General features: G+C 38.2%; 7 protein-coding genes across 9 annotated transcripts in view; 5 read left to right on the forward strand and 2 right to left on the reverse strand.

Moving 5' to 3' along the window:
- Positions 1-13,262: 13,262 nt before the first annotated feature.
- Positions 13,263-15,125, forward strand: LOC114351500 (uncharacterized). Its single transcript, XM_028302745.1, has 2 exons — positions 13,263-13,452; positions 13,816-15,125. The coding sequence occupies exons 1-2, from the start codon at positions 13,317-13,319 to the stop codon at positions 15,123-15,125; spliced, it is 1,446 nt and encodes a 481-aa protein (XP_028158546.1). The 5' UTR covers positions 13,263-13,316.
- Positions 15,126-15,697: 572 nt separating this feature from the next.
- LOC114351501 (NACHT, LRR and PYD domains-containing protein 14-like) lies at positions 15,698-17,851 on the forward strand. The gene is made up of 2 exons (XM_028302746.1): positions 15,698-15,867; positions 16,551-17,851. The coding sequence occupies exons 1-2, from the start codon at positions 15,717-15,719 to the stop codon at positions 17,849-17,851; spliced, it is 1,452 nt and encodes a 483-aa protein (XP_028158547.1). The 5' UTR covers positions 15,698-15,716.
- A 19,293-nt stretch (positions 17,852-37,144) lies between these two features.
- LOC114351515 (zinc finger protein 676) lies at positions 37,145-52,423 on the forward strand. Of its 3 annotated transcripts, none has more exons than XM_028302762.1 (14): positions 37,145-37,433; positions 38,059-38,205; positions 41,471-41,675; positions 42,207-42,423; positions 43,159-43,276; positions 44,630-44,830; positions 45,477-45,595; positions 46,233-46,343; positions 46,646-46,775; positions 46,980-47,053; positions 48,239-48,350; positions 49,512-49,619; positions 51,837-51,946; positions 52,243-52,423. In XM_028302762.1, exons 1-14 carry the CDS (start codon positions 37,293-37,295, stop codon positions 52,316-52,318), a joined length of 1,869 nt encoding a protein of 622 aa, XP_028158563.1. In that variant the 5' UTR covers positions 37,145-37,292; the 3' UTR covers positions 52,319-52,423. The 3 variants fall into 3 exon arrangements, with proteins under 3 accessions (XP_028158563.1, XP_028158562.1, XP_028158561.1); XM_028302761.1 differs by lacking the exon at positions 46,980-47,053 and adding an exon at positions 47,184-47,257; XM_028302760.1 differs by lacking the exon at positions 46,980-47,053 and having other exon boundaries at positions 37,293-37,433; positions 46,646-46,849.
- Positions 52,424-58,012: 5,589 nt separating this feature from the next.
- On the reverse strand, positions 58,013-59,479 carry Snx16 (sorting nexin 16). Its single transcript, XM_028302764.1, has 2 exons — positions 59,160-59,479; positions 58,013-58,917 (listed from the first exon to the last, which is right to left on the reverse strand). Exon 2 carries the CDS (start codon positions 58,896-58,898, stop codon positions 58,050-58,052), a length of 849 nt encoding a protein of 282 aa, XP_028158565.1. The 5' UTR covers positions 58,899-58,917; positions 59,160-59,479; the 3' UTR covers positions 58,013-58,049.
- A 2,660-nt stretch (positions 59,480-62,139) lies between these two features.
- Positions 62,140-63,165, reverse strand: LOC114351502 (WD repeat domain-containing protein 83). The gene has a single exon (XM_028302747.1). The coding sequence runs from the start codon at positions 63,069-63,071 to the stop codon at positions 62,169-62,171; it is 903 nt and encodes a 300-aa protein (XP_028158548.1). The 5' UTR covers positions 63,072-63,165; the 3' UTR covers positions 62,140-62,168.
- Positions 63,166-63,530: 365 nt separating this feature from the next.
- On the forward strand, positions 63,531-66,354 carry LOC114351516 (uncharacterized). The gene is made up of 3 exons (XM_028302763.1): positions 63,531-63,986; positions 64,226-64,470; positions 65,185-66,354. Exons 1-3 carry the CDS (start codon positions 63,631-63,633, stop codon positions 66,213-66,215), a joined length of 1,632 nt encoding a protein of 543 aa, XP_028158564.1. The 5' UTR covers positions 63,531-63,630; the 3' UTR covers positions 66,216-66,354.
- Positions 66,355-68,737: 2,383 nt separating this feature from the next.
- The window catches only part of LOC114351512 (uncharacterized), a 5,248-nt gene continuing 2,463 nt past the window's right edge, over positions 68,738-71,522 (forward strand). The window contains exons 1-4 of the mRNA XM_028302756.1: positions 68,738-68,951; positions 69,361-69,437; positions 70,172-70,319; positions 71,306-71,451. Of these exons, the coding sequence (XP_028158557.1) occupies positions 68,930-68,951; positions 69,361-69,437; positions 70,172-70,319; positions 71,306-71,451 (393 nt within the window). The 5' untranslated portion in view covers positions 68,738-68,929. The remainder of the gene's footprint in view (positions 68,952-69,360; positions 69,438-70,171; positions 70,320-71,305; positions 71,452-71,522) is intronic.

The raw sequence follows: 71,522 nt of genomic DNA on the forward strand, positions 1-71,522 counted from the left end.
GGTGGGAGTCTTAAGATGCGGGTAACGGGGTACTTTTGTGTTTTAAAATCAATAACGGGCGGCGGGTAGGTGGAGAGAGACGCACGCGGAATGTAGGTATTTAGTTTGAGTGTGATTTGATGTTTGGTACTTATGTTGTGTGAGGAATAGTCATTTAGATTTAGTGATTTAACTTTTGAAATAAATGAGCAGGGATACATGAAAAAGGTTCCTAGAATATTCGGAGATATTTAGAGTTATGATAGGAAGAATACGGAACGCAATCACGGGTGCGTATTCGTAAATCAAAAGAGATCAGTACCTCTAGTAGGAAAAACTTTCGAGTTCGTTTCGTTGCGTATTCAAAGTGTCATCGAAAAATTTTGTATGAAAAATTAAACAGCGCCCCCTATATTATAGCCGCCCTAGGGGCGAAAATTTTTCGATGACACTTTGAATACGCAAACGAAACGAACTCGAAAGTTTTTCGTACTAGAGGTACAGTAGTAGTTTCCAAAAAATACTTTAGTACTCGTAAGCATATTGATAATTATAAAATTAAAAAGTATTATTTAATAACTGGAAATACTATATGTGTGAAATTAAGACAACGTAAACTTAAAAAATAGTATAAGTTATTAGAAATATGTTAATAGCTCGTACAAAATAACAAAAAAATTAAACAGTCCACGTAGAGAAAAAATTGCAACTAATAAAAAAACAGAAAAATAGAATAGAAGCCTAGTCTTTCTCTTATATGCATACTTAATCCTATTAGCACTAAATAATAAGTTTTTTTCTTTTCTATACTCAGATAACGCATAAAAATTTATAAAATTCGCAATTAACCAGTAAACAAGGACAAAAGATTTGTAGGCAAAACAGATTAGCAAGTGGCGGACTTAGGGACGCAATCAGGACATAGCGGTGGCCCTTCGTGACACTCACACCTCTTTACCAAGGGAACTCGAAGTGACAGATTGAAAATACAAGTCGAATTGACATTTATATTGAAAGATCGAAGTAGATAAGGCAAAATACACAGCAGTCATTGCTTTTGGTTTGCTTTTTTAAAAGCCAACTTCGAAAGTAAATTGAATTACCTATAATAATAAATTTAAAGTGTAAGTTAACCCTGCCACTGCTACAGGATATATAAAACGTGGATCATTGCTGAAAAAATGCAAGAACCTGAGTCACTTTCGTAAGTTTTTTTTACTATTTTTTATCATTGTCTTTATAACACTTATTAAAACAACAGATAATATCAAAATCACAACTGTCAAAGACATTAATAAAAAAAATTATAATAAAAATAAACTTTTTTAAAAACAAGCTTTTATTCTGAATTTCGAAAGTTTGTATCGCGCATGGAATTTATTCCTCTTTTTCTCTGTTTGCGCTACAAGCTTTCGACATTCAGAATAAAAGCTTGTTTTTAAAAAAGTTTATTTTTATTATAATTTTATTTTACACTTTTTAGTTATATCTTAATCTCAGGACCCTGGACGTTATCTAACACTAAAGTGCTCGAAAAGACAAATCCAACGAACCCAAACTCGATGAGTTTCCGCCGTTTTGTTTAGGAGTTCCTATGGCCACCTCCCGACTCCATCATCAGACCAGCTCAATGGTACCATAATATTGCATTGTCATCGGACTTACACATGTATGCAAAATTTCAGCTCAATAGGAAACCGGGAAGTGGGTCAATTTTAAGTTGCAAGATTTGACGACAGACACCAGACATGTGAAAGTAATAAAAAGCTTGTAAAAAGCTTGCATTTAAATGAACTCAACTTTTAGAATTAAACGAGTACTTACATGTCATTTATTAACCGACAGCTAATTTCTTCCTTTATTTTTTTACAAAGGTTTTAGTTTCAGAGAGAAGAGGGACGAACACGAATAACACGAATGAACACAAATTTTAATTGGTTCAATAATGTCTGAGTTAAGACAGCTAGTAGGGGTGACCCAGTAATGTTTAGTGGCGGTCCCGCGGTGACAGGCCGCTGACTGACCGACTAACGGGTCGTTACGTCGTATTGTCCACTTAGCGTCCCTTATGTTTCCTATCTGCTGGATTTAGAAAAAAATCGATTTTTTTAAGCTGGCCAAAACTTCGTATTTTTCACTTAGTTTTTTTTATTCATTTTTCAGGTAAAAAGCGCTTTTTAACCCACGATAAAAACATAGAAGCATTCTCCCGTTGTATTTAAGTTGGTGACTTCATAATAAACTTTCTTCAAGAAAACTATTAAATTGCCTTTTTCGAATAGAATGTTAAATTTTCAGCGATAACACTTTTGGATCTTCGATAAAAAAACCTGTTGTAAAATTATCTGTAATAAGACAGACACATATAATAATAATATTTTATTGAGTCAAAATCAACTTACAAAAAGCAACAATTTCAATAGCTATTCAATAACTGAATTCCTTAGAATTACGAACATGATTTCACGTACGAAAATGTCGGCAATATCAAAGGAGCTAATATTATGTGTCAAGATATTCAAGATATTCTCCAGAAGCTTCTCAAGCCCCATCTTAATATTCTTATCAACATTAAAGGCACGTAACGCCGGCGAGAATTATATGTAATTATGTAAATACAAACGAAGAGGCAAGAATCCCCCACCGGGTGGGGGGCGCGAAAACTAGCGAGCGATATTATAACTCCATGTACTTACGGCGCGGGGGTGTGGAGGCAGACTTTGGAAATTAATTGAAAACATTATTAAATATAGTACCTACAACATTGTAAGATAACATAGATGATTCTCTGTAGTGTTCTTCTAACTACTTTTTGTTAGGAATGGGAACCGACGTAAACTTAAAAAATATTTTTCCATGCAAACTCAACAGCGATTGCCAAATGGGAAGTTTTCTTTGTGGAGTTTTCCATGAAAACACGTTGTATTGGAGTTGTAGAATCAACTATCCTTTTAAAATATCTGGAATAGATGAAGTTACGACTTTGGTAATACATAATAGTAACGTTATTTGGCGACGTCTCTCGACGTTCAAACAAAATTAAGTTTTTGAGCAAGTATGATTATGAGGAAGAATCTCATACCAACATTTATTTATTTATTTATTTAAAACTTATATGCACATAGAACGGTGTACATAAGGCGGACTTAATGCCTTTGGGCATTTTCTGCCAGTCAACCTTAGGGCCAAACTGAGAATAAAGTAGGCGGTATAGAATTAATACGAATTTAGAAAAAAAAATAATTACATAAATAACATATGAATACATACATAGACACATACATATATAATAATAGGATGGATGACAAAGGGAGAGAAAAAAAAAAAAGAGAAGGAAAAAAAAGGGGAAAAAAAGGAGGTTGAACAGAAATCATGAAGATGAAACACTATCGAGAAAATGTTTGCGCACATGAAATTTAAAGGTGGACTTGCTGGGAGCCTGCCTGACGTTTTCAGGGAGACCGTTCCAAAGACGAATGGAATGTAGAAGAAAAGAGTTGGAAAGAAAACCAGTACGGTGAGAAGGAGTGGAAAGAAGAAGCGTATTAGAGGAACGGAGTTGACGAGAGTGAGTTGAACTGAGGAGCGTATATTGGGATTTTAGGTAAGAAGGAGAATTTGGATTGTTTAAGATTGAAAAAAGTGTTAAAAGGATTCTGACTTTTCGTCGAAAAGGTATAGGTAACCATTGAAGCTTAGACCGGAATGAGGAAATGTGGTCATATTTGCGCAAGCAGTATATAAACCGGATACAGTTGTTGAGGAGCCGGTCTAGCTTATTGACATGAATTTGGTTTAGGTCAGGATAACATACATCAGCATAATCTATGACCGGAAGAATAAGGGTATGGACAAGGGAGATTTTGGTCTTAATTGGAAGGAAGTATTTCAGTCTGCAAAGGGAACGCAATGTGGCGATGACCCTCCGACTTATCTCAGATACGTGAGTTGTCCAGCTGAGGCTAGAATCTAGATAAAGACCGAGATTTTTGACGGACGAGCAGTATGGGATATCAACCCCATCAAAATTGACAGAGGTGACAACATCCATATTTAAGCGGCGAAGTTGACGCTGGCTACCCACAATTATTGCCTGGCATTTGTTGGGATTTACAGCAACCCCGTAACGACTCGACCATTTTCTGATATGTTCCAGATCGTCATTTATGTACTGTACTGCTTGATCAATTTCATCATGGTGACAATGTCGGTACAATTGAAGGTCGTCGGCGTAAAGATGGTGAGATGAGCCAATATTGTGGGTAATAGAGTTAATAAAAATTGAGAAAAGTAAAGGTGAAAGTATGCCACCCTGCGGGACACCGGTCAGAAGGTCACGCCAGTGGGAAACAGTTTTATCAATGCGTACCGCCTGTTGGCGCCCGCAGAGGTAAGAGGCGAACCAATCCATAACAACCGGTGACAAATTGTAACGGGATAGCATCGATAGGAGGACTTCATGATCAACCGTGTTGAAGGCGTTGGAAAAATCGATAAGTACCAGTAAGGTAAGTTGGCCATGCTCCATTCCCATCCTGATGTCTTCCGTTACTTTGAGTAATGCGGTGCTGGTGCTGTGACCCGGACGGAAACCGGATTGGAAAGGACTCAGAAGGTTATTGGTGAAAATGAGACTAGACAGCTGAGAATGAACAACTGCCTCTAGGGTTTTGGAAAGGAAAGGTAGTATTGATATAGGCCTAAAGTTATTTAATGTGGCAGGATTTGGAATTTTGGGAAGAGGGGTGACAAAAGCTTTGCACCAGATACGAGGAAATGTGCCAGAGGATAGGGAAAAATTTATAATGTGAGTTATGAAAGGAAGTAGGAATTCAAGGTATAATGATCATGGTACGGCTGATGTCATCGACGCCAACCGCTTTGGATTTTATGGAGTGGATAATTTTCCTAACCCCATCATCAGACACCGCAGAGAAAACAAAGACTTCTGGAACCAAAAGAGCTGTGGAAATTACCTCGGAGATGGTTTGTGATCTAATGAGTGGATCCAGTACGGAAGCAGAGGAAAAATGAGTATTGAGGTCATCGCCAGAGAAAGAAGAGTGGGTGAGCTTTGTAGGAGTTTTGCCGATACCCAGTGTTTTGAGAAACTTCCATACATCAGCTGAAGAGGCATCGATAATGTTGTCATGGATGTGACGACGTTTGGCAGATCTCACCACTTGATTGCAGCGGTTTCTAGCCGCTTTGTATTTGCTCCAGTTGATATCAGAGCGTGATATCAGAACATTGTTGTGACCTCAGTTGTTCGTTAAAACACACCCTATTAGAGTTGAGGGTCAGAGGATTACGTATGAATGACGAAACATAGTGACATTATTTGTATGTAATAGAATAGGCCTTATTTTGCAACGAAATATGATCTTTCGGAAAAATAAAAGAAAGATTGTGCTTTCAAGATGTGCTTCTGCCAACTTTTTTAACGATGTTGACTGTCGACTATACATTATCCAACAGTAACTCATATGAATTTTTTAATTAGGTATCATGAATAGTTTTCAGAAGCAGCCTCCACCCCGCCGTAGCGCGCACTCTAAGAAGTGTTTCTCCGCCATCTTGCGACTCATCCCGCCCGCGGCTTCGCCTGACGTGTAAGCTCGCACGTGCGCGGCGAAACAACAGCGTTCAACGGCAGTGACAAAATGGCGGATATTTAATTTATTTTTAAGATCAAAATTAAGAGTGAATAGTTAAAATAAGATCCATTTCGCTGTCGCAATAATTTTCTTTAGACGTACTAATTTTTATGCCTATTTAGTACCAAAAAAATTGAGTTATACAAAATACTACCTTTTGTAAACCCTTTAAAAAAATCCGAATAAGTGACTGAGCTTTTTGCTCTTTTTCACTTTAGCCCTGGCCTATTTTATTATTCCGAAGCAGTGATAGGGTTAAGTAAGACGTTTTAAAAAGCCTTATTACAAAAAAAAACTGTTATGACCTTAGTTAAGATTGGCACATTTCAATTGTAGGATTACTTTTAACTGAAGACATTGACAGTTTCAGTATGGGAAATATGTCAAAATAACAGGCTTATTCTTCAGTTGAAAGAATATATCAGACGCTTGAAAACTCAGCCGAAGCAATTTCTCAACAAAACATAAATTAGTTTGTTCCAACTTAATATTTAATTAACATTAAATCAAATTCCAGCTTTATTCCACCTAGCGGAGCTTCGACACCCAATATTGAATCCGAGCGGAGAGGAGCGAGCGGAGCGGAGCGCTCCGTTACTTACCTACTTCGTTCGCTCGCAATCTAACTTTGTTCCGCGCTGCGCTTTCTTGAAACTCAGGGCTGTGTCAGATATTAATAAATTACTCATAATACTTATTATTTAATTTATATCACTACATACTATAAAACATAATCCTCCTTCTGGCGCAGTCGGGTAAAAACAAAGTTGCTTTCCTCTGTCTGTCCCTATTTGTATGCTTCGATCTTTAAAACCACGCAACGGATTTTGATGCGGCTTTTTTAAATAGATAGTGATTCAAAAAGAAGATTTGTAAGTATTGTACTTAAATAAAATAATATTAACTTTAAATAAAATAATAAATCTGAAATGTCATAAAATTTTCTCGTTGATTCATTACACATACGTCAACTTTCTTGCCTTTGCACTGGCCCATTTATTATCCCGAAGCAGTGGTAGGGTTAATACTGAGACGTGTAAAACATGCTTTGTAAAAGCTTACTTGTAAAAATAAAATAAGTTTTATTTTAACTCTACCATAGCATTAATGGTAAACACTGCTTTCTGTAAAAAACGTGTAGCAGTTGTCACGCGTGTAATATTATTAATCAGCAAGTTGTTAAGTTAGAAATCAGAGCCCTTTTAACAAGAATTTAGAAAAATGTCTCAAATACCAACATTTAGAGACTTTTTTTACTCTCACAGTTCAAACTTGGGATGAAGGTGACGGTAACTATAGCTAAATGCACCATGCATTGCAAATTTACAATGGTGTCTATGACGAACTACCGTGTACCGATTCGAGGGTTGGTACCTACTTTGATGCCCGTAGTCTACTGGACTTTTGTATATTTTGAGGGATAGGTAAGCTGGAGGGAAAATGAGTACTAAAATTGTACTCTTTCCAGATATTATTTTCAACGGTTTTTAACAACCCAAAGCAACTCTTCTCAAACTTGATCATCGCAGCCCTGGTTCTAAATTATAAACGAAGCGGGCGCCCCCCGAGGAAGTACTAGTACGTGCGGCAACTTGCGATATTACGCCGCGCGGTAAGCAGCTGATTTATTTGTTACGCTAATTTCAAATGTATTGCCAATGCTTTAAAGTGAAGAATGGGTATGGCCAGTTGGCGCCAAGATTGGTAGTTTGGTGTGGAAAGTAAAGATATTAATAATAATAATTGCTCATCGAAATCTTTGTATAGGTATACTAGTTTCATAAATTAAGGTAACGTTACCTCTGGCTGAATTTTAATCCCTATTAAGTCCTAGAAAAGCAAAATTTAATTTAGTATCTACCTAGTTTTGTCTCAAAAGTCTCAAAATATTATGAGCAAATTAAAAAAATAAAATGATGCTATCAAATTTCTGACTTCACCATACCATTTATTTACCCATGTTAACATGCACTAGTGTCGGCTCATACCCTGTAGACTCCGACTTCGTACGCGTGAAAATCGTTGACTTAATTTTTTCCGCTTTTCAACATTTTTCATTGATGCTCCGCTCTTATTGGTCGTAACATGATTTTATATTATACCTAGCACACACACACATACCTAGCACATATACAAAGTAAAACTGGGACATGTAAGAGGTTTTTAAAAGCCGCCAATAAATTAATTTGAATTTGAACTTCGACACATCTTTGTGCAAGTGACAAGATACAGAAAACCAATATGTCGCCTACTTAGAAGACCCGCCGTGATATCTAACGAATCCCATCGTCAACTTTATCACCCTCAAAGCTGTAAAACTAAACTAATTAATTCAGAACTACATCCATGATTACGCAAGCGAAATTTTGAGTACGTCTTGGAAATGTCTCAGGTGGCCCCCGGGGTGGCCCCCGCGAGTGGGTGGCCCCCCGCGAACGCCTGTTTTCGCGGCTCCCCTCGAATAAATAATAGTACATAGACTTATATGAATTAAGATACGTGTGGGTAAGAAACGTATTGATTTTCTTGAGAAACGCTAAGATGGGCGGGGTGGGTGCTACTTACGGGGTTGGCTCTTGGCAACGACAGTTTTGTAGTGCTGCATTTTTGTGGGTTTTCTTGAAATCTTGTTGCAATTTTAGTCAAAACGTTTGCTCCAAAACTTTTTATTTAGGTTGAGTTACACCACTTAACTTTTACCGTAACTATAACGATAACCGGTGTATTTTGTACTGAGTTTGACATATTTTTGACGTTTGTTAAAGTCTTAGTCAAAGTAAGATGGTGCAATCCAGCCTAAGTCTTTTAAATAAACTTTTAATAACTTTGCTAAAAAATATTGAAAAGAAACATGGTTTTACAAACAATACCGAAAGCTTTAAGCAAGCTTTCGTATACGTCCCATGTAACGGTTAGACTTTTGACAGTAGCAATAACTGAAACACTGAATTGAAGTCAAGTTTAGCTGAAAACAAGTCCTCAAAAAACTGCAACTGACTGCAAGTGCTGCAGATGAACTTCATTGTATATTTTTTATCATTTCAGTGAAATGGCTGCGAATTGGTCTCCAAGCTCCAACATCTCAAATTATTTTTAAACACGCTTTTATTAGGTCGTTGTGTATGTAATGTAACTAAGGGTGAGTTGCACCACCTAACTTTGACCATAACTTTAACGTTATCCGGAGTTTTATGTGTGGAGTTTGACAGATTTTTGACGTTTGTTAAAGTAAGATGGTGACCCAGCCTAAGAATCTGAATTACACGCACTTCTAATTCTTATATCATCATGAAACTTGGCTTATATGTAGATTAGATGTCAATACAATATTATGGTACTATCGAGCTGGTCTGATGAAGGGACTGGAAGGCGGCCATAGGAACTCCTAAACGAAACGGCGGAATCGCATCGAGTTTGGGTTCATTAGATTTGTCTTTTCGAGCACTTTAGTGTTAATGATGTCCAAGGTCCTGATGATGGAGTCGGGAGGTGTCCATAGGAACTACTAAACGAAACGGCGGAAAGTTTTACCTTGGCTTTTTATGTAGTTTTTTTAACTATTTTTTTTTTGTAATAATAATCACAATTAATTATAGAATAAACAAAAAAAAACAAACTGCGTAAAATGACGTAAAACGGGTTTTTTGTTTAATCCGTAATAATTTAATAATCTTTTTAGTTAAATGACATGCATTTTTTAAATCTACTTAAAAAAGCCCTTTATTTTGATACCCTACTCTATAGGTTTTGAGAAAAAAATAATATTTGAAGACATTATGGCGCCTAAAATCCGCCATTTTTTTTTATTTAAATATGTTTAGCCAGTGTCAATCTCACGATTAATACGAATCTAACAACACCTCTCACGCTAAAATCGGTCAAGCCGTTTAGGCTGTAGACCGTGCCAAAGAAATATACATACATACACAAACATACATACACTCGAAAAACATAACCCTCTTTCTGGCGCAGTCGGGTAAAAAGACGATCACAGAATTCAAAATCACATCAAACAGCTTTACGTACTCAATACCATTTGCTTCCAATAAACACATAAGTTTCATTAGTCTTACATACATACATACGAATTTAATATAACTCCAAACACGGCCTCATACATAATGTAACATCTTATAGACAAAGAAAACGTTCGCCGAGGCGCGGCACTACATCATAATAATTTTAATGGATGGGGGCGCGGGTGGTGGGCGGCCTGTATAAAATTACATAAACTATTCTATTATTATTACATTATTATACTCAAGACGTCTCAATTTAATTTAAATGGAATTAATCTAAGTCTTGAGAACGCTGGTAGGTATAATACGCGTAATGAATTGCTTTCTGGGAATAACTTGTCATTGGTATTTTGGGGAAAAATTAGTTAAGTTTAGTCTTTGAAGGAATGTTTAGTTTTAAGATGGATGTAAAAATTAACTCGTGTAATTAAAATTAATCTAGTCATTTGGAGTAAACAGACTGCAAATGGTAAAAGAGCCTTATTACAAAAAATAAATTAAGAACTTTGCGATGCGGGCAGCGTGCATTGTGGAAAACCTTGGGGGAGGCCTTTGTCCAGCAGTGGACGTCTTTTGGCTGAAACGAACGAACGAACGAAATTACTTTTATCAAGTGGCTGATGGTTTGAATCCTAAAGAGGGCAAATTTTGTGCGACGTTAATTTATTGCCTTTATTAAAACCATGTAACTGTAATTAAAATAAAAACAAGCTTTTACTTTACCTATGTGACACAGACACTTTACATTCGTAAAAAAACATACGGGTCGAATTGAGAACCTCCTCCTTTTTTTGAAGTCGGTTGAAAATAGGATCTATCTATGAAAATAAAATGAAAATATTTTATGATATACATACGTACTTAGCTTAGGCGTTTAACTGCCTACCGTCGTCCTAAACTTAGAAACTATCCTCAAAACTCACAATAACAATAACTGTTTCTTACTATTACATTAAAAGGCCAAATCCCATACAATGTGAAATCATCCCTCATTGTGCCACTTAGCGAACACGACGCTGTTCGCGTCGGGAGGACGATGGAATTTTATACATCCACTTACGCGATAAGGGTAATTGTAAGGGCAGAGGTACCCAAACTGTTTGGTGCCCCTCTTAAAAAGAGCCTACAGGAAGTCTAAGCGTTAGATTTATTTGGAATTTTATACATCCACTCCATCCACTTACGCGTTAGGGGTAATTGTGAGGGCAAAGGTACCCAAACTGTTTGGTGCTCCCATACATGGTGCTTACAGGAAGTAAAAGCATCAGATAATAAGAAATTATGGAATGAGAGTGGGCGGGACACATAGCTCGTAGAGCTTATGTTCCTTGGGCAGAAAAGTTCTCGATTCACGGGCCGGAAGACGTAGTGTGGGCAATCCTCCCACAAGGTGGACCGAGGATCTGGTGAAGTACCAGTATCGCGGGTAGTACCTGGATACGGGAAGCGCAGGACCGGTCGCTGTCTGTTAGCAAGGATGGTGTAAGGTAGGATGGTGTTAGCTAGCCAAGTGGACTTATAAAAAACCCTACCACCAACCAAACTGAACAGAAAAATGTTTCCTACTGGGAATCGACCCCGAGACCTCTGGGTCTGAAGCAGGTGATTTTTATCTCAATTTTAATAATACTGGTTATATTTTTTTCACCGAAGAAAGAGAGAAAGAATAGAAGCCTTCTTTCTGTGACGCGAAGCTTCTTTCTATGACGAAAAGCTCTTTCTGTGTGTCTATTCCGTAGACTGTAGGCCTTTGGGGTTTTCGCCGAGAAGTTTGAGAACCACTGATAAATGGTAAGAGGAGCGCTGTAAGGGGCAGATCTTCGCTCCATGGTTAATTAACATTTTCCGTGTGGGTGTGAGTGCCTGTGTTCGTCTTACGCTCAATAATATACATATTCGCTAAAATGTATGTTTGTTTCTGTATTGTACGCTGCTGGGAGAGGTTCCTCTAGTTTCTGAGGTGGGGTGTGAAGTAAACTGAATATTTAATCATGTGGAGCAAAAATTATATGCGGCTGTTGTTTATAAATTGGCATGTTCGGGTAAAGTTAGATTGTTTTAGCTCCTATTCCAAGACAATTGTTTTGATTTTTCATAATCTCTCCTTCTTTAAGGCTTAATTGTACAGCGACAGCACATCAGGCTACCCATTTTTGTTGCAAATTCGCTTCTATTACAACTGCATAAGATCCCACAGTGTTTACCTTGACGTGCCGTTGTTGTACTACCTTACTTAACCATAGCTATAACCATAATCGGTGTTTTTTGTGGAGTTTCACAGACTTTTGACGTTTGTTAAAGTAAGATGGTGTAACCCACCCTAAGGTAGCAAAATTAGATGGACCAAGGATTTCTTTGGGGGAGGCCTTTGTTCAACAGTGGACATCATTTGGCTTTTCAAACGAACACACGAACGTGAATTTCGCTCTTAAAAAGTATTGAATGGAATTCAATTCTGAATCCACTGCTACAGCATTACGAAAACCACAATATCCAAAGACAAATTAATCGTGAAATAGCAATTCTAAAATGCACAATACAAATGGAAGAGCTATTTATCATAACATCGGCTAAACTATCGCATAATGAATGGTGCGGAGGGCAGGGGTGCCATGAAAAGGGTCTGAAAAAGGTTCCCTCTTCTTTTATACCTCAGGCTACTAAAATGTATAAACAGTCGGATGTTCTTTAAACTGTTTCATAAAATATTCGATTCTGCTGGACCTTTATCTTGACAGGTAGTTGAAGTTTTCTCATGTTTATAGAGTTTAAAGAGATGTTTCTAAAAAATTGCTGCTTGATTTTAAGCGCAAAAACCTGAAATGCAAACTTTCCTTCTTTACTATATCACTGTAGGTAGAGAGTTTTGCAAAGTGTTATTAAAGGTATCCCTTTTGCGTACTTAAATAATTTAAAATATTGGCTGTTCCAACCATCACAATTTCATCATCATCATCATCATCATCATTTCAGCCATAGGACGTCCACTCCTGAACATAGGACTCCCGCAATGATTTCCTCAATGGACGGTTGGGAACGCCCTGCATCCAGAGCCTTCCCGCTACCATTATGTGGTCGTCGGTCCACCTTGTGGGTGGACGTCCTACGCTGCGCTTCCGGTACGTGGCCTCCACTACAGAACCTTGCTGCCCCATCGGCCGTCAGTTCTGCGCACTACCTCAGTGCCTAAAGACGAAAGTCTTCAAACGTGTGTTACCTACCAGCGATGGCCTTACCTACTAGCCTTATAAATAAGCTCAAAATTGCACACCGTGCTATGGAGAGGGCTATGCTCGGTGTTTCTCTACGAGTTTTAATCAGAAATGAAGAGATCCGTAAACGAACTAAAGTCGCTGACATAGCCCAACGGATTAGTAAGCTGAAGTGGCAATGGGCAGGGGCAGGGCATAATATCACACCTACCGGTCATATACCTGCCTTATCTAGCATAAAAAAAACCATCACTATCATTATACGTAGTTGTCCTTTTTACAAGTTTTTCTTTTTTTGTAAAAACCACTTTTAAGACAGAAGGAAAGCCTCCTGTCATTTTTGACACCATCAATCTTATTGACTAATTTTGATAAACTTATATTTACTCAAAACAATTTTATATCAATATTTAGAGCCGTAACAGTTAACAAAGCAGACAGAAGAACCCATGGATTCAAATGATAAGACAGAGGATGATGGGAAGCCTAAGCAACCGAGCCCGGCGGTCTTGGAGGTGTTCCTGCCCTGGGCCTGTGCCCAGCTGCAGGTCAAAGACTCGGTGGTTGTCACCAAGATTGTACAGAGTAAGTAACACATTAATAGCATTCAAAAGTTTTAATCTAAAAAGTTAAAGCACTGACTAATTTGAATCTTAACATATAAACTCTGAAAAATAAATGCCAGGACCTATCTGGGCTAGTTTTATCCAAAATCCTTTCGCCTTTGGTGTTTGTTCAGTTATTCACGTCATTTGCATCAATTCTTACTCTCTTGGTCATTAACCAGAGCTTGTTTGTAACAAAAATAAAGATCTCCAGTCTAATGATGAATTTGTACATCCCTTTCTTAAATGGAGCTCCTTGCATGATCATTTCAAACATGTTGTCACTGTCAAAACGCAACTTACCATCAAAATAACAGAATAATGATCCAGAGTCTCTTTCCAGCTGATTACGTGAGCGTGGTCGGCCTCAGCGACCGATCGAAGAAGAAGGCCAAAAGTAAAGTATCCAAAGTGGAGCTAACCCTGGACATGGACAAAGATGACAGAAGCTGCACCACAATGCGCATGTCTGTGGCCTCAGAAATAGAACCGGGCATCCAGATTTTCGCTTTCTACGACTCAGTCGACAACTTGGTTCAGCTGCGATACGACAAAAACCGCCATCTCCCTAGAATAATATTTAAAATTCTTGGAATGATCATCCAATTTCATCCCTATCTCCACACGATTACAATTAATTCTGGCATTGATCAAACTGGAATTTACGAAATCAGCAAATTCTTACCTTTATCCCACATCACTGACCTTTGCTTAGACGGCACGTTTATAGAAGAAAGCAACTACCATATTCTTCTAGAGAATGTCAACTGCCTTCGTCACCTGTCGCTGGCTAGATGTAGTGTTAACGACGAAGTTCTTGAACAAATTGCTTCATGCTTAAGCTACCCTTTACCAGCTTCTAGAACCTTATCAATACTAAATCTATCTTCCAACAAAATCACAGATTTGGGAGCCAAACATCTGTCAGAAGCTTTAAGATCCAATCGACAGATGAGCTATTTGAATCTATCTGGTAATATGCTCACAGACTCCGGAGCTGGTTACTTGTTTAATACATTATTGAAGTTTCCATTATCATTTGCGGAGTTATTAGCATCAAGGTCGCGGCACATGACCTACTTGATGCAGAAGAATGCATTGGTAATGCAAAAAGTTAAAGAACTCCGCGCTGGTGATTTCGAGAAGCGAGCCGCTAGGAGAAAAACAGCTGTGAAGCCAATTTCTACACCTAAAAAGGACAAGAAAGGTGTTGAAAAGGAGCCTTCTTTAAGGTCGTTTTCAGAGTCGAAAAGTTATGGGAACTTCGAAGCTGTGTTCATTGAAAAAGCTACGCAAATGGCTGAAGCTGTGCTAGGAGAGTTCCATGATCCTTTCGATGGGCAAAGTACTGTTATATCTGAGGGTGTAGTGTACAGTCAGGGTAACAATACTTTGTGCTACCTGAACTTGTCGTTCAACAACTTGAGTTACGTGTCGCTTACAAAGCTGTTGAAGGTGTTGACTTATCAGAAGGAGTCTGGGAGGAAGCCAAGAGGTCTGGTCAATATTTCTATTGAAGGTAACTTGATGCCGGTGATGTGTAGGGAATTACAGTTGATAGATGACATGCTTGACACAGGTCTAATGCTACAAACCAGGAGGTACTCCTTGCCAAAGAAAAGAACCCAATCCAAAGTCGGCACGAAGTTTTGATTAATTTGTTTTTGTGATGCGTTTAATTTAGAGCTAATTTTATTTTTAGACTAGTTCATTGTTTTAATTTTAGATTTTGTTTTGTTCATTTTAATTGATTACAATTAAAATATTTTTATTATTATTCGTATGTGCTTTCTTTCATTTAATAAGCAGAGCCATAACGTACACGGTATCAAAAACAGAATACTAGGATTTTTCTATCCTCTATCCAGGCATTGAAAATGGGGATCAAAATTAAAATATCTATAGCTAGAAACTTTATAGTTCCAAAATACTGGACTGTCCTGTCGATGACATTGACAGTGGGGCGCCACCGTCAATACCGGATCGCTGGTTCAGATTTTTGCCATGTTGGAAACCATATACTTGAACGATGGTAGCGCCCCCCTGTCATTGAGTTTGGCGGGACAGTTCAGCGTGGGTCATCTATACCACGACTTTCCTATATAGCACGTCTTTTTTTTCTGAGCTGCCATTTTTTTGACACCGAATTTGACACTTCTCCCTGACATTTGTCTTTCAGTTTCCTACTGACAGAAATAATACACGAATTTTTGATAATTTACAAAACTCATCTTTTCTATCGCAATGGATAACCCTCCAAAAGACAAGGCAAGCAACACCGAGGACATGGAGAGCGACAACCACCCTAGTCCCATGGACTTCGACGTCTACCTTCCGTATGCTTGCAGCCAGCTGCAGGTGGAAGCCGTTATCGTTGTGACCAAAGTGGTTCAGCGTAAGTAGCACAATATTAATAAGAACTTTAATAACGTTAAGCACAATAGACAGCACATCTATGTTAATACTAGCGGCCGCCCGCGACTTCATACGCTTGGACCCTGTTTTACCCCCTTTGGGGTTGAATTTTGCAAATCCCGTCTTAGTGAGCACCTACGTTCTAAAAAGGAACCCCCATGCACAATTTAAGACTCCTAGCACTTGTAGTTTCTGAGATTTCGTGATGATGACTGAGTCAGTCAGTGACCTTTCGCTTTTATATAAATCTATATATTTATTATTATTTTGAAGTCGCCCAAGATGCCATCTCAATGAGGGCTATCGTTTTAGCGCTCACCAGTTAGCGCCACTGTAGAGTAAGGTCCTGTCACTTGCTAGTAGCGAGCGTACTGAGCGTGAAAGTGGTAGGAGGACTGTAGAGTAAGGTCCTGTCAATCGCCAGGGGTGCCAACTATTAAGTATAAAAACGATAGCCCTCATTAGACCAATAGCTTAACGTGAAGCACCATCTGCTTAGATTAATAATGCCCGTTTTCACCATCAATCCCTAATTTCTAAGTGACCCTTATGGTAACACTTAACAGGAATTTTGTTTTCATATGGGTCACTTAAAAATTAGGGATCAATGGTGAAAACGGGCATAAGATTCCTTAACGGAACTCATTTGGTTTTATTTTTCAGAGGAATATGTTAGCATCAGTGCCATGTCAGAGAAATCTAAATCGAAACAAAAAGGCAAGCAACCAAAGATGCCGTCTCACCAGGATCTCGATTCCGACCAGGAACGAGATGAGAAGAGCGTCTCCCCTTCAGTGGAAGACGAGGAAAATGTGATCAACATACTAGCGGTATACGATGCCAACGACAACCTGGTGCAATTGAAGTTCGACAAGAACAAGAACATACCTAGAACAGTGCTCAGAATCATCGGTCTCATCATACAATACCAAATTTACTTGACCACCCTTTGCATCAACAAGGGTATGGACCAATACACCATTTATGAGATTTGCAGGTTCCTCCCGCTCTCGCATTTGACTGATATATGCCTTGACAGCTGTTTCCTCAAAGAAGCTAACTACCACATGCTTTTGGAAAAGCAGAACTGCATCAGGCAACTGTCTTTGGCCAGATGCAGTATCTCTGATGAAGTGGTTCAGACTTTAGCTGAATTGTTGGTGTATCCTCTACCAGCTTCAAAGTCACTGTCAATTCTGAATCTGTCATCTAATAGATTAACTGATTTGGGTGCAAAATACCTATCAGAGGCTTTGCGGTCAAATAGGCAGCTGAGCTATTTAAATCTGGCCGATAATATGATATCAGATGCTGGGGCAGACGAAGTACTGAACACGCTTGTGAATTTTCCACTCTCTTTCAACGAATTGCTATCATCGAGGTCTAGGCACATGGCGTATTTAAAGGAGAAGAGTGAACTAGTGATCCGTATTGCCAGAGAGTTAAGAACGGGGGACTTTGATAGAAGACTGATGAAGCGTAAGTCTGTTAAACCTCCACCGTTAGCGAAAAAGCCCAAAGGCGTAGAAAAGGAGCCTTCTTTGAAGTCTGTGGTAGAATCTAAGAGCACGACAAACATGGATGCGGCTTTCTTAGATAAGGCGACGATAATGGCTGAAAACACGTTGGGAGAATTCAAAGACCCGTTCAACAAAGCCAACACGTTCGTCCAAGATGGCATTGTTTATAGCTACGGTAACAACGCTTTGAGCTACTTGAACTTGTCGTACAACAACTTGAGTTATACATCTGTGAAGAAGTTGGCGAAAGTTTTGGCGTACCAGAAAAAGGTGGATAAGAAACCCAGAGGGTTGGTTAACGTGTCTATCGAGGGTAACTTTCTGCCGGTGTATTGTAGAGAGTTGGCGCATATTGACCAAATATTGGACGTTGGCCTCTCGTCCCACCAGCGAAGGGTGTCGTCCCACAAAAAGCGTCCACAATCCAAACCAAGCGCCAAGTAATTAGTGATCAGTTCCATTAAGTTGGCGCATATTGTCCAAATATTGGACTTTGGCCTTTCGTCCCACCAACGAAGGGTGTGATTTTTAATCGGTTTTCGTTTAGAAAAGTTTATTTAGACTTAGTTTTGGTTTTAGATTTAACTTTGATTATTGATAGGATATTTTAATTGTTTGTTATGTTTAATTTAAGGTATTCAATATATTAAATTATGAAATGTATATTGTATATGTTTTGATTCTTTGTAGCTTCACATAACAACGATATTCCGATAAAAGGTATATAAATTGCCGAAACATCTAAACAAAGGATACCGCTTAGTCTAAAATAAGTAACTTTGTGGATTTGAGCATATAAAACTTAACGTTAAGAAAAATAGTAAGTAGCCTATTCCTTCATATAAAATACAAAACATAAGAAAACTCCTCAATAAACGTTGAGTTTTCTTTGAAAAAGAGTCAGTCTTAGTCAGCTATGATGTGCTCGTAACTTTTGACATACGCAAAATAATAAGATTAAAAATTGCATTACAGATCAAATCTGTAAAAAATATTCGGCTGACACATCAAAGTTCAAACTAAACAAACACGCATTTGCGAGCCCAAAATCACCCTATTCAATCAAATCCCAATTTTATTACACCTCCACAGAATCCTTTTCCCAACAAAGAATTAACATCTTGAGCGCTCCAATCTCAGAGGCACTATTTCCCAAAACTCCCGCTACAAAATTGAGCGCGGGCGGCGGGGGGCGCCGCGCGTCGATATTCGCGCGGAACGGAAGCCATCTTAAAATATAAGAGCCCCCGCCCCCCCTCGCCTCCTTAGACGCTCGGTTTTTCCAACTCTGGCGGTATGGCGGGCAGGGGTGGTGAACAGTTGGGGAAATTTTCCGGTTATAATATTTTTGGGGTGATTTTTCTTGCGGTGTTAATATACAGATCGTGAATTGGGTTTAGAATGTTAGTTTGGAAATTATATCATTAATAATTGAGTCAATTTTTTAGATTAATTCGCAATGCCCGTTATAAATAAAGCTCATCTGGTCGCCAAATTTCTTTAAAAAACCCTCTTTCACTCTTTATGTCAAAACTCATGATAGAGTCATCTTGACGTGGTCTTGACGCCAATCGGTCAGATTTATTTTGTGCTATATTCAACTCTTAAATGGATTATTACATAGGTAGGCTTACAATATTTACATGGGTACATAAATCAAAGGTTATTTCCTTCTTTCAAACGTACACGAAAGCGAAATGAAAACACGAAATGACCTTTGCATTCTCTATAGCAGTTTCCTAAACACATTGATTAAGTCTAAACCTCATTAGTCCTTAAAATAGCAGAAGAAAAGTGGATCATTCACACTACATGAATGTAAAAATTTTGTCAAATTATTATTATGAAAACAGCCTATAAGCCACTCGCTCAAATGTTAAATGTGTCCTATCCCGTACAAAACATGTTTTCGAATTGTACCTATTCATGCCCGTCGCCGCGCCGCGCAGTGACTTACTGGATGGCTTGTATTTTATTTGCACCTACCTGCTTTATAAAAATAAAAAATCACTTTTAATAGAACTGCTGCGCTAAATCGTTTTTGTATTGTTTTATTAAGACAAATTAATGTTTCTCTGTAAGGCCCGGTTTTTTGAATCGTAGTTAAAATAACCAATGGTCAAATTTGACAGATGTCAAATGACAAGTGGTTAAACATCAGAAAAAAATGTTTTTCGAACAATGGTTAGCTTGACTTTTAGTACATTTTTTAACTATTAGTTAACATTTTGTTAATATTTAACCATTAGTAGCAAAATTTAACAAATTGTTATTTTAACTATGAATCAAAAAACTGGGCCTAAGTGATTGCATTGTAATCTTTTTGAGAAATAAATATCTTTAACCACAAAAAAATGTAATGCCCAAAAATTTCAAATGCTCCTGTGAGTAGAACGATTTATTTCATACTTATTGTCTTAGATATATACAGGATACACCTGCCATCAAATATCTCGTTTCATATGTAGCGTCCAATCTATGCTGTCTGGGCTGGCTAGCCCAATTACTCCTCAATCTCGCAGACTCAGACAGTTCTAATGCGTTGTAGACTTGCCAAACGCCTTGCTTTATGATGTTATTTTTTAATTTGTTTTTGGTAATCCAGACTTAAATTAAAAATCGTTTCACAATGGAGACTCAATATTGGTGGAAAATTTGGTAAAAGTATGACATTAATTTTTCAGGAAAATCAAAATAATATAGTTTCGGATCATTCATTCTTTGTGTGTATGAAAAGAGATTAACGTATTGAGTATTTTTGGTTTTGAGGGCTACGCTGTGTCAATCCGATTGAGCCATGTCAGGCGCCTTTGTGACTCGCCTTAATCATTATTACCTGACTGCAAAGTACCTACTTTAATTGTAACGATAGGAGTTCAAACAAGAGAGGAAAACCCTCCGAATATCCTTTGAAGAAAAATATAAACAATTATCATAACCCTAGACCCAAAATAAACACTCTACCGTGCCTTACATTAATTAAGCACTTAGCAATTTGCAACCTGACAACCCCCCTGTTTTCATTATCCACCATCTCCCTCTAACAAAACATCTTAGATATAATAAATTTCTTGCAAACTTACCGCGGAGGTAAATCAATACCGCATTACCCGCACCCACACCGATGCAGAAAAACTATGCGAATGAAAGTATAACGGTGTGTGCACGCACACTCGCGCATTCCCCCACCCCCCGCCCCCGCCCGCGCCTTAGACGCTGGCTTTTTACATGAGTGTAAGCAGCCGGGCAGGGGTGCTCAACATTGGCGGAAAATCGGTTTGCATATTTTTGTAAATTTGTTGAATATTGAAACCTTCAGTTCATTGAAATACCTACTCCTACTTCCTATAATTTAATTAAACGTACATCTTTATTTTCACCTCTCAACAAGTGGGCCTCAGAATGAACATGGACAAGACAAAAATCATGTCTAATGTCCGTGTTGCACCCACTCCTCTGAAGGTTGGAGACTCTACACTCGAAGTTGTCGACAATTATGTATACCTGGGACAAACAGTCCAGTTAGGTAGGTCCAACTTCGAGAAAGAGGTCAATCATCGAATCCAACTCGGATGGGCAGCGTTCGGGAAGCTTCGCCATATACTCATGTCCGAAATACCGCAGTGTCTCAAGACGAAAGTCTTCGAGCAGTGTGTGTTGCCAGTGTTGACATATGGATCCGAAACGTGGTCGCTTACTATGGGCCTCATAAGAAGGCTCAAGGTCACCCAAAGGGCGATGGAGCGGGCTATGCTCGGAGTTTCCCTGCGTGATCGAATCAGAAATGAGGAGATCCGTAGGAGAACCAAAGTAACCGACATAGCTCGCAGAATTGCTAAAATCAAGTGGCAGTGGGCGGGGCACATAGCTCGTAGAGACGATGGCCGTTGGGGCAGGAAAGTTCTCGAGTGGCGACCACGGGCTGGAAAACGTAGCGTGGGCAGGCCTCCTACTAGATGGACCGACGATCTGGTAAAGGTCGCGGGAAGAGCCTGGATGCGGGCAGCGCAGGACCGTTCATTGTGGAAAACCTTGGGGGAGGCCTTTGTCCAGCAGTGGACGTCATTTGGCTGAAACAACATCTTTATTTTGTTTTGTATGTCATAACCATGATGGAACTATTTTGCCAACGTGATTATTTCGCTCAAGAGTCTCAAAACATCCAATTCGCTCAAGTTTAGTCCAATGAATTAATTTTAAAAATTTAGTGCATCGCTGCTTTGTCTTAAATCTAAATCGAATCTTGTCATCATTCATTTCAGCCACAGGACGTCCATTACTGAACATTATGCCTCCCCCAGTAGTGTGTGTGGAGGACCGACGACCTCATAAAGGTAACAGGAAGTCGCCGTGGGCGAGGGGCCTTATTTCGCAGTCCCCGGTCCCATTTTTTTGATAACTTGATTTTATGATGTAATTTCGATTTTATTTTTGTGTTTGACTCATCATCATAAACCTAATTCGAAGAGTAAATTATTTTCTCTATTCTTATACTTACTTAAGCACCAGAAATTGGACTGGGAGAAAATACAACATGGCATAAAATTCACGTTTTGTTTCAAAAAAGTTCCCACCGATCAACTAATTTCGTCGACTGTGTTAAAAACGACATTGTAATCTTTTCTTAAAACTGGTTACAAACGAATAAAATACGTCGTGCAAAAATCCTGTTTCTAACAAAAATAGTAGATCACCACAAAGATTCGGATAAGTAGGAATCATCTTTCCCTTACTGTCCGAAACCGGTTTCGGACAATTGCGACTTAAGTTTGTAATTGAGTCCGCCGACCCTCACGACAGGTTTCGAAAAACCCTAAAACGAATGTGGGAATCTTGAAGTTCGAATTCGTCTTGACAAACTTGTTCGATTTCGAAGAAATGTGGGGTTTCAACAGGTTTCCAAAATATCTTGTTTTGTGGGAATCCTATCTTCTTAAAAGTATTTTTAGGGTGGATTTTATTATAGAGAGACAAGTTTGTACAATTTGAAGATTTGGAAAAGGAATACAAGTTTTTTTTTTACTTGCGTAACGCGTAACCAGCCAGTGTCGTGTTATGGTATTCCTTTTGTCGTGTTTCGTATTCAAAATGGAAGGTCGTGTGAAAAAACTAAGGTTATGGGAAAACCTTAACGTTGTTACACAACCCTTGATTTGAATTAGAGTTCTTTTTAAATAACGAATAAGTAGAGAAGAAGAAGCGTAACGTGTGTAACAAAAATGGGAAATTCAACATTTTCCTGCTGAAGTCATTTGTGCTTTTTGGAACAAAACATACTGAGTGAAAAGGCTTCATACTGATTTATAATAATATAATACTACAAATACAAAAAAAAACACTCTTACTGTACCTACTGTTTTACACCTTTACTATCTATGAATCTGAAATAAGGTTTTCATTATAATAAAATACCCATATTTTTCTAGATACTGAATTTATGATGGATGAATGATGCACCAAAAATTATAACTTTACAAATAAACCATACAAAGTAATAAACTTATAATAAAACACAAAAATAACACACTAACAATAATTCTTTCCCCTAAAATGGACAACACCACAACAGGTTAACAAAAACAAATTCCCATGACCAACTTAGACTCGTTTCATTTCTTACGCGTGTCTTCCCATTGTTACAGGTATGATCTTTAAATCTATCACCATAAGGTTCAGATTAACTAGCTGTTAAAATAGCCCGAGGGATCACAATAACCTGTATTTTCTTGGCCACAGGTGAATTTGGGACACTTGGTCAGTTTACGTTCCACTTCTTATGGATGAAGAAGTTATAAGTTTAAGAAGTTGGTTGTTTTTTGCGTGGTTGTGTTTTGTGAAGTGTGTGCAGTGGTGAATTTACAAGAAAACTTGGCTGGAGCTTGAGGACTAATTTATATGTAAGTACTTTTCTTATTTATTTAATTTTTAATGCCATAGAAAGCCATAGAAATTGGTACTTAAGACGCGCTTAATGCCATAAATTATTCTCGCAGTTAACTTTCTGGTTATCTTTTATTCTTTCAAATTATTAATACTATTACTACAACTAATATACATACCTACTTATCTAACTCTTAACTTAAAAGATAAGTGTACATTAAATTCATAACAAAAACATTTATCCCAACTAGTCCCAACTAATCCCAACTAATATTATAAATGCGAAAGTAACTCTGTCTGTCTGTCTGTCTGTCTGTCTGTCTGTCTGTCTGTCTGTCTGTCTGTCTGTCTGTCTGTCTGTCTGTCTGTCTGTTACGCTTTCCCGCTTAAACCTCGCAACCGATTTTGATGAAATTTGGCATAGAGATAGTTTGAGTCCCGGGAAAGAACATAGGATAGTTTTTATCCCGGTTTTTGAAACAGGGACGCGCGCGATAAAATTTTTCTGTGACAGACAAAATTCCACGCGGGCGAAGCCGCGGGCGGAAAGCTAGTATTACATATTATGATTTTATAATGACCTGCCCAGAGAGTTGAGAGTTCGGTACGGGTGGAAAAATCCAAATAAGACACAACGTAGTAGCACAACTAAAGCCTTAGTTTACTCAAGTGATAAGAAAATGTGTTTGTGATGATGTTAATAACAGTATCAGAGGTACAAAAATGTGATTTTGCTTTGTCTCTTCTACTTTCGTCTTTTGGTCATAGATAATCCAATTTTTTCACCGAAGGTGCTATACCTACCGGAATTTCATGACAGTATACTCGCTCAGTACGACAGAAGCTTTTATTAAGATACAAAAAAGTACAAAATTATTTTAACACAAAGTAATGTATAATCCTATCCACCTAGAACAAAAAAGAGTATTGTGTTTATAAAACAACTTTTGATAAAGATGCTGGTAAAGTAGCCGAGTTTCTTTCGCTGCTACTTTGAGAAGAATCTCATTACTGTCCCACATTATTGCCCTGAAGTTGTGGTAACGTTTAAATGGGACGTGTAAAAACGCTTTTAAAAACCCTTATTTAAAAAACCTTTCATGACTTTAGTCGGTGTTTGGTTTAGATAAGCCTTAAGAAATAAAGTGTGTGAAATTAATTAATGAAAGCAAACTCTCGGATCTTGCCGAATATAAAATAAAATGAGCCCTGTTTAGGATAGAGCTTAAAAGCTTTAAAAAGCTACGGGAGGAAGTTAATTCGATTGCCAGAGGTTTACCTATGGATTGCGGATAAAAGTTGCGCTATTTTTCGAGAAACTGAAGTAGATTTGATATTGCAATAATAGTGAATAAGTTGCATAAAAATATAGAGAGCGATTGGGTATTTAAAAAGGGTTAGGATAGAATATTTTTTAAATAACTTGAAAAAATCAAACTGCCTATGGTGGGAATCGAACCCACGACCTTTCGCTTGCCGGGCGACTGCTCTTCCATCTGAGCTACTTAGATACTGGATGAACCAGTCAATTTTTTTTCAAGCTTTTTAAAAAAAACTCTTAACGCCAGATTTTTTTTAATAACTATAGGATAGAGTTTTTACACAATTATTATAATTGTTAATTAATGCAAAAACTACTGAACGTATTTTCAGCATTATAGTTAACTATAATGAATTCCACGCGGACGAAGCCGCGGGCATAAGCTTACATATTTAATTTTCATCCCAATTCTGGTCTTTTTCTTTAGGAATATTTCATAAATCAAGTCTATAACTGAAGCATAGTATATTGTACTAATAGGGGCGATTTTTCAAACAAAAATGGTAACTCTTATGTGTCGACGACTGTACTTTAGTCCAGTAATTTTAACCTTAATAAGTACTTATTACTCGCAGTGATGTTCCCATCTTTTAAATAAAAATTATTATTCATGAAAATCTAAACATCACCGTATGTAATAACCAAACAAAACATTAAGGACGCCCAAATAAAAATTAAAATTCAGGCGGCGCGCGTAAACAAAACAATACCCTAATTAGGCATTTAATTATAAATCCACCATGAATTCTTAACACACTAGACATATTAAATTTTCATCTTCCCCCGCCAGCACGCCTATGGCGTATCGTATGGCCCCATCTCCGCGTCTTTCGAGGGGACGGTATAAAATAGTTATAGAGGGTAGGGGGTGCTACTTAACCGTTTTTAGGAGACACCCCACCCGACGCAGAAACACCCCACTACTTCTACCCCACTTCCTGTTCCCGCACCTCCTTCCTCCCTCCCCACCCCGCTATAACTACTCATATATTTTTGCAAAATTCTTACCGAGGGTTCGCAATACCTGCCCGCTTTTATAGTTCGTTCGAATCTCAAATGGGCGACGCTCATTGGTGTTTTTGCAGTAGTGTGAGGGTTCCAAATTTGAATTCGGGTCGCGCGATTTAGTTTTAATTTCGTGGGATTCCGTTAAAATGGCGGTTTGTTTTCGTTTTTCGACGCGGCGTGCATGGGGAATTATTTTAGGTTGCCAGTATCAGGTGGATTGGCTTAATGTAAATAGTCGCTGTTTAATATTCATGCCGCCTTTTGATGTTAGTAATTTAACTGAAGTCCAACGGTGGGAAAGTTTGAGCGCGTTTAACATAAAGTTGAGTCTTAAGACGTTTGCTTATGTTGCTTGTGTAACAACATCGTGTTAACGCCTTACAACAAATCGTAAGAAATATTAGTTGCTTTACGTAGCTAAATAAAATAAAATCAACATAAACCTTAGTATAAAACATATTAATTATGAGGTGATAATCATGTCGTACTTTTCTACTTTATTTTATTTATTTTTATTTTATTTTTATTCTACAAGGAAAACAATACAGTGTTGAAACTATGTAGACTAACATTTTAGAAAACTTATAACCATTAACATGTTTTCACATTTAGAGCCTGAGTAATGCTTGTTTATCAATAAAAAAATAGAAAAGAAGTTACCAAGCCAGAGTTACCTACTACTAATTAAATTAAAGCTTAATACAAGCAATCATGATTATACATCCTATATTTACATATTATTAAAGAACAGTTACACCTGAATCTTTTTGTTTTCTAAATTCTAAAGCCATGTAATCATTAGGCAACATTTGTTGATAAGCACTGTTTATAAACTGTACATAAACAATGTTTCATAATGTTTCATAATGTTTCATCATCTCTGCAAACAGTTTATAAACAGTCCATAAACATAGGTGATGAAACATTGTTTATGATACATGTTGCCGTGCTCCCCGCTATGAGTGGAGAGCAAGAGTGGACGGCCAAGTTTCAGAAACCTGTGTTTACTTATAATAAACTTGTTTCACACTAGTCATAAACAGTTTATCAACAAGTGTTGCCCAATGAATACATAGCTTAAGGATTTACTCGTTTAAACATCTAAGAGAAAACAAAAAACTTGAGAACTGAACTGCCGTTGTCGAAACTGGTAACAAAAGTAAACTTAACCACCTTTTGTCCTTTGTTAAAAGGCTAGTTATTCTTAATGTAACTAAAAGGTCAGGGAAATCTCATTTTATGATTTTATTTGTTTTTATACATTTCAAATCATTCAAGTCATATTTTAACTGACAAAGGAGCGAGCTCTACCACAGAATAATGAATACAAGGTAGAAATGTTTTTCTTTCAGACCTACACACACTAGCATAACAGTTTCCAAATAAAGCTTAATCTTAACAACAAACAAAAGTTAACCATAAAGTATTATTATAATTATAAAAGAAAGCATTAACTATTTTTATCTTATCAAGCATATTTTCTTCGTGGCGCACTGGCATATAAAAAAAACCTGACACCTTTTTAAATCCGAAAAAAGTCAACCATAAAAGTATTATTCAAATTCAAAAAGAGAACATTAACGATTTTCGCGAACTCCTAGGCAGAAGCCGCGCAAATTCCATTAGGAATCGCGCGCATTGCGCGAGTTGCGCGGGCGAGGTGGGCGCGCTCGCGACGCACAACCACGTAACTGCACTCTGGAAAATTAAAAATATTTTTTTTATTTAAAATACGAGAATGCGCGAATTTTGTGCTTTACGTCCATTTTATTTTAATAAGAGAGCTTTCTAAATAACTTTATTTAGTAGAGTTATAATTTAAAATGTTTTTATTTGCTTAAGAAGGTACGAAAACATCTAAAATACGCGGAGATGAAGTGGCGCAACGATTGTTCGTTGTCAGTGGATCGAACCCGTAACCTCTGATCGAAACTAAAAGGATAAATGGATGTCAATCTTAGTGATGTAAAGATATAGCCCTAAAAACAGTAAAATAAATCATCATCAATATGAAGTGCAATTTACCAGATGCAATTCAACATAATGTATAACTGTTTTGCATTTTTATTTAAATATTGTGATGTTACATAAACTACACGATATTGTATAAGAACTGTTACGGATAATAGAGAAAAAAATACACTAGTTTATTGGCTAAACTATAAAACGGGCATCAAAATAAAGTTAATAATTGAGAATGTTACTAGGTATGCAAAATCACTTGAAACCTATGTTACAGTTAAGCTTTTACATTTACAAATACATTAGTTTTTATTTCATTCAAAAATACCCAGTAGTTATGATTTTATAGGCATTCAAAGTTCGCTTAAATATTGAGTCCCGCCGACGGTCACGTGACCCCGCGTGACGTACATTCACAGTGTCCGCTCACTAGAAAACGGATATAAACATACTTAAAAACATTTTTTTTTTGTAAATACAAACTTATTATACATATTAACACCCAGACCCATCACAGAAATTAAAATTGAACCAAACCCAAACTTGATGCGATTGTGTCGTTTTCTTGCGAATTACCTTCCAGCTCCATCATTAGACCCTGATTACTAATATAGAATTAAAATACTCATCAATACAAAACGAACGAGCCCAAACTCGATGCATTTAAGTCGTTTTATTATAGAGTTCCTATGGCTACCTTCCAGCTCCATCATCAGATCAGCACCATGTCATCATAATATTGCATGGTCATCCAAAGCACATGTGTTTGCGAAATTTCAGCTTAATCGGTTGCCTGGAAGTAGGTCTTAATTCAGCTTGCAAGATTCCACCCATACAAATATGAGCCAGTCACTGTAATATGACGTCACGCGCATTAAATGGCGGGACGGCCGCCGCCCGCACTTTTAAAATTCAATATCTTGGAAACTAATTGACGTATCGAAATAATTCTTTCACGTGTATTTTTTATTTTTAACAGAGAATACAGAAAGCTAAAAAACAAAATTAGTGAACATTCTTCATAAAAAATAAGTACCTATAACTTTGTAACATTACAATTTCACTTACATCCCTCTGCCCACGAGCCGTGACTGTCTTGATACAGCATATAAGTCGATCGTGGGGGTGGTTTTTACATTCACCCCTCAAGTATACCCACCCCACCGTGGCTCAACCCGCGGCTTCCCCCCGTCTTTCACCCCTTACAATACGGCCCATTTTGGCGTGGCAAAGTTTACGTGGCTTTACCCAGGATGGGGGGTAGGGGGGAGGTAATCTTAATATTAATATCGTCTTGGGATGCTCCACACATGACGAAGTTTTATGTTGATATGTTATGTAGTATATGTTGGATTAGAGCTATGTTGCCATTTTATGTGCACCGTTTATGGCGATATATTGAATATTGTACGACTTTGTGAGGTTTTATGCGCAGTAAATGTTACGATGATGAACTAGTTATGGTCGGAATGAAGAACTTGTGATGAACAAGGCATAAGTAATGGCTTGTTCTGGACTTGTCTTTGTAAAACCCAGTGTTATTCAGTCAAAATACACAAATACAGATAAAAGTCTCTAATTCTTCTTAAAATCGATACGACAACACTCTGACAGATTTTATCTGAAAAAAAAATTATAATACAAGCCGCCAAGATGACAGTCACGTAAAATATTTTTTTTAATTTTGCCAAAAATAATTTTAAAAAATCAGGAAAAAAATTTAGTTGCACCCTTTTTCGTTAAGAGAGTAGAAAAAAATAGCACAAAAAATAATATCCTATGTTATACACATTTCAAGATGTTCAAAACACGTCATGACAAAAATGTGTTCAATATTAAAAATAAACGCGCTACTCATTATATTTCTCTTATGATAGTCATGTATAGAATAATAATTAACTTTAATAAAAATATTTTCCGTAGTTCATGCTTAAGAATATCATCCATCCTACGTCAAAACTTTCTAGCTCTAATATTAATAAGATAGAGTTAGCAGAATACAAATATTCTTAACACAAAGCACAGATTCTGGCAAGATGCCAGCGCTGGGGGTGCAATAATCTCGAAGGCTCTAAATATCACTGCTGTTACAATTTCTTAGTCATATCTCATGTGATAGAAAGGATACAAACATCTGGAACCGTGCTTTGCAAAAATAATGACGTCGTTTCAGAACCGTTTGACTGGCAAATACACGTAATGACGTCACTTTTTCGCGAACCCAATCGATAATGATATCAACTATAATCTTATGTTACAGTTATTTAATTGAGTAGTTGACCACTTTAAACTAATAAAATAAAGTACCATAAACCAAGGTATAACTTCTCAAAAAAACTTTTAAGTAGCCCTGAAAAACCTGAAAAGAAAAGTTTTCAAAGTTTCAATTATAAATAACTAGCTGACCCGGCGAACTTTGTTCCGCCTTAATGGCAATAAATAAGCAGACTTTTTTTTATTTCGAACGAGATAAAAAGTATCCTTGTCCTTCTCCTGGCTCTAAACTGCCTCCCTGACAATTTTCAGCTAAATCGGTTCAGCCGTTCTTGAGCTATAAGTGGAGTAACTAACACGACTTTCTTTTATTCACCACTAAATTTTTATCACCGAAAAAATTTTAACAGGTTATGTAGAAACGTGTGAAAAATTTAAAGCAAAAGAAAAAGAAATGTTTTTCATAAAGTTAATTTTTTTATTAAATTTTCTTTAGTCCGTATTTTACGCGTCACAGCTGGGTCACTCCGCTGTTCGCTAGAGTAGTCGTACGCGCTCGCACGTTGCATCGATCTCTCTGGCTCGCTCACGCCTCGACCACGCTTCCAGTGTTATTATTACATACTTAGCTAACTTAGACCATTTTGAATTCTAATAAGTGTTACATTATCGTACGTAAATAGTGCTAGCGACGCGTGTGTCAATAAATTACCAATTTTAGGAGGATATTTTGAGTCACTTTATTTTACTTTTTTTTTTGCACAAATGGGATCAGTATCAATAACTCATTACCCAGAATTTTTTTTTTCGGTGATTAAAATTTAGTGGTGTATATAACTAAAAGGTATGGGAGAGACGTGTTTTGACATCTTATAAAAAGTAACCACGACGAATCTAAGGTTGAGTTCTTCTTCTTCTTCTTCTTTTAATGGCGATGAACTTGTGTTTTTCGCCACAGGGCACACTGTTCCGCCAATGTCACGTGCGCAGCTTTAACACGGTGTAGGTATTTTGATAAATTTAAATTTTTTAAAGTTAAGCTAAGCAAAATACCTAAAACAAAGAGACATCACAAATAAGACAACACAATACATAAACATAACACATAAAAATAAACACAAATGTGGAGGTTTGGTTTTCTGCTAGCTCTTGCTTGTTACAAATTAATTTTGTTAATGTTAATAAATTTAACTAGAGATTTCAAAGTATGGGGATTAGTAAAGTTAAGGACACATTTAAGGTTAGTCGGAAAAGGGGAATTTTTGGGNTAGGCGGCAAAAATCACTTCTTCTTCTTCTTCTTCTTTTAATGGCGATGAACTTGTGTTTTTCGCCACAGGGCACACTGTTCCGCCAATGTCACGTGCGCAGCTTTAACACGGTGTAGGTATTTTGATAAATTTAATTTTTTTTTTTAAATATGCTAAGCAAAATACCTAAAACAAAGAGACATCACAAATAAGACAACACAATACATAAACATAACACATAAAAATAAACACAAATGTGGAGGTTTAGTTTTCTGCTAGCTCTTGCTTGTTACAAATTAATTTTGTTAATGTTAATAAATTTAACTAGAGATTTCAAAGTATGGGGATTAGTAAAGTTAAGGACACATTTAAGGTTAGTCGGAAAAGGGAAATTTTTGGGAAGGAAGTCGTATAACGAATGGTTAATTTTGGGGCAGTTGAAAAAGATGTGGTTAGCTGTTCCTTCATCCAAGCCGCATTCGCATATGGAGCTATCCTTAATCCGCATTTTGGCAAGATGCACAGGGGTACATGCGTGACCTATACGCAGGCGAGAGATAATGGACACTGTCTTTTTTGGCAAGTGGGGGTGTTTGAAGAACCAGGGTCTAGAGGGAATATCCTGTTGGATATCAGCATAATATTTGCCTACGAATCTCTTAGAGTTAGCCCAGTGAGTATCCCATGACTTGAATAGGTGTTTACGTGGGAGCGAAGAGACATCATGTGCAAATAATTTATAATGATCAAGTGAACCTGTGGATATAGCATTTTTAGCACATGTGTCTACAGTTTCATTGCCAGGGATACCTCGGTGGCTTGGGATCCAGGCTAAAACGATATTTAAGCCACGCTGTTTACTCTCAAAAAGGGCTTCTCTAATTTTGAAGATGATAGGAAATTTGGATTTGGATTTAAACGGGTTAGCTACGATAGACTGGAGGCAGCTCAAAGAGTCGGTAAAGATCAAGGTGTTATTAAGATGGTGTGAGATAGTATAACGAATAGCCTCTAATATAGCGACTGATTCTCCAGTGAAGACTGATGTAACTGGTGGACACTTAAAACTTAGTGCAATTCTGTATGAAGGTATCCAGACTGCAGCGCCAGTACATCCACCCTCATCTAGCTTGGAGGCATCAGTGTAAATTTTTAGCCAGCCTTGCCAGTGCTCGGAGACAATATTGATAAATTCCTGACCAGCTGAGCAGGAGTCCTTAGAAATGCCAAAGTTAAGGATTATTGAGGGATGGAAAAGAAGGGAATCATAGCTATTGCTGAAGAGAGGATTCAATGGGATTTTTTCAATTGGAGTAGGGAGGCGGTTAAATTTTTGGTAACTCAACAAAACACAAGGTGTACTCTGAGAGGAGTCAGCAGAGCTACTTAGTGAAGAGAGGAGAGCCAGTTTTTCATTCAAAGGGTGATTGGAATTTTGAGAGATTTTAACGTAAAACCGGTCACTTAGGTATTGTCTACGCAAATATAGGGGAGGTTCCACACATTCAATTTGCAGAGCATTAATAGGTGAGGATTTCATAGCTCCCAGTATTATACGTAGACATTTGGATTGGGTTTTATTAAGTTTTTCAAGAGCAGATTTATTACAGGGGTCTAAAAGAAATGAAGCATAATCAAAGTGGCTGCGAACAATGGCGTTATAAAGTAATTTTTGTGAGTATGGATGAGCACCCCACCAGGTACCTGAAAGGGCACGGAGGATATTTAGCCCTTTTTCAGCCTTACCAAGAATGTAATTGAAATGGGGAATACCTGATAACCGAGAGTCTAAAATTATACCTAGGAATTTCACTTGGTTGATACAAGGAACGCTATCACCGTTTAATGTTATATCCACCTCTGGTGTGTTACGTTTTCGAGTAAAAGTGACGCAACTACATTTTGGAACTGAAATAGATAGTCCATGATTTGTCATCCAGGCATTAAGATACTCTAGAGCAGAGTTTAGGCGCGAACTTGTTTCGGATATAGATTTGGATGAATGATAGAGGGCAATGTCATCTGCGTACTGAAGGATACTGCAAAAAGAGTCTACAGTTCTACTAAGATCGTATGTGTAAATGCTGTAAAGTAAAGGGCTGAGTACAGATCCTTGCGGGAGCCCTTTCCAGACTAAACGGGGAACCATAGAGTCTTGGTATCTCACTGCTATTGATCGTGACATCAACGTGTTGCAGATGAGACGTACCAGTTTCTCCGGGATACTCAGATAGAGCAATTTTTGCCTGAGTATTGGGAGCAACACATTATCGTACGCAGACGCTATATCTAAGAAGACCCCAACGAGGTAATCCTTGTTTTTAAAAGCTACGCGAATATCCGTCGTTAGAATACTTAGACTATCTAAAGTACTAAAGCCTTTGCGGAAACCAAATTGGGATTTATCCAAAATATTATTTGATTCCAAGAACCATTCGAGACGATTTTTAAGTATGTGTTCCATTATTTTAAGGAGAACGGAAGAAAGGGCAATAGGACGGTAAGAGTTATGATCCAAAGGTTCTTTTCCTGGTTTGGGAATAGGAATTATAATTTGTTGTTTCCAAGCTTCCGGTAGAGTACCTTGGTCAAAAAACGAATTTATTAAATTTAGGAAGAAAAGTTTGGCACTTTCCGGAGATTTAATTATAAAAGAGTAAGGAATTCCATCTGCTCCAGGAGATGAATCCTTTAAGCCGTCAAGAGCTGATAAAAGTTCTTCAAAGGAGAAGGGCCGATCTAGGATATTTGATTGGGGGAGAAAACAACTTATTGAAGGGAGGCTATCCATAAAAGGAACAAAGGGAGGGGCTAGTTTGTCCGCGAAATCATTTAGCCAAGCTGTAGGGTTGTTAGACGGGGCATTTATAGGGATTAAGGATATACGGAATCTTTTAATTTGTTTCCAGACAATAGAGGAAGGGGTCCTTGGAGACATATTTTCACAAAAATTTATCCATCCCTTCTTCTTTTTTTTGGCTAAAAACTTTCTTGTTTGTGCAGCAATTTTTTGGTAAAGGATGTAATTCTCCATGGTCATTGAACGGTTGTACCTTTTTTCAACTTCCTTACGTTTTTGAACACTGGCTGTACATTCAGAATCCCACCAAGGAGGAGATGTTTTCCGAGATGGATTTTTCAATGGTATGTGATCATCTGCTGATGTTTGTAAGGTGTTAACAAAATCAGAGTATACTGAGAGGGCATTATCATTATTGACTGAAGGTAAATTTTTCAATTTTTCATTGACTGATGCATGGTAGGCAAGCCAGTCAGCTTTATTTAAATTATATTTTAAAAGAGGAGGTGGGCGATTTATTGGGGAGTTATTATTAGGCAAAGATACTATAATGGGGAAATGATCACTACCAAATGTGCTGTTTAGGACTTTCCATGAGCAGAGTGAGGTCAAATTTGGAGAACAGAATGACACATCTACGGCCGATGCTGGGTTTTGGGTTGGAGCACATCTTCTTGTTGGACAACCATTATTCAAAATACAAAGGTCAAGTTCATCCAAAAGGTCTAGGAGCAATGAACCTGGAGAGTCGGAATGGTAGGAGCCCCATAAAACGTGGTGCGCATTTAAGTCACCCAAGATTATAACTGGAGGAGGGACAGATAGAATAGCAGAGCGCAGTTCATTGATGGAGGAAGCGTTAGGGCGGGGAATGTATACAGATAAAAGGGAGATATCAAATATTCGTATAGCCACGACATTGATGTCTTGGCTATGCGAAGGAAGGGGGAGTTGATTATAGGGAAGGAAGCGTCTTACAAGTAAGGCACTTCCCGCGTAGCCATCATTCCTATCATCCCGGAGGCATGCGTATCCTGATACACGGAAATGTGAACCAGGAACCAGCCACGTCTCCGAGATAGCTAGGACTGATGGAGAGTATTTACTAATAAGAAAAGTTAATTCATGTTTTTTGCGCCTAATACTTTGGCAGTTCCACTGGACCACCTCCTTGTCCATTATTATTAGAAGTTATCTGCGAGATTTGGGAAAGCATTTGCGCAACGTTGGGCGGTAGGGCGGTATTACGACCAGAAACAATATGAATGATTAGAGAGAGAACCATCTGTAAAAGGTTATCCTCTCCCAGGGAAGGAGAAGAGTCACCGTTCAGGGCACAACCATTAGGCAGGGAGGAGGCACAATTACCAATTATGGCTTGGTGCGCCTGCTTATCGTAACCCTTGTCTAACGGAGTATGAGGGCGGGGTGTTCGGGGAATGGTCTTTCGGTATGAGATCGTTTGGTTGGGATGTGAGGAGTGACGTAAGGAAGGTTGAGAAGCGGGACTGGTGGATTGAGAGGATGGAGATTTTGCAATGTCCGCATATGATTTGCGGGCAGGAGGAAACTGAGAGGAGGCCTGAGAGTAGGAAATGTTATCCTGAGACATTGATACTTTGATAGCCTTTTGTCGAGAGTGCTCTGGGCAGGACTTGTTTGTGGCAAAGTGGTGACCTAAACAATTGATGCAAGTGGATTTGGCCTCCGTGACATTACATTCTTCTGCTGTGTGAGGTTGAGTGCAACGATAGCACCTAGGTTTAGACCTACATTGAGCCTTGATATGACCAAACCGACAGCAATTGAGGCATTGGATTGTCGGGAGTTGGTAAGTCTCGACTGGGATGGAATTGTGGCAGCAGAAGACTCTCTGTGGCAGGACTTGTCCCTTGAATGTTACTACAACTGATTGTGTGGGGACCCACGATATTTGGTTATCATCCCTAATCTGTTTTCTATTTAACCGACGAGCCTTCAGGAGGATACCACAGCCGTCGGGGGTTGTTAAAGATTCTGCAAGTTCCTCCATAGACCAGTCAGTAGGAATGTTCCTAATGAGGCCCATGCGGGTCACATTGTAAGTGGGGATTGATGCAACATACTTGTACATAGGCAAAATTTCATTGTTTAGAAAGTTATTTGCTGCACTGGCTGAAATGAATTTAACGGAGATCTTGTTTCTGCCGATTTTTGTAACGCCGTCTAAGATGATTCCCTGAATTTTATTGGTCACCAAGAATTTGCCAAACCTCATAGGTTGAATGAAGGCTGGAGAAGAAGGTTCCGATTCTATGTGAGACACATGAACCAAGAAGGGGCCTTTGTCTTCGTCAGTATATGTTTTTGGGGCTATTACAAGTGAGGGGTGTGTGTACATCAGTTGGTTGTTTTGGGTTAATGATCCATCTGTATTCGTCCTCTTAGCCGGCTCGGTATCACCTACCGTGTCAAGACGGCGTTTGGTAGCCGTTTGTGAAAATAAAGGCGGGGAAAGCTCCATATCGGCGGCCTGATCTGGAGGATCAGGCGGATCGGGAGGAATCACCTCCATTCTGCTAGGTACTTACCAAGGATAGGTCAAGTTAAATTACCACCACCGTTGTTTTATTGATAATTGAGCTTAGGTTTGGTTTTCTGTAAAAATGAACAGTGAAATTACAAAAAAATACGCTAGAATTCCAGAAACACGTGTAGCCACTGACACTCGCGAAGCGGAATCCTTTCATTTGTCAAACTAACAATACTACCAACATAAGGACACTAACAATTATTTTTAGTATGGTGGTATTGATCCGCGGGTTCCCCTGCTATAGTGAAATCAATCCAAAATGCACTTTATTGCTTAAGGGATAAGGTTGTATATCAATTGCTACATATAGAGACTAGTTTTTGTATGAGAAGTGTCTACCCACTGGCGGCCATTTTGAAAAAATAGTGATGTGAATGTGTAATTTTTTTGAGTCGGACAATTTTTTTTTTAAATTTCGTTGACAGTTCCGGTTTTTATCAATTTCCCAACGCAAAAAATTACGTTCTATAGCTTACAATGATACCATCTGCAAGGACAGAATACTACACAATATTGTTTAATTAAATACATAATAAAATTAATTTTATTAATGTATTTAAAACCTACCTCACACGAATATTCTACAAAACTTTTGACTTTTTCGAGTATTCACTTTGCTTGCTTACGCAAGAAGAATGAGATAGCAGTATGTGAGAAAGTGTAAGTTAATGTTTTGTACAAAAGTTACACAAAACATTTTTTTTTTACTTATTGCAACACTGAGCAAAGCAGCCATTTTGTGGTGTCGTAGTCGAGTTGAATGTTCTTCATCAATTTTCGTCTATTTTACATGGAAGTATTACTTTTTGTTGTGATTTGAAAAGTATTCAAAAGTAAACAATTAAAATTTTTCAAAGTTGTTTTATTGCCGCATAAAATATGGAGCAGGACGTTGATAATGACTACAGGACGGTGTGCAGCACATGCTTGAGCAGCGACCGCGATCTATTTTCGCTGAATGATATGCCTCAAATACACCACATATTTTGTTTGCTGATGACCGATTTCGCGGGCGACAGGGTAAGATAAAAGTTTTTAAGTTAATTAAACTTTTTCAAGCTTTACAATGATAGGTTTGTTACGTAAAACAGAGGTCAATGAACTTCTGCTAGGAGGCATTGCAATCATTCTCAAAATCTAACACTTCATGGGAAAATAAACCTGCTAATCTAAGCCTGCTAGCTGACTCGGCAAACTTCATGCCACCTTTAAAAATCTCTTTGTTGATCCCTATGCTCGTCAGGGATAATGTATGATTCTAATGGTGTAAGAATTTTTTAAGTCGGTCCAGTAGCTTTGGAGCCTCTTCAATACACACAACCAATCAAATCTTTCTTCTTTATTTTTACTGTTTACTACCTAATACCTATATCTCTTTTTATTTTTATTGTAGACTACCATATTTATCTTTTGTACAAGTTATCTCTAAGTTTTTACACATTTTTTATGCATGTAAGCTTTAGTTTACGTTAATTGGCTAAGTTTAGTTATGACATGAAAAATCAACTAATAGAACAGTATACCAAGCACATGCCCTTAGTAGGATTAGAACCCTACACCTAGAAATGTAATCCCATACAATAACTATCATTAGACGGTCAACTGTTACAATGTCTCAAAAAGTTTTTCTCTTTTACATTCACAGTACGGAGATCCAGACCCAATGTTGGAAGTGTCTCAGTATGTCTGCTGGGAATGCGTTGCACACATGAAGCGCTTCTCAAAGTTCAAGAATCAGGTCCAGAACGCACAGGATCACCTCCGTGTGCTTGCTATGAGCAGGTCGCAAGAGGTAATATTATTGTTGTTATGTTATGCGTACCATACTAAATAGGGCTTAAACCCTAATCAAACATCCTCCTATGTTCTTCTGACTAATTTCCTATCTATAAAAAGAAGCCTATAGATTTTGAATTTTCAGTGCCCAACAGGGTCCTTAACCTTTAACTGGTGACCTGCCCGTCTCTCAGACACCGCGTTTCGTTTTTTTTGATTTATCTCCCCGCCTTTTTGTCGCTTCTCCCTGTGCGTTTTGGTACCGTCCGCGTTTGCCATACTCCTTCGCTCAGTAGGAGGCGCACGAGCCCANTAAGGTTGAGTTGCACCATCTTACTTTAACTTTAACAAACGTCAAAAATCTGTCAAACTCCATACAAAAAAGCACCTGTTATCGTCATAGTTACGGTTAAAGTTAGGTGGTGCAACTCAGTCTAAATGTATTTGTAGTCAGACACATTAGTAAATGTTTCGGTTTAGGTATCACTGTCTACCATCGTACATAGTAGGTTTATTTTTTATCTGTCTCTTATCCGTCCTCACAGATGTATGGTCTTTGTCTTACTTCAATCTACTTTTCTTGTTGTAAAATATTTTTTTCTCTTAATCTCATTTATTTATTTTAATCTCATCTATCTTATCCGTTACTCTGACCCTTATTATGCCACTAAAAGTGATTCAGTCTTAATAATACCTCAATGTGGTAATTAGTACTACAATTTGCGTCTGATTCTTTGGTGTAATAATAATAATCTTAAATAATGCAAAGAAGAAGCCGAGTGCCGGAGTAAGCTCACAAATCACTCCCTTGGTCCCTCCGAGGCAATTACTGCGCCAACTTCTATTAATCTAACCTCAGCTTATTAGGATGGATGCAATAATCTACTGTTATTAATATTTATTAAAGTTTTATGTTCTTTTAAAGATAGCTACATACAACTTTAGTAAGTGCCGTTTACAATGATTAGGAAAAAACCTTGTGATTTACTTTAAAATTAAAGTAAGTCACAAGGTTTTTTCCTAGTGTTAATTCACAATTTCAGTCCCATAGGCACTGCTGAATGTAGACCTACCCCTTTTCGTTTATATTTATTTTTTTACATAGTAATAGGTACAGTTACAGTACATAGAATAGAATAATGTCTTTAGATATGCATTTTTGAGATCCGCCTTCCACTCCAGAAATAAAATAAAGCTGGTCAAAAATTATATTTTATGTTCTACTAGCGGCCGCCCGCGACTTCGTACGCATGGATCCCGTTTTACCCCCTTCATCTATCTTACGCGGTTTAGATTTTTTTATACAAATGTTTTTCCCGCTAACTCCCGTTCCCGTGGGAATTTTGCAATATCCTGTTGTAACTAAGCTTTAAGTATACTAAGGTACCTGCATGCCAAATTTCAAGCGTCTAACTTAAGCGGTTTAGATTTTTCATACAATAGGATTTTCCCGCTAATTCCCGTTCCCGTGTGAATTTTGCAATATCCTATTGTAATTAATAAGCTTTAAGTTTACTAAGGTACCTGCATGCCAAATTTCAAGCGTCTACCTTAAGCAGTTTAGATTTTTCATACAAAAGGATTTTCCCGCTAATTCCTGTACCCGTGGGAATTTCTAAGTATACTATAACCTGCCCAGGAGTACGATGAATAATTATACCAAGTTTCGTTAAAAGCCGTCGAGTAGTTTTTGTTTTTATAAGGAACATACAGACAGACAGACAAAAATTTTACTGATTGCATTTTTGGCATCAGTATCGANACGATATTTTTCAGGAATAAATTCTTACGTCTTAAACAGTGATTGCGACAATACTAACAAGGTAACTAGGGGCAGCTTCATTTTATCATTGGATAGCTCTTTAGTTATACCTCAATTGAAACTCGTGGCTTATAATGACTACCCTACCTCGCGAGCTGCGTTCAGTTGGTGTTGATGAATTACCACCTAGACCGACTTCTGCCTTGTCCCAAAACCATCCTGGGTTTAAAAGAACATGTGCCATTTGTCTTAGCCATGTAATAAAATGTTCTAGGTTCACTAGAACTTATTATGATAAACCTATGTGCCTAAATTGCTGCAAGCAAAATTGTGATGTCTGTAGACGTGAACGTTTCTAGTAAGTGATGTTTGATGATTGTAGTTTTTTTAATTTCTTATCTTAGGATAGCTTTACCTGCTGAGTTTTGTTGATTAGTATCTAAACTATCTAAAAATGATGATTAGGAAGGTCCCAAGGTGTATTTCTGGGGGCTAGTATGCCCATTTTAGGTGTCTAACTTTTTTTTCAATGAAAAGTACCTTGCTCAAATAAAGACTGATATTGTACCAAAAACTAATGTTTTTTTAAACCATGTTTTAATATTATTTGGACAACTATATAAGTTACTAAATTCTTGGCCTCAAACTTATTTTACGTTAGCCAATTTTTTTGTACATTAGTTTTTCTTTGACGTCTCTTAAACGTCACCTCACCAAATACGCACTGTTGACTTCAGGTCACCAGTTAAAGGTTAATGATCTCCAAGTATAATGTAACACCTAATAATACGTACTATTAAGGAAGCAATAAACTTATTGAGTATTCCTTACTTTCCCCTGGGACAAACTTGACCAACTTGGTCAGCTTGACTGCCAATAAAAACTTAAGTAGTGAATACTTAGGTTTTTATTGGCTGTCAATCTGACCCTGGCTACACTGAAGTTGCAGCAGTGGGTACGAGAGGTGGGAATAGTCCAATTACTCAAATATTTAACATTGAAGTGCTTTAGTGACTGCTGATTCAAGGGTATACACACTAGCATATACATATTTAGCTTAGCTGAAATGGCTAAAAAGACTATTAATTAGTAACATATATTTACATTTAATAATAGTAGTGTATGGTCTATTGCTAGCTATACACCTTTCTTGATTATGTTGATTATGAATAGAATGATTCAAACTCCTTGTTGAATGTAGATATTTATTACTTGATTACGTATAAAGGTACAATAATTGATTAACGAGAGTCGCAGCCACTTGTTAGGCTGCTAAATCGAACACTAAACTTAAAATAATGTAAAACATAAAATATAAAATTGGGTCAGCCGCGCATAGCAATATATTGCTGATGTTTGCAATTGTACGGTGACGCACCGTACAAGTAGAATCATCTTTATTTACTTAGCAAACCTTTTTGGAAAACCTTGGGGGAGGCCTTTGTCCAGCAGTGGAGCAGTGGACGTCTTTCGGCTGAAACGAATGAATGAACTGACATTATTTTATTTTATATTCCAGAGCATGGACCACACATACATGTCCCAATCTCTATCGTGTCTGGAAGTCAGCACCAAATGTGATTACGACAAGATATACTTCGACTACGCACAGGAACCCTGGCCCAATGAGAGCATACTCCCTGTGGTGGAAGCGGTCAAGAGCGAGGATCATGACATCTGGCGGAACAACATCAATTTGAACATCGACACTCAGATTTTAGAAGGTATTTTTATTTATTACGCTGTGCCTGTGACTTTGCACGTGTGGAAATCGTAATTTTCCCCTGTTTTATTACGGTTTAAAACATCCCTGGACTATGACTATCATTTCAAAACCAAAATAAGCCAAATTAATCCAGCTGCTCTCGAATTTTAGCGAGGCTAATGCACAGCAATTCATTTATAAGAAGAATTCAGCATTATTTCAGCCACATCTACTACTGAACATAGGCTTACCCCAATGACTTCCAGATTGGCCGATAGGCGACTTGTATCTAGCGCCTTCTTGCAATATTATGAATCTTTTTTTATTCATGAATATTTACTATTTATTTATCTCAAGTAGAACTCCATGCAGTAATTAGGAACCTTGACTAGATCGTCGGTCTACTTAGCGGGAAGTCTCACTACGTCTTCCCGTCCATAGTCGCCACTCGAGAAACTTTCTGCCCCAATTGCCATTAGTTTTATGAGCTAGAGGCAAAAACAGTTGGTATATTTTATACAAAATCAAAACTCTTTTTTCTTCGTTACAGTACCAGAGATCGTTTTAGAGAATCCAGTGACCGGTGTGATGTCACACATAGTTGTCAACACAGATGCTCTAATAGCACCTTCAGCAACGTACACCGAAGTGAAAGACATTGCCAACTTGGAAACACCGGTCATAGAAGTGAAGCCACAGAAGAAGAGTGACCCGAAGTGCAGCTATACTACGGACTACATGTCGGAAACTGAAATGCTGGAACTAAGGTATTAAATAAATGGTACAATTTTGTTTGAACGATTTTTAATTTACAAAATATTTAATTTAAAATTATAATTAGTTTTAATTAAATTAAAAAATCGAACTGCCTAAGGCTGCGTTTCCACCAGAGATGTGCGGGGATGCGTAGTGAGGGATGTGTTTGAAAAAGAAAGAACCAATAGAATCAATCGTAATTATATTGCTGTCGCGACGGGCGGCCGCAGTGAGTGTGCGAGCGCGACAGCAATATAATTACGCGCGAGCGATAAGGATGGGTAGCTTGGGGTCATTGTACGAAATTCTATCTGCTCGGCGACCGGACTTCAGCTGGCGTAGCAACTCAAAGTGAGTTTTGGCCTCCAACAAAAATTCTCCACTCCAGTCTCTTCTGTAGGTCCTTAGCGAGTCTTCCCAGCAGAATAGTTGTTGCAATTCACGAAGGCGAGCGAGCTTTACACGTGTGGTGGCTCGCTACTGTTCGTTTTCAAAAGTTCTGATAGACATTACACTATCGTTATGTGCATGTACACACAAGTAAAGCTCACTCGCCTTCGTGAGTTGCAAGAACTATACCTATAATTATTTTCTTACCCCCTTACTAATAAAACTTACACGCTCGTTGATCAGTGTTTTAAAGTGACGTTTAGTATGGAAATGTCATTTTAAAACAGTGATCAACAACTGTGTAACTTTTTATTAGTAAGGGGGTTAATATTTAATTTTTATATTTCTTTCTACAGAGAGGAATCGAAGCAGAAACTCCAGTATGCCAGTTCGGTGTACAAGTGCGAACTTTGTATAATCGGTTTCTACACACAACAGCAAGTCGAGGACCATTTCGTCAGCGACCACAGAGCTGTAAGTTGTTTTTTTTTTGTATGTAACTTACGCCCGTATTCACAAACTAACTATTGCCCGCGGCTTCACCCGCGTGACATTTAGTTTGTCACATATCGTCATAAATTATAGCCTTTATGTTATTCTGGGTTATTAACAATAATACTGTAAAGTTTCAACAAAATCCGTTCAGTAGTTTTTGCGTGAAAGAGTAACAAACATCCAGACATCCAAAATTTCGCATTTATAATATTAGTAGGATGATGATGAAGAAGATGAAGCAGCAAACCGACCGCACAGCGTTGAATAGAGCTCTGTGATTGGTTCGTGTGCCACCCTGTGCGTCCACGCGCACTGTGAGACCTCATAGTAATGTTTGTGAATGCGGGCGTTATTTGTTATTAGCTGGCCCGGTGTATTTCATACCGCCTAGTTAATGTGTGTCATATTATGGTGACAATAGCGAAAAATGGCCTGATTAAATACCTAAATTCATTAAACGTTACATTATCGATTACTAGCTTTCCGCCCGCGGCTTCGCGCGCGTGGACTACATTATCTACATATTTTACGGAACCCTATTTTTTTCCAAAATAAAATTTAGCCTATGTTACTCGTGGATAATGTAGCTTTCGAATGGTGAAAGAATTTTTAAAAACGGTCCAGTTGTTTTTGAGCCTATTCATTACAACCAAACAAACAAATAAAGTTTTCCTCTTTATAATATTATTATATATTATATAGATTATAGATATATTATAGATTATAGAAGTTTTTATAAAGATCCCTAACAATATTCTATAGCCTATAGAACAGAATATTCTATGCGAGCACGGGTGACTTTTGTCGCCGTGACTTTTTTGTCACCATACATCCAAAATGTTCGCCTCAACTGTCGTATCCATATTAGTTAGTCCATAGACTAGTTAGTTTATACCATAAACTAGAATTTATTGTCTTATATTAAACTAGCTTTCCGCCCGGGGTTTTCCAGGAAATTATTCAAATCTCGTCGTAAAAATCATCCTTGGACTACAACGAACATTTAAAAAAAAGAATTGGTAAAATTGGTTCAGGCATTGTTGAGTTATACGCTTACCAACACATTTTGCGAATCCTTTTTATATTATAAAGCCCGGTCTGTGAGCACATAGAATTTTGTCCAATGACCCCAAGCTACCCATCCTTATCGCTCGCGCGTAATTATATTGCTGTCGCGACTGTGCGACGGGCGCCCGCAGTGAGTGTGCGAGCGCGACAGCAACATAATTACGCGCGAGCGATAAGGATGGGTAGCTTGGGGTCATTGGACAAAATTCTACGTGCTCACGGACCAGACTATAGATAACTTTCTATTTCAACTATCCACCACAGAAACCCGGCAAGTCCTGCTGCAAAGTGTGCTACGTGTACATAGACGATGCATCGCTAGCGGAGCACACTGCGTCGCACTATGCGCGGTACACTTGCAAGCTGTGCGCTCACACTTGTCATAGCGTCAAACAGATGACGCTACACTCCAATATGCATGCGGGGAAAACGCTCAGAGGCGTCATTGGCATCACTAAAACTAAGGTGAGTTGGGAAAACTATTATTATGTTGTGGCGACATCTATCGACGCGCCACTACAGACTTTTGGTAGTCTTCACCAACAGATGGCGCTGACTTACACATTACTATGGGATGTGTCACCGCGCCTGCAAACCTGCATCGCGGTGTCAAAGTTTTTTGCCTAGACTAGCATGTAGAAAACCGAGATAAAGAGAAAACTAAGGTGAGTTGAGTAAACTTTGATATTAGGTCATTCAAGGTCATTGCACACTTATCAACACCATCCTTCATCGCTTTAACGGAACTAAGTCAAAACTACCTATTTGACTTGTAATTATGACAGGAGAGCGCTACTATCTGTGCTGGGTTATTAATTCTGAATTTTGCCACTTGAAGTGTTAGTTCAGCGGTTTGATAGTTCCTAAGGATGTCAATAGATGGCGTTGTGTGTCTCTTACATCGCGGTGACATTTATTTTTCGAATCCGACCGACGCAGCCGAGTGAAATCATGGTGATTTCAAAGAATTTCATCATTAACAATAGGTCATTAAACTTGCACTACAGGAGCACGTAGCACATTGCATAGCGTCTTCTAAAACCCTCCCATACTTCAGGCACTGAATGCGTTAAGAGCTAGACCTATTACTTATTATGTATTTTGTCTCCAGGACAAAAAAACTAAAACAGAAGAAAGCAAACCGCCGCCGAAAGCGGGAGACCTCAGAAAACTACTCTCCAAAACTACTATAGAAGGCTACCAGTGCCTTGAGTGCGACATGTTTTTCAAGTACGTATACATATACCCCAAATAATATACTAGCTTTTGCCCGCGGCTTCACCCACGTGAAATTTAGTTTGTCACAGATCGTCATAAATTATAGCCTATAAGTTAATCTGGGTTATAAACAATAATACTGTAAACTTTTATTAAAATCCGTTCAGTAGTTTTTGCGTGAAAGAGTAACAAACTGACATCCAAACTTTCGCATTTATAATATTAGTTTGATTTCTTAGCCCAGGCGCAGACCATTGACTTCTAGTTGCCCGGTAGTTGGGTCGGGCTGTTGATCAGTATGGAGATGTATGAAAGTGTGTGAAATTATATCGATTTGGTATCTGCCGATTCTTCATACAAATTAGAATCGGGCCCAACTATCAGCCAACTAAAAGTCTGTGGTCTGCGCCTAGGCTACAAGTGCGCACATTATCTACACCGATTTGGTATCGACCGATTCTTCATACAAATTAGAAGCCGACCTAACTATAGATTGAAAAAATGATACATTAAGACTCATCAAAAGCCAAATTTGACGATTTCATAGTACCTACTAAAATTAACCGACTTCAAAAAAAGGACGAAGTTCTCAATTTGGTTGTTTTATTAATTTACACAGATAAAGAAATTTTATTTTATTAATTCACAGGAATTCTAGGGCAAGGAAAAACCACGTGGCACGTTTCCATAGAGAGGGGCTGCAGTGCGACCATTGTAAGAAGAGATTTGTCAACCGAACCACACTCACTACGCATCTAAAGTAAGTTTGTGTATTTAAAAAATTGTTTATAAAGTCCGGTCGCCGAGCAGATAGAAATTCGTCCAATGACCCCAAGCTACCCATCTCTATCACTCGCGCGTAATTATATTGCTGTCGCGACTGTGCGACGCGCGCCCGCAGTGAGTGTGCGAGCGCGACAGCAACATAATTACGCACTAGCGATAAGGATGGGTAGCTTGGGGTCATTGGACGAAATTCTATCTGCTCGGCGACCGGACTTTACCTTTATGAAATCGTCGGTCCATCTTGTGAGTTGTAACAATTAATATCATCATTTTCAGACTCCACGAAGGCCCGCTACCTCGCAAGGAGTGCCACATCTGTCACAAAATGGTGCGGGTCATCCAACTCAAGTACCACGTCCAGAGGCACGAAAATAAGAATAGATACGAGTGTTCCGACTGCAATAAAGTGTTCTCTCATCTCGCTACGTACCAAGCGCATCTAAAATACAGCCGCGCGCACGCGTCCGAAGATGTGTTCAAGTAAGTTCGTTAATTCAGCCAAATAACGCCCACTGCTGGACAAAGACCTCCCCTAAGGATTTCCACAACAGTCCTGCGATAGACCCATCCAGGCGCCTTAACAAGAACAGAGTGTTCCGACTGCAATAAAGTGTTCTCTCATCTCGCTACGTACCAAGCGCATCTGAAATACAGCCGCGCGCACGCGTCCGAAGATGTGTTCAAGTAAGTTCGTTAATTCAGCCAAATGACACCCACTGCTGGACAAAGACCTCCCCTAATGATTTCCACAACAGTCCTGCGATAGACCCATCCAGGCGCCTTAACAAGAACAGAGTGTTCCGACTGCAATAAAGTGTTCTCTCATCTCGCTACGTACCAAGCGCATTTGAAGTACAGCCGAGCGCACGCGTCCGAAGATGTGTTCAAGTAAGTTCGTTTCAGCCAAAGCGTTTCGATAACTTTTATAATGCTAACAGCTAGGGACTGGAATTCGCTGCCGGCTGCCGTCTTTCCCAAACATCCGGTTCTTTTCAAGGCGAGAGTGAATTGGCACTTACAGGGCTTGTTATGTATTAAAAAAATGACGCCCACTGCTGGACAAAGACCTCCCCCAAGGATTTCCTCAACAGTCCTGTGATAGACCCATCTAGGCGTCCTGTATCCCGCAAAACTAATTGCCATGGGAAAGGGCCCTAACAGGAACAGATGCGAGTGTTCCGACAGCAATAAAGTGTCCTCGCATCTCGAAGATGTGTTCAAGTGACTTCTTTAATTTAAACGGGCCTATTCCCACCTCTCGTCCCCACCGCTGCAACTCCTGTGTAGCCAGGATCTACAGCTTGACCGCCGATAACCCAACCAGTGAAGGTCAAGTTGTTAATTTAGCCAAAATTAAATGACGTCCACTGCGGGACAAAGGCCTCCCCCAATGATTTCCACATCGCCCGGTTGGTAGCGGTCTTCCTACTAAAGTCTGGTCGCCGAGCAGATAGAATTTCGTACAATGACCCCAAGCACTGTGTGACGGGCGGTCGCAGTGAGTGTGTGATCGCGACTGCAATATAATTACGCGCGAGCGATAAGGATGGGTAGCTTGGGGTCATTGTACGAAATTCTATCTGAGGGCTGAGTGTGAGTTTACATCAAACGTCACTAGTGAGCGCGTAAAAAAATGACATTAAATGTATGACGGATTGTACAGCGCCCCTAGCGGAAACTTTCAAGAACTAAAGTTTTCATACATTTTTCTAACGCGCTCACTAGTGACGACGTTTGATGTAAACACACTAAGCCCTCTGCTCGGCGACCGGACTTTACCTTTACGAAGTTGTCGGTCCACCTTGTGGGTGTTTTAAGAGCTTGCGGAAGGTGCGGTTTATTTGATGTTGAGTGTATAATTGTCCACAGGTTTCCCTGTCCAATGTGCAACAAGGGCTATCCAACCAAAGAAGCAATGCAGGACCACTTCAACTACCAACACCTGGGCAAGACGGCCCATAAGTGTCCCGTGTGTGAAAAGGTAAAAAAACTAGCCCGTGTATAGGATGTCCCAAAAATAACGTAGTATTTGAATTAGCTGCCATTTTAAATTGTAAAAATGCTTTTTAAAATACTTGCAAAAATAAATTAGTTTTATGAGTTTTTTTTAAAAGTAAATTGTTGACAACCCTGAAAAAAGATCAATTTGATAGCTTGAGAATTGAGAGCTTCTACCTCAGGCACTGGCTGAGTTAAGCGCTTGACCTATAGACAGCTGAAAATTTGTGGTAGTGGTTCGAAACGGACTACTATGCCGAGAGGTTTCCTGAACACTATAATCCAGGCCTTTTCAAGGCGAGAGTGAATAAGCACAGGGCAGATATGTACCATCCTAGACTGCATCCCACTTAACACCAGGTGCGATTGCGATCAAACACCTGCCTTATCATGCATAAAAAAAAATCCCGGGTTCGATTCCCGGCCAGGCAGAAAATTGAAATGATGAATTTTAATTTCTGTGACGGGTATGTGACATCAAATACCATTTCTTAAAAGATATCATAAGTAAAAACATCATATCAATTCAATATGTAAACTCTAACAATAACCTTGCTGATATTATGACTAAAAGTTTATGTTCTGAAAAGTTTAATAACATATGCACTAAAATAATTGCTTAGCAATTTTATGATTATCCTAATTGAAAGTATGGTTTATGTTTGTTAATTTAGAGTCATAGATTTGTTTAAAATTAGTTAAATAAATAAATAATAAAGTAATTAGTTTAGTTATAAAATTAGTTTAACTCAATATTTGTAAGAAAACCTTAATGCATAATTGGACAGCAATTAAGAGGTGGTGTTATCGATTATTGTATCTGGCTGGTAATCGCTGTTCCAATGCCTTAACGTTTTTTATGATTAAAAATATATTTTGAAGTTTCTCTGTGGTCTATTGAAAATAAAAGAATGGCGGCGATTGCCTTCGTAAAATCGTAAAAAATGTGTTTAATTTAATATCACAAAGTAAAACTTAAAACTCATAATCGCTACATAATAAGTTATGTATTTAAAAGTATGTCCGTTAAGCTAGTACCCATAATACAAGCGTATTAATTGCTTACTTTGGAGCTAGATGGCACTGTGTGAAATTGTCCAAAGATATTTATTTATATTTTGATTATTTATTGGTATTGTTACAGCCGCTAGCGTCTCGGGCGAACGTAGAAAAACACATGATGCGGGTACACGGAAAGAAGAAAGAGAAACCACGGAACCACGTCTGCCATGTTTGCAAGAAAGGGTTCACGGTGCGTATCCCTAAATAGTACAGTGCTTATTCGTTACGGGTCCAATGTCCAAATTTAACTTTACCCCGGGACAAACTCGACCTTCACTAGTTGGGTTATTGGCGGTCAAGCTGTAGATCCTGGCTACACAGGAGTTGCGGTGGAAACGAGAGGTGGGAATAGTCCCGTGTGCTTATTGCGAGTTTACACCAAACGTCATCGTCTGCGACTGCCTAAAAAATGACATGAAATGTATGACAGATTGTAAGCGTCCCTAGCGGATACTTTCAAGAACTAAAATCTTCATTTTTTTTTTGTCGTACTCGTGACGATGTTAAATGAAAACTAGTGAGCGCTGAAACAGTAAGACTTGCATTTGCACACCAGCTGGCGCCACTGTACTGTAAGATCCTGCCGCTCGCTAGTGGCAAAGACAGTGGTGCCAACTAAAGCCCGGTCTGTGAGTCTCACTGCGGGCGCCCGTCGCACAGTCGCGACAGCAATATAATTACGCGCGAGCGATAAGGATGGGTAGCTTGGGGTCATTGGACGAAATTCTACGTGCTCGGAAACCGGGCTTTAGTTATTATCCCCTCAAGCGCTAGCTAGGATCATTGAAGTGTCGCGTAGTGGGAAATTAATAAATAATCAACACTAGCGTACACAGATAAAATTAAAGTTTATTGATTTTTTACAAAAAATATGAGGGCGGGGTTCGGATGCCCGACTGTGGGTATGCTTTCGCGGTCCGTGACTTCCCTGGCGAGGGCGACCGAAGGTAGATGGTGGCCGTAGGTGCTGGACGTAGTCGCTGTCAGCTGTAGGCGCCTTGGATCTTGAGCAGATGGTAGGTACGCGTTAGTCCCGAAATTCGATCCCTGGGAATGAACATTCCAGCTTAAGCCACTTCCGGTCTCAACATCCGGAGACTGCAATCATCGTCAAACCAAGCCAAGAAAGTCGAGCCTAAGTAAGTAGGATAGCAGGCGAAGTGGCGATGAATGCAATCAGATCGGAGTTTACAAACACAGCATAATCAAAATGAAGTAAACAATATTATGATTTATTATTAAGTACGCCAAATGCTTTAAATTAACAATTTGTATGAATAATTACGCCAATAGCGAATAATTACTATCTAATCTCTGCTAAGGGAAATTTATGACATAATAATTAGGGTTTCAACAAAGCTGGATAGATAGGCACTAACTAATCGCAACTTGTAGTTACATTATCTGCTTAAAACTAAAGCGAAAGAAGAAATACTTGTTCATCACTTCGGGGATGTATTCACTACACAGTTTTATCGTACTTATTTATGAAATAACTACTAATTTTATTGTACTTTATAACTTTGTATTTAGTGCATTTGCACTACATACTATGAATTATTTGAAATGGAATCGGCGCGGCGGCGATAGGCAGGTACGCGGCCGTACTTTTCAAGTTGGTTTGTCGAAATGAAGCCGGGGAGACGTGCCCCGGCCGTCGATTTTTAAAGGTCAAACGGCTTTAGGCACCGCCCATTAAAATCATACGATGTTTTTGACCAATAAAGGATTGAAGAGAAAGCTGCTTAGGGTCCCGCGCGACCGATAAACGAACCATTAGCAAGGTCACTGTAAGTTGATTTATTTTATTTTAAGCTAGTTTTATGTTATTTATTTAGTGATAAGAATAAAATCTTGTTTACAGTTTTTTGTTGTTTTATGTATTTGATAGTTTTAGTTATTTTTATTCATTATTATGTTAATTCAATTATATTTTATTCGTACAAAAATCAATTAATGTAATTATGTGACGTATAACGTTACAGAAGTTAGGGGGCGTCTATTAATTAAGTGACACAATTTGGCTATTTTTTAATTATAATAAATCAGATTTTTTCGCAATTTTACTTGCGGAAAAAAATACGTGATATTTGGTGAGACCAACCTCTCCGCCACGTGAGATTTTGTCTGACTCTCATGCCGCTCCCATACCGAGAAATGGCCAAGTTATGCGCTATATCTATCTATACTAATATTATAAATCCAAAAGTAACTCTCTCTTTCTTTCACGCCTAAACCACTGAACCGATTTCGATGAAATTTGGCATAGAGATAGTTTGAGTCTCAGGAAAGGATAGTTTTTATCCCGGTTTTTGAAACAGGGACGCGCGCGATAATGTTTTTCTGTGACAGACAAAATTCCACGCAGGCGAAAGCTATTAGTCTATAAATATTTATATTTTTTCAGGACAAAAAGGCACTAAACCAGCATCTGGTGATACATTCAGGCGACAGGCCGCTCGCGTGCGATGTCTGCCAGCAAACGTTCAAACACAAAGCTTCTTTGTACACACACAGGTGAGTTGTTTTCATTTCTTCAGTTAATGAAGCGTGCGACGTCCACCCACAAAGTGCACCGACGACCTCATAAAGGTAGTATAGGAAGGCGCTGGATGCAGGCCGCTACCAACCCAAGCTACCCATCCTTATCGCTCGCGAGTAATTAAATTGCTGTCGCGACTGTGCGAGCGCGACAGCAATATAATTACACGCAAGCGATAAGGATGGTTAGCTTGGGGTCATTGGCCGAAATTCTGTGTGCTCGCCGACCGGACTTTAGAACGAAATTGCATAATTGGAATGTTTCTTTTCAGAAAACGCGTGCACAAAGTGTTCCCTACTCGTCCTGCTATAGAATACATGGAAACCAAACCTCAACAGGCCACATGACCCACGGAGAATGAGCCAGACTTGGTCTTCGAACTAGATATTTTATGATCACCTCAACACCCAGTACCTCTAGCATGAACAACTTTCGTCTTCGAATCGTTTGCGTATTCGACAAAATCGATACTCAACCTCTACGATAACGTGACAATTTTGATTCTCAAAATAAGTTTCGTTCAACCATTTCTCATACTAAGTTCACTTTACGACACGTTCACAAGGGCGCTGTTGGAGTTTTCGTACTAAATCTTTTGATGGCGATTCGAGCATGCAAACGATTCGAACTCGAAAGTTTTTCGTGCTAGCCGTACAGATATTATGTGGAAAAGGTGTAGAAATAATGAAGACTTCAAAAACCTTTTTTTTTCTTTAGATGACCACATATTGGGTTCTTTACGCATCACAGTATTTTAAAGAACTTGAGTCATTACTGGTTACAATCAAAACTCATAATCGGTCAAAACCACTTTTGACTGATTTTTGCAGTCAAGGTTTTGACCGATTATGAGTTTTTACTGCAACATCAACACCTAATAATTATCCTATCGAGTACCTAATCGTTCTATCGAAATGACCCTTGTGAATTCGGATTTAGGGCTGTTTTTCAATGGGACGACTTCTGAACGTCAGCGAGATCTTGACTGTCAAAATACGTGAATTAAGCCACAGATTTCTTGATTTCTTTGCCGAAATTCGCTATGTTGATAAAGGTCGGGATTCAATTCCCAACTGGGGCAGTTTATTTGTAGAAAAACATATTCTATTTGTTAATATTAAAATCTCACTTCCTCATCAAAATATTAATGATGTGCTGACCTGAAAAGTATTTTATATAAGTAAATGGTTATTAATGTTGAAATAAAAACAAATGTATTTAATAATGTTGTACTTTAAACAATAGACCGATCATGTATTCATTGAACTTTACTTTAAATGTTAATAAAATAACATACAATTTATAAAATAGTTATACCTATGTATAAAAAAACTTAACGTGTGATATGTAAGAAGAATGTTAAAATTAATATTTTATATTAAATACGATTAAAATAATTAAATATTTTATTTATTAAATCCTTTATTCGGTTAAGGACAGATTCTGTTTAGGACAGATTAGGTTTACGACAGATTCTCTTTATGACAGATTCGTTTTATGACGGATTTTGTACAGTCAAGAATAAAATGTTTTTTTAACCAACGCAACGTCTCATGAATAGAGTTAACCAATTCCCCCTACTATGTAATATAAAATTATGGAAAACTTCTTTCTATATATGTTACTCTGGTACCTATTGTGTATTTATTTTAGTCGTATGACTGCTTATGAGTTGCCGAGTATTTCATTAAATTAATAGCGTCGTGTATACGACGAGAGCACAAACTGAATATTTTGAAAATGTTTTTTATTTTAATTTAAAACGTGTGACTGAAATATGTATTATGATGTGATGTTTTACCCATATCGTTTCATGTTGATAGATGGCATTTCACGGCATGAATATTTACGTATTTATTTTTTTTATTTACTACTTGCTTTCCGCCCGCGGCTTCGCGCGCGTGTACTACATATTTTACGGGACCCTATTTTTTTCCAAAATAATATTTAGCCTATGTTACTCGTGAATAATGTAGCTTTCGAATGGTGAAAGAATTTTTAATAACGGTCCAGTAGTTTTTGAGCCTATTCATTACAACCAAACAAAGTTTTCCTCTTTATAATATTAGTGTAGATATTTTGACGTTCATAAGTGCCACCTGTGGTCTAAATTGAATTAAATATTTTTTATTTTGATTTTGCTGTAGATTTTAACCAATGACGATAGATGGCGCTTTTTAGACGTCTTATTTATTTATTGAAATTCATTTGTCACAAAATCCGTTCAGTAGTTTTTGCGTGAAAGAGTAGCAAACATCCAGACAATCATGACATCCAGACATTCAAACTTTCGCCTTTATAATATTAGTAGGAAGTAGGATTATATTATAATCTACATCTACACTAATAATTATAAAGAGGAAAGATTTATTTGTTTGCATTGAATAAGCTTCGAAGCTACTGGACCGATTTGAAAAAATATTTCAAACTATTGTGCAAAGTATAAGATGCAATTAATATTTTAACTTTTTTTTTTGTTCAAAACTAGTTAGCTAAATAAACTTTTTTTTAAATAATCTGTCTTTTGAATTTATGTACTCAATTGTATTTCTGTCTTAAAACGAATCTGTCATAAAGAGAATCTGTCGTAAACCGAATCTGTCCTAAACAGAATCTGTCCTAAACCGAATAAGCCAATTTAAATATCGCACACTTAGTTAAAAAGTAGCATAACTCAAAAAACTTATTTTTACAGGAACAGTTAATAGTTCACGTATCTTGTAGACCCCTTTTGTACCCTTTGCACCACCGGCCTGCACCACTGGTGGTGCAAAGGGTATTTTTTAATCCTTTTTGCACCACCAATAGTGCCGCCCTACCATTAACTGTAAAACGATTATCTATAATCATATAATATTAATATTTTAAAGAGGAAAGATTTGATTGTTTGTTTGTACTGAATAGGCTCTGAAACTACTGGACAGATTTGACAACATAACATAAAAATTAATAACAACCATTCATACCTACATACAACGAATAATTCCTAAAGTACCAGGGCAACATAATCATAAAGGAGCTATATCAAATTCTTCTTGGTTGATCCGAGAAATAAACATGTATCATAAAATAGCTCCTTTATGGTTATGTTGCCCTGGTACTTTATTCGTTGTATGTAGGATGTAGGCCCGGGGTATCGTGGGTCTGAAGTGAAATGTTTATAGGCACTTACACACACACAAATTAAAACTTTTAGGTAGGTTTTGATTTATTTATAACAATTAAATTATTAAGTATTTTACAGTCTACTACTAGTTTTACAGTCGATGGTAGCACAGCACTATTTGTTGGTGGTGCAAGAGGGATTTAAAAATACCCTTTGCACCACCAGTGGTGCAGGCCGGTGGTGCAAAGGGTACAAAAGGTTGTAGACCCGATCGCAATAGCTCGATTTTGGATTATTTTAAGTTGTGCTACTCTTGATCTAGGTGTGCGATAAGACCCAAAATTATAGCAATAGCAAGTTAGTGGTAGTGGGTCATGGACACCGATAAGTAAAGTGCAGACCTTCTGCTGGTTTAAAGACTTAATGAGGGAGACTGCTCGATGGACTGACGACCTCAAGAAGATAGGGAAACGGTCTACATAAGTACTTGTAAAGAATTTGAATAGGTACTATTAGGTTGTAGAGGAGAATAATCAAAAGGCAGTATAATCAGTTAGTCCATATAATAAAATGTGTTCATTACATTTCACACTTAAAATTATTATACGATACACATACTGACAGACAGACAAACATTATAATGTGACAATATTAGCACCCATTGACAATATTTCATCAACTATATTGGAATTTCTACAGTTCTTGTAGCTCAGCTTCCAAGAAAACTAACTTTTATTGGATAGAATCAGATTTGAGCCATGTCAGACACCCGTAACGATTCAGAATATCTGACACAAGGTTTGAAAAGTTAACCAATCTTATTTTGATATTATTTGAGTTAGAATGATGATAATCTGTATAAAAAAACTAAACTCGACTCGAACTTTTTCCTGCCTGTGATTGAATGAATTTCAGTATTTTACCAAATACTGGCTCGAATCTTGTATGATCTTAAGAATTATTTACACAGGCCTTAGTACAACAAATAAACATTATTTTTAGATTCGTTGAACCACGTTTTGCACTAAGTGCGTTACGTTTTATTTTCGCTAATTCCTTGGTCCTAGTTTCATATTTCTAAAGAAATATTTTTTCAAAAATCTTTATCTTTTACGTTCTACTAAATGATTTTCAAAATCTTACTTTAACATTTTACTTATGTAAGTAGCTTTCCTTTACATAAAGCTTTTCTAAGGTGGACTAATTGTCAATATTTATTAGAAAAGTTGCAGGACGCAAAAGTGTACAACTGTACACGAATGTAAATTCATACGCTACGATATCTCGTATACTAGACACTATAACACCCTTGTGTCGGATTCAATTAATTTTATTTCAATAACAACACTTCAAAACAAATACATAAAAAATGGGAAACACACAGAAAAAGAGCAGTACAACTGAAAATTCTCTCTTTTTCCGATATAATCGGAATAACTCAATTTTGGATTATTTTGAGTTGTACCACTCTTCATCTAGGAGTGTGAATTTTGCTGGGAATAAATGCAATGTAAAATAGGGTAGTTGGCACAAATAGACATTATGAACAACCAGAATCTTTCGCTTTCCTTTTATACCTTCAATCCCTAATTTTAAAAACGCGAAAGTAACAGACTGTCAAACTTTCACACCAAAACCACTGAGCCGATTTTGATGAAATTTGGTATAGAGATAGTTGGAGTCCCGGGAAAGGACATAGGATAGTTTTTATCCCGGTTTTTGAAACAGAGACGCGCGCTATAAGTTTTTCTGTGACATGACCAATGATAATATATAAAAACAAAAGCAGATATGTTATAAGCGCTCGCGCTGTGAATACTCAAATACGTCCCAATTGGGACGTCTTGTGTTTAGTCTTCGTGTGGCCTGCGTCGTGCGCAATCGCGTGTACCACACCGTAAGTTCCTGTTCTTACCAAAATAAATAAAAAATGCCATCGTGTGTGTTTCGAAAGTGTACCAATTATGACTCTAAAGTAAACAAAATACAAGGGATCTCTTACCACATGTGATTATGCAAAATTATTTAGTATTTATATTTTCAATTATTTATGCAAACAATCAAGACGCCATGCGCCATGTTCAAGTTAAGAAAGAGAAAGCGATCTTGTTTTGACGTTAGAGCGATAAGGATGCGTGCGCTGCGGACATAGATTAGTTAGTGCAGAATCGTTAAAACTATAGCTATCTCTTTCATTTGCGTGCTATTTCGTATCTTTTGTTTCACTTATCAGTTACATTTGTCAATGTGTGCAATTTGGAATAGCTCGGCACGGATTCAAATCGTAATTTCTATGAACGTAACATATCTATAGTTCTTTAATATCATTGGACATGACACAAAAAAATTTTCACACAGGCGAAAAGCTAGTATAACAATAACTCAACCTTGTAGGTGGTACTTATACAGCATAATATTATACCCATTTGTGCCAATCCTGCTATAACAACTGATACTAAAGCCTTGATCACACGTACCAAGCAAATAGGCGAGACAGTGCTCTCGGCCGATTACTCGGTGTGTATGAACATTACGCCGAGTCACCGAGTGGTCGGCCGAGCGCTCGAGTATGTGACTCGCTCACCCAACTGTCTCGACCGAGTAAACATTTTACTGTCTCGCCCGTTTACTCGGTACGTGTGATCAAGGCTTAAAAATAGACTAACCTAACGATTCTAAAAATGCATCTAGTTGCCATATAATGAACTACGACAAAAATGCTATATTATCAATTAATCAATACTTATAGAAAACACGTTAAATATAATACATTTCATATCACAAAAGTTGAACATATTTCTTATGTACCATTTAATTAAATAACCATATAATGGGAACACTTTGTATAATTATTGAGTCATGTTCAGTACAGACGTTTATATTTTTTCCGTATTAAAATTATGATTTTAAAATTATCGATTATTTTGTACTGTATTGACTTTGAAAGGCCACATTTTTGATTGCAGCAAACTCTACATCGCGTTTGAGTTATTATTTGTACTACATTGGGAACAACTTTTCGATTGAGCTTCTAACTGCGCTACTCGCTTTTGTAAATGCATAATCGTAGCGTCCTTTTGCTTCAGTTGCATTTTCAATGTTGATATTGAGTCCTCCAAAGCACCGTACACGGCTTGCACTTCTGGCTGATAACTAAACACTTGCGGAGGCTCGTCTAAGCAGAAAAACTCCCTAACAACAGGGTGATTGGGTAGCTTATTCAGTATCGCGTTGACGAACACTTGTAAACCTCGCACGCGGTCTTCAAGAAAGACAGGATCAAAATTATCTCTAAACCAACGTTTTCCAGGCAGAGGCAACAGTATATTAGGCAATTCAGCCTTTATCCGTGAATATAATCGCACGAAATCTGTGTACCGACGAAAAACCAGCCAAGACTGGTCTCTTTTGTCGTCTTCTACTTTTAATTTGTAGATTGTGAACCGTGCCCGCTCTTCCATTACTTCGTAGCCAACGATAGGCACTTGTAACGATTCAAACTTCTTTATTCCCTCGCCGTGAAGACTTAAATCGACTGTACTCACACTGTTGTGTACTCGATTCAAGTTGCGATCCATTCGGTAAGCTTCGTGTATATTGCCCATGCTTTTGTGGTGGCTTCTTTGCTGAACTCGTCGTGGTTCTAATTCGTTGTCCGATGCAGTTTCAGAGTACCGTGTTTTATAGAAGTTGTTGAACTTGGACACTGTATTATGCGTGATATCTTCACTGGACGTGGACGACACTTCGTTGTTCATATTGTCTCTACGCTGCATGCGAGTACTAGCTCCGCTTGTCTGTGGGTTTTGAATCACTTCCATTTTGTACTAAATTTGTCAGCTGTAAAAAGAAAGACAATCAATAAATATGTACTAAGAATGCTATCTTTGTTTTATAGACCAAACTGGATAATTGTATGTAGAATTGACTAAAAAGATATTATACAGCAACAAATATGATTTTAAACTAAAATTTAACTCGGAGTACGCGAGTATTCCTTGGGCAAATTTATGAGTACACAATAAAGGGGACCTTCAAGTCTAATTAAGTTGACATTGCAACAATTACGGGACGAATCTTACCTGTATAGGCTTAAAATAGATATCGTACAATCCTTTGTGAGTGCAACTACGCGTTCAACGCATTGTAAGCTGTAGAACACCGTTCGAACACAACAATCGCACCATAACAAAATATGGTGTACTCAAAAAGTACTTCTTCGTCTCTCAAATCACAACTTTTAGATGTTATAGTATAGTTTTAGCACCAAAGAAGGCAGTGAAGTGTATTAGTTTAGTTAAAATTAGCTACGGTTACCGATAAATATGTGAAAACATTAAAATTTGGTAGAGAAACGACGTTGACGAAATTATTTTTTGACACTGATGATTTGACATTTGAGCAAGAGGGAAAAAATTGAAAAAAAACATGCATTTGTTTTGTAACTCTAAGCACAAGTAACGCCATCTATTGAATTGAACTGTAGGCTGGTGTAAACTGTATTAAAATTTTTGCACTGAAAAATGCATATTAAATATGAGAAAAAATGCATTCCCGATGTTTTCAATCTGAGGCGACGATGTTGAGTACATAATTATTCAGAACTAGCTGACCCGGCGAACTTCGTACCGCCTTAGCGTAGAGATTTTCTTAATATTTTTTTCCGTAAGAACCATCCTTGGACTTCCACAAACATTTAAAAAAAGGAATTATCGAAATCGGTTCAGCCGTTCACACGTGATGCCGTGACAACGCGAAACGGGTTTCATTTTTATATATATAGATCTGCATGAGCCACGCGTAGCAAAAGTTGATAAGACGATCAACACAAGCAAAGATTTGTATCTGTGCTTGTCGCGCTGACGTGATTAAGGTCTTGCGTATTCTGTTTGGCTTAAGTGGAACATGTTGAAAACAAGTTCAGTTCACCTAGAATCATAGCTGGGCATTAACTCGTTAATCCGTTAATCGTTAATTAACGAAGTTAACATTTCTATTAACGGATTAACTTTTAAGTTAACTTTAAAAATTGTTAACGGACTCGTTAACTTCCGTTACATTATCCTAAGTCCGTTAATCGTTAATCCAGTACCTATTATTTACCAAAAAGATACAGCAGGCACGCTGAAAACGCTAGAAAAACGCGTTCTGACAAGTAAGTTCGGGCTTCCAGAACTACCAGAACCCAAAACAACAGTTTTTGTAACTATGACACTGTGTGGGACAACTCTTGCAACTGAATTTAAGACCAGTTTTCCTCAACCGATTGAGCTGTTTGGTATACTTATGTAAGAACGATGACAATGCAATGTTATGGTACCATTGAGCTGGTCTGATGATGGAGTCATGAGGTGGCCATAGGAACTCCTAAGGCCTCAGCCTTGAACTTAGCGGGCAGCGGGGCGGCGGCGGCGGCGGCGCGGGAGCGGGGCGGGCAACGCAGACCCGTTCTCGAAACCAGCGGGCAGCTCGCGCGGCGCTTTAGCGGCGAAGTGTTGTGTTCGGGGTTGTGTTGTCGAGATATTTGTTTTTATTCGCGAACGAAATGTCTGAACAACGGCGACAATTTTATTTCGATTCAAATTTATTCCTTACGCTCGATTTACTGTGGGCAAAAGAAGGAGTGCGCTGCCCGCTCGTTGCCCGCTCCCTCGCCGCTGCCCGCTCGTTGCCCGCTCCGGCGCCGCTGCCGCGCCGCTGTTTTCAAGAACCGGTCTATTTGATTTTACGCATAAGATCCTGCCGCTCCCGCCCCGCCGCCGCTCCCGCGCCGCTGCCCGCTAAGTTCGAGGCTGAGGCCTAAATGAAACGGCGGCATCGCATCGAATTTGGGTTCGTTGGATTTGTCTTTTCGAGCACTTTAGTACTAGATGATGTCCAGGGTCCTGATGATGGAGTCGGGAGGTGGCCATAGGAATTCCTAAACGAAACGGTCGAAACTTATCGTGTTTGGATTTGCTGGATTTGTCTTTTCGAGCACTTTGGTGCCAAATTGTATTGTAATTGAACGAAGGCTCTGAGATTGAGATACTACTAAAAAGTGTAAAATAAAATAATAATAATTAAAAAACTTTTTTTAAAACACTTATTCTGAAATGCAGTTGTACTAAAACGAAAAAAATAATTGTACATGCTAGGTTCAAATAATTTCGAAAGCTTCTAGCGCAAACATAAAAGAGGAATAAATTCCATGCGCGATAGGTACAAGCTTTCGAAATTATTTGAACCTTGCATACAATTATTTTTTTCGTTTTATTATTATGTGTTAACGGATTAACGATTAACGTTAACTTGCGTTAAATCTTGCGAAATGTAACGTTTTAACGTTTAACGAAGTTAATTTTTTTATTAACGGTTTAACGATTAACGAAGTTAACTATTTGATTAACGGTGCCCAGCTATGCCTAGAATAGTTGCAAAATGAGAGTTATTCTGTCGAAAGATGGTCGAAAACCTTTTTTTTCTTTTATTAGTATTATTCTGTCTAATGGCTTCAATGTGCCACTTGTCTAGTCAAACAGAAAACTATATAGGATAGCGATTCCAATATTTGAGTACGAGTCCAGTGGGTCTAGAGACAAAGTGCAAATTATAATCGCAAACCAGTCGAAAAGTGGTCGAAAACTCCATACAAATGGAGTTTTGACGGATTCGATTTTCGATTCGATCAAAAAGTGCGTTTTGTCTAGGGGGGCTGGAAATTAGATATCATTTGAAAATGTTGAGTATAAGTTCAGAAAAATAGATGGCGTTTCTAAAAATTTTGTGTGTATTTAGAAAACTAGATGGCATTTGAAAATGTTAAGTGTGAGTTCAGAAAACAAGATGGCGCTTCAAAACCAAACGTTGCTGGTTGCATGCATAATTAAATTTTTCCTTAAAAAATATTAACCAAAATAATAATTATTATTTTTATTTGGCAAAAGTTTGCCCATTTAAAAAGTAATTTTAAAAACAATAATACCTACCTACTTGAGTTCCTATTCTCTCTTCTGTTACAGTTTTAAGCAAATAAAGCCAGTCTCACTAGGAAATAAAAAGGAAAGGAATAAAAACTAGAAATATAAATCATTATTTTATTAATATAATTGTTATTCTTCTTCAGTTTTCACTCCCCATAACTTGATCTCGTCTTCGCTAGCTGTCAACAAATAATTATCTGTGGGGTGATGGCTCAATGAGACCACCGGTTTGTTTCTAGTATGCACTAATTTATTCGTACAGTTACTGCTTATTAGATCCCAGAAAAACACCTCTCCTGTAGCGGACCCCGATATAATATGTGTGTCTTTTTCACTCACAGCGTTCTCTAACATGTAATCCTTACACTCATGACCTGTAAATGTGTTTAGCAACTCCCCAGAGTCTTTATCAAACAGTTTTATACTGCCGTCTGCACAACTGAGTACGTAGCACTGCCCATCATGTGTCATGCTGCCGTACGTTACAATATGTCCTATATAATCAGATATCATCTTACCAACGCGTATATCGTACAACCGGACGTGACAATCCACTGAGCAAGTCAATATTTCATGGTCTGTAACTTTTATTGAAGTTATAGTGTCCTTTGCGTCTTTCAAAACCTGCACAGGCTCTTGCCGTCTGCTGATCACGTCCCAGAAAGCAACGGTATTATCAACAGACCCAGATATAGCCATGCTGGACTCTTCGTTATAAGTAACACAGGTTACAGAGCTGGCATGACCTCGGTATCGCCTCACCGGTTGCCCTGTGGTGACGTCCCAAAGAATTACAGATTTATCTACACTACACGACACAATCTGGCTACTGTCACAAGATCCAGCAGCGTCCAACACCTCATTCGCGTGACCTCCGTAAGTTTTCAGCAGAAGTTGTCGCTGCGGATTCCATAGTTTTATTTTCTTATCTGCACCGCAAGTGAGGCAATAAGTGCCGTCTACGTTGAACCGCACTGCTCGCACTACTTGCTGCTTGCATTGTAATGTAACAATTGTGGCAAGCTCGGTCATTTTTCATCTTAAATCGCAATTACCAATTTATAACCTATAAATAAATAAACAAACAACAAACAAAACGAAACCGACTGAAGCTGAAGCTGCTGACTGAACTGTCAGTCAACCAACCACAGTGTTATAAAATGATGGTTACTAACAACGCCATCTAGATTTTCGAGCTAGAACTAGAAATTATTTTTGTCTATCAGTAAAAATTATCAAAATTACTATTTGGTCTAAATAATCAGTAAAAAATATCAAAACCAACTAAAAGCAGTTTCTAGATCGTGAATCTCTTAAGCTTTCACATATTTAAAAACAATTATTGATAAATCATTTTGTCCGCCATTGATACTGTTCAGGAATTGTAGATGGCAGCACTGTAGAAAAAAACTGGGTGTGTTCCGTTAAAGTACTGCGAACACCGATAAAGTTAATGGAACACACCACCCTCTCTATAGCAAAAAAAAAAAGGTGTCAAAATTCGTTGACTGATGGATGCTGCCTGCGTTCATCTTTCTGTCATAAAATTCGCCGGAATTTCTGCGCGTAAAACTACAAATTACCCAAAATTATGGGCGCAAAGGATTCAGTGAAATTCAAAGTTAAACGTTCATATCAATGCGACAGTTGTGAAAAGAAATTCGCGAACTTTAGAGCGATGAAGGTCCATGTTAACAGAACTCATAATTTAAGGTCTAGAGCTAGTAATAAACAGCAACTGACCTCGCTTTTGGGGAAATCTGTGAAGACTTTAGACAGTGGGAAGGGAAGTTCGAAGCTAAGCGATGTGGTGGACCTTGCCAAGGTGTCCCATGTGCGTAAGATTCAGTACGAATGCCCGCAATGCAAGGAACGGTTTGCTGTATACTTTTCCGCATTCAGACACATTCAGAAGTATCATTGTGTCAACAGTAAAGGGAGAAAAGTGTAAGTTTTAGATATAAGCTGCTCATTTAAGACCTGCCAGTGAACAAATTCAAACAGCTGTGTATTATTTTATAAATGTTTTTCAATTGATTTTATATGGCAATAGGCAGTTTAACAAATCGGAGAACTTAAACTTGTCTTTTAGTAATAAAATTAAATGGTGTGTCTACATGACTTTTTTAGAATTTTAGAAAATGATCAAGTCATTGTCTAACTAAAGTTTAATTTCACAATTTCAGGGCTCCCAACTCGATAGAAATGATCAAGCCGATCCGCATAGAAGTGTGTATGAAATGTAACGCCAACATACAGATGAACGATCCCCATGAAGTTTGCGCAGAAGTCTCACCACGTGTGAATGTGTTGGCCAACTACATCTGTACGGGATGTAAACAGCAGTTCGGCAGCTTGATGCTGTTTGATATGCACGTATCGGGTCTGCATTGCGATGATGTGGAGACTCTCTTCTTTCCCTCAAGGAACGGTGAGTTGGTATTGGTAGATCTTGGCCAAAACAAACTCTTTTAACCCAGCCATTCTGATGCTAGTATGGCGCGTCACCTAAGAAAGTAGATTATTTTCTTTAAATCGAGGTTAGCAACTATCTAACGATTAGCAGCAACTCGTTAGCAACTTTCAATAATTGTTTCGATGTAAAATATGGGTAGTGACCGTCCATTCTGACGTACACCACAGGTCTGCGTAAAATTCAGATTGTCACACACACATGGAAAAATATGGCCTATATTATTATTATGTTTGTATTATTATTATAAAGAGCTGTGGTTTTCTGAATAAAGAAAAATAAAAATAAAATAAAAATATATTGTTCAGTATATTCATATGATTACAGTCATGAAAAGATAAGTCGTTTTTGCATGAATTAATCGCAACTAATATCACAATTTTTATAATATAACGCAATGACGTCATATGAATAGGTAGCCAGGTCTACAGTTTATTAAGTCTAGGCGTAGACCACCGACTTTTGGTTGGCAGATAGTTGGGCCCGATTCTAATTTGTATGAAGAATCGACCGATACCAAATCGGTGTAATGTGCGCACTTTCATACATGCTCATACTGATTAACAGCCCGACAAAACTATCGGCCAATAAAAAGTCTAATCTGCGGATAGGCTAAGTACTTTACTTAAGTTGTTAAATAAAGCATACTACAAAAGAATTTTTCTTTTACAGAATTCAATGCATGGAAAGAAGACGTTGAATCGCAGACAAAAGTCAAGTACTTGCTCCTAGGCAAATCGAGCAATATAAAACAGGTCTACCACTGCACGTGCAAGACGTCAGACAGTGAAGATGATCAAATCATTCACTTCTGTCCATCCAGTATGTGCACCACAGATTTCACAAAGAGCATCCAAGTGCACTTCTACAAAACTCACTTCGGTCACGAATGCGAGTACACAATGCCAGATAAATTCAAGAAGTATTTAAGCAAACAATTGCTTAAAGAACCAGCACCGCTCACAGAGCCGTTTGAATTAAAGAACTTGTACGCTGATTTCAAAACACTCATGGAGTTTATATTGGACGAAGCAAAGAAAGTTGACAAACAAAAGCTGGAAGTTCTGTTCAATAAAGCCCGGGATATGATCGGGTCTTTTTCTACGGAAGAACCAACGAAAACCACCAAGAAGAGCATGACAGATGCACAGATAACTGAAACGCTTGAAACGTTAGACGTTAAAAGGAAAATTAGCACTGACAATGTACAGGTTGAGTCAAAAAAAATCAAACTAGACCTAAATTTGGATGAAGACTCATTGGAAAATGTTGAAGTTAAAAAAAAAACGAAAAGAAAACAAACTTCGCAACCAACTGTCGAAACTAAAACGAAGTTGGTTACAAAGACATCGCCTTGTTCTTCGTTATCTTCGTTCAACGATTCGTACAAAGATTTCGTCGACAAAAACCTTAAAGAGGCCGAAGTTCTCAATAAAAAGGCGAACGATTTCAAAAAATTCATAAAACAAGAAAAGGAAGTTGAGGAACCACCCCAAAAGAAGACTGTGAATAAACCAAATATAGTTAGAAAGAAGAAGAATATTGTCAAAACTAAGATAGGCCAGTTCAAGCCGAGCTTGTCACCAAAAATTAAAAGTGAAGACGAAAGCTCTTCTGAACACATGCCCAGTATAAAGGTTGAATTCGAGTATGAAGTGAGAGAGCAAGAAAATGACTGCAATATACTTGTTTTGAAAATTTGAAATGCCTTGCCATTGACATTTGAAGTGTTAATTTTCCATTTACTTTTTTTTTAAATGACATGATCAATAACCCAAAGGTGAACTGGATGAGAATGCCTTATGGCATTAAGTTCGCCTAATGTTAAAGTTTTGGCATTAAAGTATAAATAAACTACATAAAGGCCCTCGCCCACGGCGACTTTTTGTAGTGATGACGTCGCGCGTTTCCGAACTACTAACGCGCGTTAGTCGCATTTGCAACGCACTACAGAAGCGATGCCAACGCGCTACTAACGCGCGACTGTATCGATGCAAACGCGCGACTGTATCGATCCAAACGCGCGATCGTGACGGACGACATCGGGGAGGGTTACTGAATCGCGTGACAGAAGCGCGATTATGCGATTATGCGCATTGCGACTGTATCGATGCGAACGTGCGACAGAATCGCAACTGCATCGCTTCAAAAAGTCACTGTTGAATTAATATGACCGACTACCCCAACGCATCCTGTTCATCCGTTGTACATGGATTAATATGTAAATAACTCTATGTAAAGTAACTTTAATTTGTTTAGCCTAACTGGTTAATTTAAGCTTGCATCCACCTATCTATCTATATAAATCAGTCTGTCTTCGAAAATAGGCCTCCTCTTCAGCCTTCCACCGACTTCTGTCCCTGTCCACTTGCATCCAGTTTAATCCAGCTTGTTGCCGGATATCATCTGTCCATCTTTTATGCGGAAGACCGCATCCTGACTATATTGGGAACAAATACACAACGTGATCTGTCACTGTGTTGCCTGAGCTGAGCCCCGATTACGGTAATTTTTAACGTCTCCAATCCAGACGCGCTTCAACGATTCTGCGATACGATTGGTCAAAATTGTTTTGACCAATCGTATCGTAACTAACCAAAAAGACGTTAAAAATTACCGTAATCGGGGCTCTGGACTATATTGGGAACAAATACACAATGATCTGTCACTGTGTTGCCTGAGCTGGGAATCAACCCCAGAGCCCCGATTACGGTAATTTTTAACGTCAACAATCCAGACACGCTTCTCGATTCTGCGATACGATTGGTCGTCAACAGCGTACGTCAGCTGTTTTGACCAATCGTATCGTAGAATCAGAAACGCGTCTGGATTGTAGACGTTATAAAAGTTACCGTAATCGGGGCTCAGAATCTTCTCGAAAGACGCTCTTAGCATGTTAGTTTTTTGTTTACTTTATTTTTTTTAATTTAGTTTATTTTAATTAGGAATCATCAGCACTGTTTGATGAATTTTGTAGTAGGCAGGAGATGTGTAAAATATGCCACGAATGTAAATTATGAACATTAAAATACATTGATATTAAAAACACTTTTATTTACAAAACTCAACAGTTTTATCAGTGTGTGAGTTTTGTCAGTCTCATGCCTGTTTTCACCATCAATCCCTATTTTAAGTGACCCCTATGGTATCATAACAGGCATTTTATTTTCATATGGGTCACTTAAAAATTAGGGATTGAGGGTGAAAACGGGCATCAGAGACTCCGAAGTCCGAAACATAGACTTCCACGATTTAAAGGCCTCTTAAAAGAAGTTCTAAGTTGCACATTTTCGATTCGATCTCGTTAAGAAAGGCCTATGCTTGGGTTTCTTTACGCGATAGAATCAGCAATGTGAAGATCCGTAAACGAATTAAAGTCGCTGACATAGACCGACGGATTAGTAAGCTGAAGTGGCAATGGGCAGGGCACATAGGATAGGACAACAAGGTTCTGGAGTGGAGGGTGGAGGCCACGTACCGAAAAAAGCAGCGTGGAACATCCACCCACGAGGCGAACCGACGACCTCATAATAGTAGCAGCACAAATTAACATAATAGGAAAGGAAGTAGTAAGAAGACGCTGGCATATTGCAGGCCGCTACGAACCGGCCGGGCGATGTAGAAATCTTAGGCAGTGGACGGCCTGTGGCTGAAATGATGATGAACAGAATTCGTCTTGTTCGCTACTCGCTAGGATGCTTACCAAAGGGGTAATAATGTTCCCAAATGAAATACCTCACTGTAGCCGGTAGGTATAGGTTTTGGTTTCCGACTATTATTCTGTCTAATGGCTTCAATGGTGCGAATTTCAGCCAGCCAACAGCCATGGCATGGACGCCACAGGGTTAGAATCCCTGCAAAAGCTCAAATCCAAGTCAAAGTGGTCAAATGCAGCCGAGCGGTCGGTGTCTGTCTATCTATGTGGTCAACTTTCTTGTGTGGTAAGTGGTCCTGACCATGACCATATGACACGGCTTTCAAAGGAGCAGCAACAAGCAGCGCAGCGTGTAAATGAATAAAGTACATAGTGATTTTTATTTAAAATCTTAACTTAAAAGCATTCAATTCTATTATTTAGTTTACCTATTTGAAAATATTTTTCATATTTAGGGACTCAATTTTTGAACGATAAAAGAAAAAATAAGTCAGGTTGGTTATGTCAACGTCAGAATTTAAAAAAAAAATCTAACGGACGTTGTGTTTGTTTTTGTGTTGGATGGAATTTTAATTCTGTATTTTCTTGAATTCCTATGCAATATAATTATTCTTTACACTAAAGAATGATACGTTGTTTGTAAAAGTTCGCTCCGGAGTAAAATTAATGTCAGTTTTATACTTTTTCCTGCTGTAAATGAACTTCAAAGTTTACAAGAGTTTGTAGTTTATTATTTTGATATTGTAATACTTACTAGTGAAAATGCAGGCTGCTTCAAAGTCCAGTGAGTATATTTAAAATCTACAACTTATTCCTACATAGTTTTACCTTTTATTTATTGAAAATTGAATGATGAACACTTCAATATTTTTAGTTGGTTGCAAGATCTCTAAGGCTCCATTTCAATACTTTTTTGTTGAGCCAAAGTTGCCCTCTATCTTAATTTAATTATTGTTTATGTATATTCTCTTACTAAGTAACATTAATTGTGCATAAAAGACGAATTCAGTGTCATAAATCTGTTTGTTGAAAAATATAAGCTAGTATTTTTTTCTTTCATAATTTAATAGTAAGCATTTGTCAGTGTGAAATTCAGTTTGTATTAATCAAATCTGTGGAATAGTTTGTGTGAAAGAGTAACAAACATACATAAAAACTTGTGGTTATATTTAAGGATGTGTTTTCTGCTTCAGAGATCGGTGAGCTGCAAGCGATCATGACAAAAATGCCATTCAAAGTATGCTGTGTCTATGCTTTGCCAGAGTTTGGGGTAAGTCATTATTATCACTATTGTGCAGTAAACATAGAATAGGAATGCTATATTGAATTGAATTGAATTGAATTGAAAAAAAAACATTGTCAGACCAGGGTCCATAATCATGTTAGTAACAACTTTGTTGACTGTCCAATTACTTAGTCTTTATATTTATTGAACTATCTTAAAAGAAATATGTATTGTTGAGTTGTTTGTTATATTCCGAAATAAATAAAAAAAAAAACTATAAATTGTTGCCCTAAGTAATGCAGCATGACATCTACATTTCATACAAATGTAAATTTAAAACATTTTATAGTAAAAAGTAATTACATTGTGGAAATCATTGGAGGAGGCCTATGTTCAGCAGTGGACGTCCTATGGCTGAAATGATTATAGTAAAAAATATGCATTTACTAGAAAAATTTATGATAAAAAATCATATAATCATTCTGTTTTAAAAAAAAAAAATTTTACTCCCCATGCAGGCCAGACGGGTTGGGGATGCCTGATGTTCGCATATTTGTTCCTTAGTTGATTACAATATACTTAGGAAGATTGGACTCCCACCATCCAGTGCTATTCTACTTTGCTAGAACCACACCGGTATTATTCATAATGGTCAAATTAAATAAATAAAATGTAAAAGTGCTTTTTTAAAGCCTATTTGCAGAAATAAATGAGTTTTAAATATTTAAAATATTTTTTTATTGGATTTTACAAACTAAAATGACCTGGCATTTTTATAGGTGCGGTGGAGTGAAGTGTCTCGAGCAGTCAGGAACGCCCGGCTGCCTATGACGTCAGCGAGTGTTGCCAGAATCATTTGCAGACACGTCGCGAAGTCGCTTCCTGCTGATGACGTTGAGGACATCATAGCTACGCTGCAGTTAAAGTGTAAGTCTTACTTTAACTTTTAAGGGTGGATTCGACCAAATTCAAACTGTGGTTATTGTGAAATCACAGGTACATAAGTCAGGTCATAAAGTTTTTAAAATAGATCAGCTGTGTCCCGCCGCATGGGCATACAAGAGTAAATATTTATCTCCAAATAAATAGTTAATTTTCACATATGTCCCATACCTGAATCTATCAATCAATATAGTTCCAAAATACTGAACTGTCCTATTCCATGACATTGACAGCGAGGCGCCACCGTCAATACCGGATCGCTGGTTCCGATTTTTGCCATGTTGGAAACCATATAGTTGAACGATGGTAGCACCCTCTTGTCATTGAGTTTGGTGGGACAGTTCAGCGTGGGTCATCTATACCAGGAGTTATTCTCGGATAAAAGATTAGTCGAATTGGGTCTAAATGATTTAAACTAGACACACACAGTCTGTCAGTAACTAAAGTACGGCCAGCGGTCATTTGGAATAGCAGGGGTTTGACTTTGACATATTTTGGCGGGAGAACGAGACATTACGACAAATACACAAGATGGGAAGAGACAGAATAGATTGTCAGTTCGACAGTCGAATCGACCTTTTGTATCGCTGCTAGTTGGCCGTACTATAGCCAGTAATACTGGGGGCTTAAGCTGAGTTGCACCACCTAACTTTGACCGTAACTATAACGAGCTTCACCCGGAATCCTCAACCACGGAGGAACTGGCTATCTTACCTCTAACTGCCGGAACACAACAATGCTGTTAACATTGTTGTTATGGCGACAGACTTAGGTAAGATGGTGGTAGCTAGCCAGGCGGACTTAGAACAAGCCCTACCAGTCTACCACCAACCAAACCGAACAGAAAAATCTGCCCCCACTGGGAATCGAACCCGGGATCTCTGCGTCTGAAGCAGGTGGTCTTACCACTAGACCACAGAGGCGGTGACAAGAACTAAAACCTTCATGGATTTTTTTGACTGTGTTTTCAGTGGTGGCCACACAGACGCGCACGTGGCACGCGCTGCGCCTGCTGCACAGGGACGGCTTGGAGCCGGCGGCGGTGCTGGCGCGGCGGCTGCCCGGCCGCCTGCGGAGCGCCCTGAGCGAGGGCCGTGCGAGGAACATGCGCGCTGAGGTACTCTCCGCTTCTCCGCTTCCCCTCTCCGCTAATCCGCTTCCTCTCTCCGCTTCTCCGCTTCCCACTTC

This window comes from Ostrinia furnacalis, unplaced genomic scaffold (assembly GCF_004193835.3).
Source record: "Ostrinia furnacalis isolate ACB-3 unplaced genomic scaffold, ASM419383v2 OfSCF1159, whole genome shotgun sequence".
Taxonomy (NCBI): domain Eukaryota; kingdom Metazoa; phylum Arthropoda; class Insecta; order Lepidoptera; family Crambidae; genus Ostrinia; species Ostrinia furnacalis.

What these genes read in the sequence shown, in the direction of transcription:
- LOC114351515 (XM_028302762.1), top strand. Translation starts at nt 37,293, where the DNA reads ATGGAGCAGGACGTTGATAATGACTACAGGACGGTGTGCAGCACATGC. An exon ending in GAGTGCGACATGTTTTTCAA is followed by an intron (nt 45,596 to 46,232) that starts GTACGTATACAT and finishes ATTAATTCACAG; the next exon opens with GAATTCTAGGGCAAGGAAAA. An exon ending in TTTGCAAGAAAGGGTTCACG is followed by an intron (nt 49,620 to 51,836) that starts GTGCGTATCCCT and finishes ATATTTTTTCAG; the next exon opens with GACAAAAAGGCACTAAACCA.
- LOC114351502 (XM_028302747.1), bottom strand. Translation starts at nt 63,071, where the DNA reads ATGACCGAGCTTGCCACAATTGTTACATTACAATGCAAGCAGCAAGTA.
- LOC114351501 (XM_028302746.1), top strand. Translation starts at nt 15,717, where the DNA reads ATGGATAACCCTCCAAAAGACAAGGCAAGCAACACCGAGGACATGGAG. An exon ending in TGTGACCAAAGTGGTTCAGC is followed by an intron (nt 15,868 to 16,550) that starts GTAAGTAGCACA and finishes TTTATTTTTCAG; the next exon opens with AGGAATATGTTAGCATCAGT.
- LOC114351500 (XM_028302745.1), top strand. Translation starts at nt 13,317, where the DNA reads ATGGATTCAAATGATAAGACAGAGGATGATGGGAAGCCTAAGCAACCG. An exon ending in TGTCACCAAGATTGTACAGA is followed by an intron (nt 13,453 to 13,815) that starts GTAAGTAACACA and finishes GTCTCTTTCCAG; the next exon opens with CTGATTACGTGAGCGTGGTC.
- Snx16 (XM_028302764.1), bottom strand. Translation starts at nt 58,898, where the DNA reads ATGGAAGTGATTCAAAACCCACAGACAAGCGGAGCTAGTACTCGCATG.
- LOC114351516 (XM_028302763.1), top strand. Translation starts at nt 63,631, where the DNA reads ATGGGCGCAAAGGATTCAGTGAAATTCAAAGTTAAACGTTCATATCAA. An exon ending in AACAGTAAAGGGAGAAAAGT is followed by an intron (nt 63,987 to 64,225) that starts GTAAGTTTTAGA and finishes TCACAATTTCAG; the next exon opens with GGCTCCCAACTCGATAGAAA. An exon ending in CTTCTTTCCCTCAAGGAACG is followed by an intron (nt 64,471 to 65,184) that starts GTGAGTTGGTAT and finishes TTTCTTTTACAG; the next exon opens with AATTCAATGCATGGAAAGAA.